Raw genomic sequence first — 71,083 nt, forward strand, 5'->3', positions numbered from 1 at the left:
CAAAAAGCAGAAGACAGTAATATGTACTATTGTACTGTATAGGGTGAGTCCCACAGGAAAACACAGTAATAATGTAATGATAATTTCAGTGTTACATTTATTTTCGACAAAGAGAAACAAAACAGTGTGTATTGGAGGCAAATTCTAGGGGAAACTAGTATCTTATTACCAACAATAATGAGAAAGTAAATATATATTATTACTATTACTGAGCAAAAGCTATATTATCAGTTTATAACTACTGAGTAGTTTACTCATTTGAATATCCCAGAGTTGTTTTTCGTAAAAATCTATTCTTGTTTTTTTACAAGTACCCTTCTAAACAAAAGTCCATGGCTTCTAGCTTGAATTACCCTTTGGAATTACGGTGGTTTTAAACTGGATGGATCCAGGCTTTATACATCTCATTGTTAAGTCTAGTTCCATAACGTGGATTTCTGCAGTTAAAGGCAGATAGATAGTTGTACTGGGGGCAGGGGGATGGGGATGGGGGATGACCAAAACAAAAACAACCCATGGTATTTAACCGTTAGTAAAAGTTACACACTTCATTTTAAGACACAATCATTTTTGCACCTACTCTATGACATAAACACTGTGGGAGCTTAGTATTACACTTTCGTGTCTCAACTATTGGAATTTTGTTCTCGTGCTTTGCAAAACATTAGCAAATCCATCAAATGCTCTTTTCTTCTTAACAAAAAACTGGCCCTGTCCTAAATTGGTCTGACGTTTTTGACTGAGTTTTTCATTTGAATTTTGGAGGTTGACAGCTGTTGCAGAATTGTTCTCCGGTCCTGTCAAAGCAGTGTCATCCTCCGTCTTGCTGGAATCGGTGCTTTCGGAGATTGTATTTCCTGTAGTCTTCTGTGGGAATGGACACGAACTGTATCTTGTGCTTTCATTGAAGAAGTATTGTGGGACTGAGAAGGAATATGCATCCTCGTCACTCTGATCCAGTTGGAAATGATCTTCTGTGTTGAAGACTGATTGTGTTTTCCCAGAAGAATGAAGATGCAGCAAATCTGCTGTAAGATTGCAAGACTGCGTTTCTTTGGGCAGACTACAGTTGCTGGTATCCTGTAATTCTGTGTATCCATCACAGTTTTTCTCATTAAAACCTCTTTGCATTTTATCTGCACAAGCCTTAGTTGTGTTCACCTGCTTCCCCTGTGGTAGCAAGTCTTCTTTCTCTGTAATAACTGTAAAATGTTTTTCAGCTGTGTGTTCAGGCAGAGATTGAAGAGATGATTCGTTGCTGGAATGCAGTAGTGATGTTTTTTTAACAATTTCATTCAAACCAATATCAATGGGAGGAGCAAAAATAAAATCATTGTCTTCAGATGTACTCGTGTTTCTTCTTAATGTAATGTCCCCTTCACTGTGATTCTTTTCAGAGGATTTCCTATCTCTGTGCTTGTCTGTACTTCCCTCTGGTGCATCTTCTTTTTGTTCAGTGGGACTGAAGCTGAGGGAATGCTGTGGTTCAATGGGAAGCTGATACAGCTGCAGTTCAGCCTCTTCAGGAGTGTCCTCTGTATCTGTGTCATACGTGGGAGAATGTTTTAATGGAAGTGACGTATTACTAAAATCTCTACTTTGATTGTGGAGAGAATCAGAAATAGGATTTTGTACTGTCGACTCTGCATTAGTAAAAGCATCAAACGTATCAGGAACTTCTTGACTTGAAGAACTAATTGTGTCTGAATCTGACATGCTTACGTGGTCACTACATTTATCAGCGTAAGGTGATGCTGTTTCAGGTGTGGTGGTATCTGATCCATAATTAATAGTGGTTTCAAAATACACATTGTTCTTGTCTTCATTTTTCGTAATATGCTGAAGTTCAGCAGCGATGTTTGGAGACTCTGGCAGTGTTGGGAACTTCTCAGTTCCCCTGTTCGTATTGGCTTCCTCTAGTGACGACTGACAGACTGGCAGGTTGTCACTAACACCAGGTTGTTCCAGTTCAAAGTGTGCTAAAGAACTACAGTCGCTCATTGTGAATGGAGTCCCTTCATCTGAAGAACTATCGCCAAATATATCTGCTGAAGAATCTTTTTCATTTGTACGTTCCATTTTACAGTCGTACTCTGTAAGAGGAGAGTTTTCTATTGTTTGATAGACACTTAAATTCTCAATATTTGTATCTTTCTTGCAGCTGCTGGGTAAAATAAAATCTTGCACATCCCTGGTTATATTTGTGTTGCTGCTTAGACCAAGTTGTTCATCACAGCTTTGCCTTCCAGGCATGAATTTTGTAGTGCTTATGGGTTCATTCTGGGAAACTATGCCTTTTCTTCCCGGAGAATGGGGTGTAGCCTTTGTGATTTCAGACTGCAGCAGACCAGAGTTGTTGCTCACCTTGCTGTTCCTAGAATCTTGTGCAACTGTATGTGTTTGTATTGTGGAAAATGGAAAGCCAGTTTCACCCATGAAGGATAAATCTGAATCTGAAGAGTCGGTGTGATTTGAGTAAGAGTCAGCATTCAGTCTCCTGGGTGCGGGAGGGAACCTGCTCTTCTCTGAGTCTTTATTATTTCCATATTTTGAATCTTTCCATAATGAAATGTCATTACTCATTAATTTTCTTGGTGTTACGTCATTGCTGTTCTTGTAATCTGTCCTTACAGAAGATAGTCCATTATCATCAACTTCTATATTTTCATCATTGCTGATACTAGTTTTGATGTCTGAAAACACTGTTTCTTTCTTCACACTGATCTCATTATTGCTTTGTTTCTGGTACTCTTCAGTATTTGGTGCATGTACACTGCTACCAATGATATTTTCATGCAAAGTAGAAGTTTCTGTAGGAAAAATGCATGTGTTTCTTGAAGAATTCTCATCATAAATGAACAAATTATGCTGTGTATTTGTTGATTTGCTTGCAGAGCGCTCTCTGCTCAAGGTTTCATCTGAAAAAGCTTGATTACAATACGTATGTTCTGAACCTGAATTTTTGTTCCCACGCATGAGTCTCCACAGGCTCAGAAGGTAGGGTCTAGCAAAAGCACCCAGACAAAAAGCACAAATAAACGTAATGAGCACCGAGAGGCAGACAGCCAATGCAAGGTCTTGCTCTGTTCTTCCCTGTCTAAAAACAGTGTTAGTGTCCCGGGCTTTTCTAACCAAAAATGTTGGAACCCTTTCTTTCACCTGTATACTGTAGATGAGATGCTTCTTGTTTGTTGCATTAAAAATACACAAATATAACCCTTCAGCAGTTTTCTCAGCATTATATATCACTAAATTATTCATTTTATCCAGTGTCATATGAGGAAGACTATTATCTTTTGAAATTCTGCCTTTAGGTGTCCACCAAGAGACTCCATTACCTGAAATAAAAGAAAATACAAACTAAATCTTTCTTAACAGTATAAGATACTTGGTTTGCAGGGTCAAGTTATTTCTATAAGAAGATACTCTGATCTAGCTTTGATAATTTTGACTATTTATTATAAAATCCATTTTCTCTTTATCTATTCATAGTCATTTTACATGGTACCAAATAGCTGTTAAACCATCATATATTTCCCTCCCACGTTTGCAACACAGTATGTATGGGGTCTTAATAGCAGACTTTACAAGAAAAATGGCATGGGTGAGGGATGAGGTCACTGAAATTACCTAAGTATGTTCTGGGTCATACTAAAAGCACCCGCTGATCTCCCTCATGGAAGATCCATACTCATAGCCAGCCCTTCTCCAGCATGGCCACGGTCACTGCGTGCAGCTGTGGGATAAAAACTTCAGTAGTTCACTGTCAATGTTTCAACGACTGTGATTTTCCTGTAGTTACTGCTTTGACTGCAGCAAAAAGATTTGAAAACCAAGGGTATTTGTATTTACTGAGCAATTGTTCCAAACTTCAGCTCATGTAGGCCATGGCTGGTTGTTGGCTTCTGGAATATGTTTTGAGGTTTTATGTACACCTTTGCCTTTGGATCTGCTTGCGTTCCCTGTTGAGTTTTGGTGCAATCCAGTGTATTGATTTTAATCCCATGATCAGAGTTTCTGTGACTTTCCTTGTTAATAGACAAAGCAGGTGGCATTTCTGATAGACCCTACATATTTTGATTTGGGGATAAAGTGTTGCAAGGAGAAAGCCTTACCACCTCAAAGTGATATTAGTCCATTAGAGTGAAACCATTTTGCCTAATGGCACGTGACAAATACACCTTCTGCTCTTAAGTTTGGTCTTAGTTTTCCTTCTGCATGGGAAGTCTTAGCTCTGTAGATTTTGTCACTTTTACCTCAAGTGCTCTGTATTAACTGTAAATGCTGAATTCATTTCCTAAGTGAACCGTGTGCTACAGTAGCTGTACTTCTTTGGAAGAAATACAAATCCTTTCCCTTGCAAATAAACTTTCATTTAATTTTGCTATAATTGAATACTAGAAAAACTTTGTATCCTTCTCCATTTTCTGTGTGCCCCAGATGTGCCACCCCACTATTCGGTCCTTTGTTTGCATTCCAAAATTAACTGGCAAATTTGCAACGTACTACTTACTGAAATTTATTTGTGTATAATTTGGCATCGCTTACTAGTTTAATGTAAGGAAGGAGATAAAGACTTTTTTGGGGAAATGTGACTTTTAAAATATTCTAACCAGTATACTTTCTAATGAAATAATTTGCATGGTAAATTGTTGTTCAGTTATTTTTAAAAAGCATCTTTAGAAATCCACTTTTAAAACCAGATTTCTGTGATCATTCTGCATGCATTTGGATTTTAGCGGCATATGGATGGAGTCCCTGTTTTACATACCCCTTGTGTTGTCCAAGTTGCAGTTTAGCACCAATGTCTTCCCTGTTGGGATTACGGCCCTCTTGAGCAAAACACGGTCGCTGCAGTTTAAATGGAAACTTGAAAGATGGAGCAGAGGTTTCTCTGAGTTGTTGGCAGGTTTATTGTATGAAATACTCAATCTTTTCCTCGTGGAGTCAAAAAGAAAATGAAATAAATGTTTGAAAGCATTTAGTCTGCAGTTAAATATCCAGGCATTATTTGACAAATCCACTTCAAGTTGAAAGAAGTTCAGACTGAGTAATATCTGTGGTAGAGGGGTTGTCAGAGCATTTTCACGGAGATCCACAACCTATTTGGAAAGAATTCAGGATTAATTTGATAAGCCTTACAACGGAATCTTAATTGCAATATCAACAATAACATTTATTTTAGTATACAAGCACTTTTGCAGTTATAGGAACAATACATCTGGTTAGGATTTCAAGAATATTGTTCTAAACCTTTTAATTTAAATGAAAGTTTAAATTGTGGTATATTTAGAATTCTCCTGTTGTAGACTACCTCTGTGTGAATGGGAAGCCGCAGGGTTCTCACCATGGAAGGGATGGGGGTAGAAAAGGATGTGTGCGTGTATAAGCCAGTTATGGATTGGTTTCTGGCATAGATAAGTGGTGAATTTATGGTTATATTTTGTATATTTACAAGTGTGTGTGTTTTCCTATATATGAAAAGCAAATACATATTTTATAAAAATAATGATTATTTTCAGCACTTGCTTTAGTTTTTATAACTGTATACTAATATAAAAAAGACCAATATAATAATGCTGAATAGTTGATAATTAATATCTTTAATGGTGATTAACACAAAACATTGAAACAGTTGTAATATTGCTTTACAACCTGTAATTTGTTGAGATCCCTGAAGGCGTCTGGGTGAATTTTAGTTATCTTGTTGTTTTGCAAGTCAATGTCCTTCAGCTGTGAACAGTTTTGAAAATCATTCAGATCAATCTGTTGTATGCCATTGGATGACATATGGACAGTTTGTAAAGACTGCAGCAGGCCTAGTCCTAGGAAGAACAAAACTATTTTACATTTCATGTTCTTGTTTTCCCAATTGCATCAAGTGGCTTTTTAAAATTCTTTGCAACAAAATTCCTTCCATTCCCATCTATTGCAACGAGTAGCTGCAGGCTTTGAGTTACTATGCCTTTCCTATTCAGTGGTTGTCCCATTCTAAAAGTTGAGTAGCATCAACAGCAGGCACGCTAATACATTCATAATCAATGCATGTTTTAAAAATTCACATCTCCATAAAAGCAGTAACATTCCTTCGTGCTATCAAATTTATTCCGACTGTGATTTCTGTACTTTGAGCACGCTTCTCTGGAGAACTGGAGGTAGGAAAGGAGGAATGTGGAAAGGGTGGAATATACTCAGTTTGTAAAATCCAAATATGTTAATTGTAAATAAAAGATGGAGATGCAAAAGGTGATACAGTATCTCCTATTCATTGCCATCTGCAAGTTCACGGGAGTTTTTCATATGTGGAATTATTTGAACTATATTCATAGGATGTAAACCTGACTGAAAACAAAAACATGTTGTTGCTAATGCTTGTCTGCCTGTGAATTATCAAGCGTGACAGTGTATTTTTCAGGATATCCTAGTCACGACAGCATCTGCCTTGCATAAGTAGCCCTTCTGAATGCTGGAGATACCTCATTTTTCTTAGGGGCTGTGCAGGCAGCCCCCAAAGCTCCAGCCTGCAAGTTGCAGGGGGAAGGCAGGCGCTTGAACACTCAGCATCACCACAGTTTGTAACAGCTCAATCTAACTCTAAAGTGATTTTTGATCATGCAGCATTATTGAGAAGCTACTCGTTCTCCTTGAAAATTTTCCCCTTGGTGTCATCTGGTTTACCGGAAATCTCTTATTCCAGTTTGCTGTTCTGTTTGCTGAGTAATTGATCTTTGGGTTTATTGTGAAAAGCAGAGGGAATGATTCATCCCTGCTGTAAAACTAGAGGTAGCTGACAGGAAAGGCATTCAGAAGTTCCAGCGGTTCGGAAATTCTTCCTTGCACCTGCATGAAGAATTGTAGTTTGGATGCTTCCCTGAAGCTAAATTTGTGCCAAAAATACACACTGGTATGGCAGCAGTGGGGAGCGGCCTGACACCTGGGGTGGCGGTTGTGAGAAGGGCTTCTCTGTGGCTGAACCCCTCCGCTTTAGAAATTCAGTTTGTGTTTTCTTACCAGAGCTTAATAACTAGAATATTAGTGAAGTATTTTGGAGGAGGAAAATAAAGTTCTGAACATGTATTTAAATGAACATAGGATTTAAGTATAGCTTGAAGCATGGTGGTACGATGCATAGCAGTTTGACTTTTAACTGTTAAAAATTGAGTCTCTGATAGGAAAGGGTTGATCTGTCTGACCCACTGAGGCATCCTATAATGTGTAGTTGTATTTATCTATCAAAACAAATCAAATCTGCATCAGTGTGTGTGTGCGTGTATATATATATATATACACACACACTCTCTACATGGGAACCTTACAGATCCTACAAAATAATTAAGCGAAATGGTTTCCTGCATGCCAGAGAATTATTAGTATCAAAAAATGAGAAAAATAAAACTTCAAAGAACCTGTGTAGATGCAAAATTATTCCCTTTGTCTGACTTTGTAAGGTAAGTGAGGTTTTGGTTTGCCCCCCCGCCCCTTTTTCAAAATCTAGACCTGATGAATCTGATTATGTTATCAGAGATTAATTCAATTCAGCAAACAATATATGGGATAGTGTTGCTAATACTGCAGCTTCTGCTTCATTTAAACAGTTTGGACAATGTGAATCATCTGTTTATGATGACAGAGGCCGTCATAAAAGGCTACGATGCCTAGCATAGTTCAGTGACTAGCGAACACTTTCTAAAAGTCTATCGAAACCTTACAGCCCTCTCTTCTTACTGGAAGGTGTCACTTTGGTTGGCTCTCGGCTGGCATAGAGCAAAATTGTTTTGACTGAACAAAATATATTTTCCTGTCTTTGTGAAATACTGAAATTGGAGCAAGTTTTATTTAAAAGAGTATTGACTTTCTTCTGAAGAGTAGTATGAAATTTATTATCTGTAATTTTCTTGATGTTAAGGTTAATGACTGGGTTGTGGAGGCTGGTGTTTTTCCAAAGATCCTTACTTCCCTTCCTATACAAGGAAAAATGCTGCTTGGGCTCTCAAAGGATAAATTTGGTTATATTTGACTGACATTAAGGCATTACAATTGCAAAGACTGTATAAAAAAACCCAACCTAATCCGAAACAACCCGTTTGCTTCAGGCTCTGTATTTGCACACAGGTGGAACTTTCCCTCACCTTAAGTATAACTAAATGAGATAGTCGCATTCTGAATTCAGTAAGATGTACCAAATCATACCCAAAACCAACTTACCCCTTGGGAGCGAGGTCCTTAAAGATTTTGAAAGCTTACCTCTTGGAACTGTATCAAGATTATTTCTTTCAACTGACAATACTTTCAAAGCAGGCAGAAGGCGATCGACTTTTCCGTACTTTTTAGACCCATGTGCAGGCGTAGGTATGTCCAGTGTGAGGGTGTGGATGGCATTACCATTGAGGTTTAGAGTTTCTAATACCAGTAAATTTCTACAAGTAGTTAAGGAGAGTTCAGAAATCAGGTTGTTACTAAGATTCAGGTGTTTTAGCATCCATTTTTCATTTCTTCCATCAGTGCACAGAAGAGTTTTAATATTATTATAACTAAAATCAGCCGTTATTGCTGTTTGTGATATATCTTCTGGAATAGTAGATATTCCGGTAAAAGAACAATTCAGTAAGAACTCCCCATCCCACTGGCAGTCTGAATGGTGATGTGTATGAAGAAGAACGTGCTGTGACTTGGCTTCCACTGATCCAGGAAGATTAAAGAAAAGGACCACAGCTATGACACTCAAATGAAGGTTATCCATAGTATCTATATGTAAAATGTAAACTTACGGTAAGTTCAGTATAACAAGAGTTACACAGAAAGCGGAAATACTTTGACATTAAAAAAAAGATCAACACTAAACAAATACCCAAAGCATTACCAATGTTCTGCCTTAAACATTCAGTTTTGGAGTCTTAGGTATTTTTCAAAAAGAACATTCATAAACTGTTAACCTTCGCCCTCCCTCCACCTCTCCCAAAAAACACTCCAAACCTTTTCTTTCTTTTCCAGCCCTTCGGTCAAGAAATACAGCTTCTCAGGAACTTGTGAACTAACAACAGTGGAGACTTTTGAACTCTGCTTCAGGTATCATACGCAATTACCACTGAGCAAAGTCCACCAGATACAATCCATGACGAACAGATGTGGAATGATTTTCATATTTACAGTTAATAGAATACTAGTTTCCCTGTCAATAACACAACAATATGTTTTTAATGAAAAACTATGTTCTTACAAATAACACTTCTGAACCACAGCTGCATCTCAGAATTTATTGTTTCATTTCAAAACAAAGATTAGAAATTCAATTGTCTTTCACCTATTGAAACAACCACCACCTTTACATACACTGAGAACTCCTCACATGTAAGTTGTTTCAAAGTACCCAGTATGGTATTTTACACAGAGGCATGTAGAATGTACCTTAAACACACAGAACCTTAAATGCATCTGTGTGATTGAAATAAATAATGTGCCACACAATGTTTTAAATACGCATAGAAAAACGTACCTTAGGCAGTTAGAAGATAAACAGAAAAATGCACAACACAGGGCATGTGTGGTGCCAACATTTCTCAAACTGTGTAGTGAAGGCAACAAAATATATTAACAATACATAAATAGTGGCTAACAAATTGATCATTTATTTCATTTGGTATTTGTATGATCGGTTTTGCTATGTTTTGACAAAAAATCGAGACTTCAAAACCAATTCTCCAGACCATGATTTAAGAGTACCTTTGTGACAAATCTTTCAGCTATGTTGCATACAGTATTTTAAAAAGAATTCTTGATAATTACAAGAATCCAATACTAACATATAGGCATGTCAGTATTAACCAGAGAAGAGCTTTAACATGCTCTTTGTGTGTAATCTACTTGACCGACGCAGTATCTATCATTTTCAAGATCTATTTCAGCTTTGAAGACACTGCTGCTTATACGTTTATACATGCATATATATATATTTATATATATAAAAATAAAGTGACAAACTTCCATTAGCATGAGAGTGAAAATTCTAAAAATGTTATAGTTTATTTCCTCCTCTTAACGGTAAGAGATACTAATTGAAGCAGTACTTAGCAGCAAAGATGTGTGCACATTTTCAGCAAAATGTGTGTTGAAGTGGTTAATAAATATTAACTCTAGTAAACCTATGAAGTTCATGAAGGCAGTATGCAAAATTTTAAGTACTTTCCCATAATCTTTAATGTGAGCAATTCAATGGCCTTTGCTATGTTTTATTCTGTTTATTCTGTTGTTGTTAGAACAGCTCTGCTGCTGTCCGCCCCCCAAAACCCCAACAACTACTGAGCATCAAAATGTGGCTTTGCCTTTGAGCAATGATGGAAACGTGACCCCTCTGACCTCCTGCGTGGTGTAATGCCTGACCTAAGCATCCTCCTCTAGAAATCACTTCCACCCATACACATCCTGCATGAGGACTTACTGACTTCTAGTAAATACAGGAATTGGGACCTTGGACACAAAGTTCTTGTTGCAGCAGGTGCTGATTTGTATTTTGTGGAATTCTATGTACTTTGAGAGCTATAAAAACAAGGGTAGATAGTTTATCTTCCCATCACAAATGACCAATTCTGAAGTTCATGTGTAACATTTGCATAACATTTAGAAAGAGAAGTGTGTGCCTATCTAGAAAAACTTGTCAAAAAGCTACTTGCAAAGTCACCTTCGTGGCCTCCATTATTAAGGTTACTTGATGCTACTGCAAAACAAAACTATTTTAAACTGAAGAAATACATGGGGTGGGGAAAGGAGGAATCTTATAATGAGCTGGTCTATTTTTAGTACAGAACACCTTACCTCTGCAAAAGCAGTTACAAGGCTAGAATAGTTTCTATAAGGCCCCAGTTCACCATAGACACAGTTTCACTGTTTTCAAATTTAGATATTCACATGTATTTACTCTTCTGTCATAGGATCCAATACCATCACATTTAGAATTATAGACCTGCAGTTTAACTTCAGGATTTAATTCTGAGGTTCAGTGCATCAGTACTGATATTTAAGGGGAAAAAGAGATCTGATCTCAGATGCTGCTGCAAGTCATGCTTTAGATTATTACCTGTTGAATAATGGATTCATACACTGTTCACATTAAAGCACCCAGAAAAACATTTTTTTTGGGTAGTGAGCAAGTTTTAAGTACATCTTTAAAAATGTACTTCTAATATAAACACGTTTTATAAATACTTCACATAAATTAAACAACTGTAGAATGCCTAAACTGCACAGATAGAATGGGACCTCAAGCAACACTTCAATAATCGCAAGACTATTTAAAAATTGAAGTTACATTTCCACACTTGATATTACTTTGCAAATATTATTTATGCTAGCATCATTTTTTTTTTAACTACATGAGAATGTATGGCAGAAATAATGCAATATTTTAAAGTGAATATGCGAATACCCCTCTCGTAGTACACATATGGTAAACCACATAATTTTGGGGGAAATCATTATATCAATCTTTGGCAAGAAATGAAGAGAAGACAAAAATATGCCACTTCAGCCATCCTAGGCAAATCCACTTCCAAGAACAAATCGACATTCCTGTTGGAAGTACTTCAGATGACAGTTGTGTTCTCAGCCACCCTCATGGTGTTGGGATGTAGGACAAAAACCTCCTCTAAAAGCAACTGAAGGCAGTCAAGATTGTTGCTAAGATCACGTTCTTTAAATATATTCTACTGATCCCAATTCAGGAACGTACTTCAGTATGCATGTAGACTGAAAGTTTACTAAATCAGTGCCACTATTACAGCTAACAGGATGATGACATAATACTGCTGAACCTAACAGCCTTCACTTAAAAATATTATATAATAAATGTTAGTATAAACTGCTGTAAAAACAGAAATCCTTGAAGGCATGCAATTACTTCATACAAATATATGTAAACACAAAAGAGAACTCTCCTGCTAGTGGTTTGTGTTTTAGTGCGTGGCTCCACATGGATTGACAGAAGTCTGACAACCCATGTTATAACCTGTCACCTGAACCTTGAACAGTGTCCCATCCGCACACATACAGAGCTTGAAGCGCAGCCAGTTGCCGTTATTGAACTGCTCCCCATAAGAAGAACTTGGCAGTCGCGATGGGCTGACCATCACAGTTCCATTCAGGATAATGCTGTTTTCCTATTAAGAGGGAGAAAAAAAAGTACAACTTCTGATTTAAACAAGGCAGGTTGTTTTTGAAAAGGACAAGCTGGTTTAACGAATAAATGACATCTTTAGGATAGCTGTAGAAATCAACAGAATAAAAAAAAGTACATATAACAAGGTTTCATTTTTTAATTAAATTTGTGAATAATGCCCATGACTTTCTCAATTATAGTCAGCAACATACTTTGCTGTTCCAGTGGTAGATCGATATTGAGAGAGACAGCAGTAGTGTGGCTTTTCACTTTACAGGCCTATTAGCAAATGCACTAAATCTAAAAATATGGACATGAAATGGGAACCAGTGTTCGAATTCATACATGACATTCATTCACACATGAAATAAAAGTGCATGTATTTTTTTTTTTTTTTATGCTCCTTTAACCTTTTCCATCATTCCATATGCCCCGCAATCCTAAAAATCTCTAAAAATCTTAAATGAATGCTGGCGAGTCTTACTGTGGCAACGCAGAAGGTAGCACTCCTAACTGTATGCTCTGTTCCTTTGTCAAAGGTTGCTGACCCCAGTAAAGCCTCCAGAAGAGAAGATGAATTCTCTTTGGTATTTGTTTCAGTGCAGAGGCCAATAGCTTAGCTTTAATTGCATCGTGGGTTTTTAGCATCTAAAAAGTAGTAAATTGTTGTTACCTAAAAACTACTGAGCCACTAATTAACAGCAAAGTAATATGCCACCTTTTACAATCCTACTAAATACACTGACTGCAACTAAACTGTTATGCATGGCTACTTTATATAAAATTTGAAACCATATAAAGCTACATCAATTTATTATCAGCCTGAATTTGAAACTAAGCTGTCCAAAAAATGCTGATTTGAAATACTTACTGCTTTAAGTTCCATGTTACCCCCCATTCGAAACTCAATGGTCTTGCCTGTGATGAAAACACCTTCGTTTCCACGGACAATAGCACGGCCATCGACCTTTATGTTTAGATCACTGGTTGCATTGCTGGTAATCTAAGAACATAAACAAAAAGAGTGCATTACAGATCAATGAAGATGTGTCACTTGGGTTTGTCTGAGTAACTTTAATTACCTTAAAAATATTGCTACACAAGTTAGTAAAAAACTTCAATGTACTTTTTGCCCTTCTGCCATTATGCCTATGAAGCTTCTGCCCATTTGTTATTTTCCACATTCACATTTAAAAACAAGGATTACTTAATTTTGGAAGGTATATAAAATAGCTTATTTTTGCAATAAAAATAACAATTCATATAACAATTTTATGGGATACACAGTGAACGCTCATAGCAAATATAGGCTTCCTGTTAGGACTGCTTATGTAAACTTACTCCTCTGTTTTCATTTAATCTGTTCCTCCTATATATTTATAGGTTTGGATTTTTTTTTTCCTGGAACATACTATTTAATTGATAGCCTTGCAGAGGAAGCATGAAGAAGAGCAAAACAAATTCTCTTTGTCCTTTACAGGATTGATCAATGCTTCCTAAGGCACACTCAACCCTCTATAATATAAACTACTGATACTACTCTACTAATGTTATACAAAAGAACTATGCACTGTACTCTACCTGTAAAGCTTTTGTTATGAGAGATGATATCCAAGAAAGAAAGTTTAGTCTGACATTAAGATCAACATTTTAAATGTACACACACCAACATTTAGGTTTTTTAGTTTTCTGATAAATAAAGCATATTTAATGTAGAAACCAAACTAAGAACTTGTTTAACCTAGAAGCCGTGAACTGACACAACTCTTACAGTGTTGTGATTGTTCTCTACACTTTTACTCAGACTTCTGAAATTCTGACTGTATTAACATTTATCTCCAATAGAGGCAAAATGATACATGAAGTTCTGGTAATTATTTTTTTAAGATCTTACTAGAAACAGAGAAGCTTTTCATGGAAATTTTATTTCTGAAACAGCTATCCCTGCACAAATGGATAAATGCTTAGCTGTCATGGTTTAACCCCAGCCAGCAACTAAGCACCACGCAGCCGCTCACTCACTCCCCCCCCACCCAGTGGGATGGGGGAGAAAATTGGGAAAAGAAGTAAAACTCGTGGGTTGAGATAAGAACAGTTTAACAGAACAGAAAAGAAGAAACTAATAATGATAATGATAACAATAATAAAATGACAGCAATAATAATAAAAGGATTGAAATATACAAATGATGCACAGTGCAATTGCTCACCACCCGCTGACCGATGCCCAGTTAGTCCCTGAGCGGTGATGCCCCCCGCCCCCACTCCCCCCAGTTCCTATACTAGATGTGGCGTCACACGGTATGGAATACCCTGTTGGCCAGTTTGGGTCAGGTGCCCTGGCTGTGTCCTGTGCCAACTTCTTGTGCCCCTCCAGCTTTCTCGCTGGCTGGGCATGAGAAGCTGAAGAATCCTTGACTTTAAACATTACTTAGCAACAACTGAAAACATCAGTGTTATCAACATTCTTCTCATACCTAACTCAAAAACATAGAACTGTATCAGCTACTAGGAAGGCAATTAACTCTATCCTAGCTGAAACCAGGACATTAGTAAAAAGACACACAGGCCTAATTGGCATGGTATTCCAGATATTACACTCATTTAATGATGTCAGTTTTCATTTCTGTTCCAATTTTTAGGATGATTTACATTTTCAGAGCTGCATTTTTAGCTACATGTAGTCAAATTTCTAAATATGCTTGAAAGATCAGATTAGTAAACTTTTTTTCTTATTCTACAACTAAGGCAGTTCTGTAATAAGCTTTTAAAAAAGTAAGTGGTAGTTAAAAGAGACATACCCTCTCTGTAGAGGCCTTTTGTACATTCAAGATTTTAACTCCATTTGGCAGATGAAACTCATGAGTTTCATAGTCTGTGCTGAACAAGGTATTTTGTGTCCGTGGGTCAACAAATTCCATGCCAATATCGCTGGTAATAGAAGTTTTGTCTTTTTCCACACTAAGCTTGGTTGTTCCTTGCTGAAACACAATCTTCAGAAACAAAGTCATGAAATTAATGATGTTTCAAATATAATGTTTATTAATACTGTGAATGTAATTCCATAGTGTTGCTCACAAACTTTCAATTCATGATATAACTTACAGGCTGATTATTTCCAGTGATCACCAAATCTTCATTACGTCTGCCTCCTACAGTGCTTTTATATAATGGATGTATCACGCCCATGTCAGAAACTTGCTTAAACCGCAACAAGCCACTCTCATGGAACTCCATACTGTCACAACCATTGGGACCAATTCGAATCACTGCCCAGATAACTAGCGTAATCTGAAAGAGAAACACACATTTTCAAAGATTACTTTGATCGTTTGGATCTTCTCACAACAAGTATTGCATTAACTAGATGTTTTGAAAGAATTATTAATGCTAGTGTTCAAGTGAGCTTTAGGTGTGCATTTACTTTAGTCTGTTTAATTCCTACTGGAAACATCAGAACACATTTAATTATGAAAAGCATTTTGCATGATTTTTAGACTCATCTGAAATGTTAACTGAAATAATTAGTATATACATAAAAATATATATACATTTGAAATTAAATGACATCCATAATTTAATCTTTTTCCTGTTTAAGGGTAACCATGGTATCATTAGCTAAACAAACTTCCTGAACAAAGTAGCTCAGCTCAGGATATACTTACCCTTGAACTACAAGAAAGCACCTTCACAGGTGGATGTCCAATTATGAAAAACAATTCACTACTTCTCATTGATCAAGCAATAAAAAGGTGGTAGTTACAACAATGAAGGTTTAAAGTGCAGTGGCTGATTAATTCTGAATGCTCACGTGCAGCTCTGTTATTACATGTAAAATGTTTCTGGCATAACAGTTTATCCCAGATGTATTTGTACTGTGCTAATAACACTTTGCACATTTGCTGTTACTGGGTTTTGGGAACGGAGAGACACTTTCAAGGTTCCTAATTCTGTGTTGCATAAATGGTAGGTTCCTTGCTGGAACCATGATAACCGAAATAATCATGACTGAATTTACAAGATTATTCCATCTAATCTTGCTCAGACTACAAAAGAACAAAAAAGAAAGGAGAAAAAATGAGAAATCTCCTTCAGTACATTTTAAGTCCTTCTCAGCCATACTGGAATAAGTTTTATTTCTCCAATAAACCATCAAAATGAAATATGTCCTAATGTTGCTTACAGCCTAAGTATTATACTCACAATCAGATTGATGACAGCCAAAATAAAAAGAAGAACAATCACACAAATGGCCAAGTTGCCTTTCCTGCCACGTAACCCTGTCTTATGGAGACGGTCTTCATCGATTGGAATGTATCCCGCTTTGAAGTTACTGTTGTGCTCCTTATTAACGTTCCTGCGTTCCACAGCCTTCTCTCGCATAGACTTCTTCACCGGGCCATTAGAACTTTGCTATAATACAAAGCATGGATTACCTGTTAAAAGGCATGTAAATCCCCTGAAATGACACACATATAAGTGTGCAAAAAATAGAAATCTGAACAACTAGTGAAATATATTAGATATTATGCTCAATATTATATTTTGGTTTGCCACTCTGTACTTAGAATACACATTTACAACCACTGCAATCTCTGCTAATGCAATGACTAAAATTAAAATCCAGATATTTTCAGACAATATGCTTTTATATCAAGTTTTTACCTCTTGGGGACAATACAGGACATAATCCTGCAGGTCATTTACCAGTACACAGGATTTTAGTTCCCTCCATGCTAATGGGGGCTAGACTCTCAATGAGTCTATCCAAAAGGAGCATGGTGGATATGGCTTTTAAGTTAGTTTGATAGCACAGGGTTTGCATTCAACTTCTATTGCTTGCATGCAGCATTAAGAAAAATACTGTAAGGCTTTAAACTTGGCATGGGGAACTTGGCCAGCCTAGCTTTATTTAATCATTTGAAGTTACTAGATTGCAAGGGATATCCGGTGAATGTAACAAATTAACATGTAGAGGAAACTCTTGTGGATATTCATAGGGAAAATAAACCTTTGATGTATTTTTGTAACTTTGTCCAAAATTTTGTTCCACCTCCCTGGAATGGAACAGGTTGCTATTTAAGTGTTCAATTCTTGAAAGACAGGGCTTGATCTTTTTGATGGGAGTATTTGTTTGTCTGAAATGAATCCCGCGAAGCTGCACCTTAAGCTTACTGCACTTGCATGTGTCTACACTGATGCAGTGGGTAAAACTGTCTTGTTTTCTTCTGTTGCCGAAGAACAAGGAAATGGTGTTGAGAAAGGTGCTTGACCTGAACAGGTTTATGGAGGGCTTCCTCGATGATGTTCTGAAAGCCACTGTAACCCTGCACAAACTCAGAACTGGCCAGGAAGGGAAACCGAGGGATGAGGTCTGTGCTCTGGAGAAAACACAAATCTTGTACAGCAGGACACTAAGTTTCTTGTCCTGACGATAGCGTGTTCTTGAAAGGATGTGACGGTGAGATAAAACTCCAAGGTAGTTTTTTCACCTGGTAAGGCAGCACAACAGAAGACAGCGCCAGGACTGGGAGAACATGGCTAAAACGGTGACTGCTGGAACAAACGCTGGAGCATCCACGCAGAACTAGACAGTGCTTCCTATGGCACCCGAGATAAGGCTGGTACAGCACCCCGCAGGCATCTGGGGCTTCCTACCCACTGCTGCCGCCGGCGCAGACGCACATACACAGGCTCACGCTGATTAAAAGGCCCGTGGAGGTGCAGGAGCTCCTGAAAGACGAGCCCTTCCTCCAACAGCTCGGTTCTTCTTCCTCCGGCTTGCGCGGCGCTGACAGAGTCCCCGTCCCACCCCTCCGACGGGGTGACAGTGACACCCCTTTCGACAAATTTAGCTTTTGTTCCCGCGTGAGACCTCGGATGCTGAGCCCGGATCCGAGCTTCAGCTTTATTTATACACTGCCGCTGGGTTACCATACTCGTGCCAGCACGACGGGACGACTGACGGCGCAGTCCCATAAATACCGACCGCACCGACCAGCTGCCTTCCGCGTCACCAACTAGCGGCAACGGCCTGTTTACGCAAGACAGTTACATTCCTGTGCAGAAATGCCAGAACACTTTATTTCGAAAGCACAAAGCGTTCTTCTTTGTCAGGGGTTCTGCGTCTGCGGGCTGGACGGCGCATCGCCGGGCTTTAGTAACGCGTCCCGCCCCGACAGCGGGCTCGGGCTGCCTCTCCCCCGCAAGGCAAAGGCCGTCCTTCCCGGACAGCGCCGGGCGCGGCTCGGAAACGCCGTCCAAGCGCCGTCTCTGCCCTCCCCGGTTGGTGCAGGCGGTGGGGAGCCAGGGCGACGGGGGCGGCCCGCCGCCACCCCGCACTCCCGCCGCGCCGCGCCGCAGGGCTCCGGCAGCAAACCAGCCTCGGCAACCGACGCGAAAATGGCGCCCCCGCCCGAGCGCCCCCTCCACGAGCAGCGCCCCTCGACCGGAGCAGCTGCTCGGGCGGCTGGCCGCGGCCCCGCGGGCGGCGGGACGGGCATCGCTCCACCCTCGCCCCGGCGGGGACGGCCCCGCCGCCTCCCCGTGCCTGCATCTCGGTGAGGACAGACCTGCTCGGAGGCGGCCGCCGCCATCTTCCTCCGCCGCCGCTGCCGCCGCCGCTGCCGCCGCCGCCGCCGCCGCGGAGGCGCCGGCGGGCGCCCCCTTGCGGCGCGGGGAGGGAGGCGGCCGTGGGCGAGCTCGGTGCCGCTCCGCTCCGCCAGGCGGGTCCGTACCGCCGGTCGGGAAACGCGTTACCTGGCGGCGCCACCTGGCGGCCGAGGGGGTGTCCCGTGTCCCCCGTCCCGTCCCGGCCCCGCCCCGCTCCCCGCCGGGCCGGGCCGGGCCGTGGGGCGGCGGGCAGCCCCGGAGGCGGCCGCCGCGTTACCACAACCGAGGCGCGCCCTGCCTGCGTCGCCAAGGCACCCGCCGCCGCGCCGGGCCCGGCCCACGTTAACAATCGCGATTATAAAAGCGGCGCGAACGTGGGGCCGCCCAGAGCAGCGGGCCCGGGCCGGCGGTACCAGCTTTCGCCCCCCGCCCGCGGAGGGCTCCCGGAGAGGACGGGACGGGGGAACCATCCCAGCCCATCCCAACCCAACTCCACCCCGGGAGCGAGCTGACAGCCGGCCATGGCCGACGGCTTGAGAAGGCTGGTCGGCGCGGAGAGCGGCCGGGTGCTGCAGGAGAAGCTGGAGAGCTGGTACCGGGACTACGAGGTGGGCCGCGGCCGCCCGCGGGGGTGGGGTGGGGTGTGGGGGGGGATCCGCGTCTGCTGGGGGCCTGTACGGAGGGCGGCCCGCCTCACCCCGCGGGCCCCGAGGGGGCGGGAGGCCGCCGGCAGCGGCGCCGTTGCCGCGGTGCCCGGGCCCTGCGGCGGTTTCCGCGGCGACGGCGGGACGCGGCGCGGCGGCGGCCCCCGCCCGGGAGGGAGCGCGGGTGCCCTTAGCTCGGTGCAACCGAAACGGGCAGCCGGCCGTGGGGAGCAGGTAGCGGCCGCCGCTTGGGGTTCGGTTTGGGACGTTGGCCCGCACAGGCGCCCGGTTATCACAATTTTAACACCCGGCGCCTGTAGCACTCGCAGCTCCGGCCGGTTTCTTTTCTGCCTGTGACAGGGTTTGCTGAAAGCGAGGACTGGAGGTTAAACTTGGTTATTTGAGCTGTAAGGACTGAGTCTGGATCAGAAAAGAGTTTTGTGGTAAAAGACGGGCAGATGGAAGGACCACGGGCGAGGGTGTGCTCAGAAGGAATCGGCTGTGGCCTGGGAAAGGTCAGGAAAACCGAGGAAAAAGGACGCTGGAACTGAGAACGGAGTTATCCAGCTTCCCAGCTCTTCTGGGTGGGAAACCTGTTAGAGCTGAGAGGCTGCTGCAAGACAGCACAGCTGCAGAAGGGCTTTGGAAGGGGGGAAGCAGGTGTGAGGAAGGAGTTTCGGGTATGGGTGAGGAGAAGGCTGCAGATGGATGTAATGGGATGCATGGAGGAGTAAGAGGTAACAGGAGGCTGAGGAGGCAAAACACTGGAAGAAGTAGAGAAGGCGTAAAATTAGGGACAGGTGAGATGAAGGGACTTGAGATTTGACAATTACGAATTTCCTCAGCGGAAAATCTTGACAGAGTTCTCACTCCTGTGTCCCCAGGTTTCATTAGCTTCAGGACACTGGTAGTTGATGTGGTCATGAGCCTATAACCATCTACCATGTGCTATGGTTGGTGAGAAGAGGTGCTGAGCAGAGATGCAGCCTTTTCAAGGGAAGTCAGTTCTTTTTTTACTTCGTGGTATGTAGGAGTTACAGCATATTAATAGCCAGTGTAACTTTCGGCAGGATTCATGGCAAAGGACAGTTTTAAGGAGGAGTTTGAAGGTAGCTGGTAAAGCTACCACAGAGTGCAGGACACCAGAGGAGGAAGAACAGGGGCATGCATTTTAAAATCTTGCAGATGGATGGCGGAGGTAGACCTCAGGAGGGCTGAGCAATAGTGGGAGCTGAACTCCCCATAATAGTGAGGTGGGGGTAGTCTCTGAGGTCTTGGGAAGTGAAGAGGAGCAGTTTCAGGCTGCCATTGCAGAAAAGGAGGAGCTGGCAGATGGAAGCATCATGGGTGTCATGTCAGTGTAATGAGCTGGAAAAATGCACTTTGCAGTGGTATTCTGGTGGAGGTTAGAACGGTGAGACTGTGCTCCTTGAGGCCAGAGGAAAGCATGTTGCAGCAATCAAAGTGCAAGCTGACAGGGGCATGGGTTGGGAGTTTTAGCTGCTTTGGAAGCTTGTAAAAACCGTATGGAGCCATTAAAGCCTGAAGACCTAGAGGGTGATCTATGTTAAAGATGATACACAGGTTACAGATAAAGATTAAGGAAGCAGGTACAAAGTATGTGTTCTCCTGGCAGGTGCAGTAGGATCCTGGACAGATTAACCCCCATCAACTCCCTTTCAGAATTGCATTTGCTGAAAGTGGTGTAGGTTTGCTGTTCTGTTGTTTCCTAGGCATAATGCTAGATTTTGCCCATTCTTCAGTAATATTTGTTTCAGTTGGTAACTCTTAAAAATCAGATGAAATTGCATGGAGGACTCATGTGGCTGTTGACAAAGCAAGATAATAGCCTTATATGTATTATTTCATCTAATATGGAAAATCAGATCTTGGACTAATACGTTTTTTCATCCAACAATCTCTTATCTTATTATTTTAAAAACTCTGTGCTGAAAGATTTTAACAGAGATCCACAATTATTATGGTTCTTCTTTTGGAGATATTTGTGGATGCATCTCCTTTATAAATGGGGAAAGGAGTAAGTTTTCTCAAGTAGTGAATTAACTGGGTGATAGAAGTCCTGATGTCTTGTTTGTTTGCCTATTAATGTGAACCGTTAAAGATGAGTATTCTAGTGGATGCAGTAAGAAAAGGTTGTGAAGATGTAATTATGGGGGGGGGGAAACATCATGATCATAACAGGAATAATTTTAAGTAAGAAATCCCTGGCAGATGTATTAATACACAATAATTTACAGATTAATTCCTGTGATCAGAATCTGAACCGATGCTGTGAAATAATAGAATTGAACTCTGAGATTCAAGGGCAGCTCTTCACAATCCTCAATGAAACATCTCGAGAAGGTAAATCAGTGCCTTGCCTTATTACTAACACATTTCACATGTGTCATCTTTTCAAGCTCTGGCTCTTTCTGTAACTGTTCTCAATTTCTTAATGTATGTATTTTCTTAGGTGGGCATTATGCAGGTGTGGAAACAATAAAAACTCGTCTCCTGCCATGGCTAGGGACTTGTTTTTCGTGTGCTACTTCAGGAAGGCTCTTCGAAACCAACCTCTCTCTCACTCAGGTATGTAGGAAATTTATTTTAAGGGAATAAAATGGTGTGGATTTATAGCTGCAGGAGAGCTTTAATGACTTTCTGTTAATAATAGCTTCCCTCCGTGATTTTGGTTAATGAAATATGTCCATAGTTGCTCATGGAGACAACTATGCTATTTCTCTGTCTCATCTCGCATTTCCTTTGAAAGGGAAATGGAAGAGGTTGTTAAAGTTACTTTTGGCCTTCTAGGGCTTATGCTGTTTCACAACAATGAATGACAATATGGAGGAATTTGCTTTGTAAGAGAAGCTATGTTCTTGTACAGCTTTCCTTTTCTAGGTAAAGAATTACGCTGCATTTGCATTTGCAGAGACATCATAGAAGTATTTATGGCATATCTCTGTTAGTAAAACCTAACGCTATGTGAAAATACATATGTAAGCTGAAGGTGTGTATAAACTCCATGTGTTTGTCTGTGAGCTCCTTTTATTTTTTTGAAGAAAAAGATCTTTGTTTAGTATCTCAGCATTGTAATATCCCCAGAAGGGGGGGAAAAAAAGTGCTCATGTCCATCATGATACCACCACGCGCCTGACGTGATGTTTGGAGTTAGTATGTATTTGATATTTACTGAAGGGGTTGTAGTACTAACAGTTCGGCAGAAAAGACAGATCTGCTGTGGCTTTGTGTTTTGAAACAAAATAAGAGTGTTGGTTGATGCAAACTAGGGGAAAATATTGAAGATCTTGAGATTTGACAGTGATGGCTCCATGTTCTCTGACTTCTTATTTTTACACCTCTTCTGTCAAAATCTTTGACAATTAAAATAAGGACAAATGAAAAGTCATATCCCTTAAAAGTCAGATTCTAGTGTATTGCAGGAGTAGGGTTCTGCCAGAAAAACCCAAAATGTAAAATAATGATGTTATTAAATGACACTACACCCGGTGCACCAGTTATGGATTTGTCATTGCATGTGACATTCAAAATTTAATGTAACTGCTGCACAATTACTTATTTAATTCCGGTAGTATCAGGCAAATCTATAGGTTGTTAAAAACAGAGCTGCATGTGTAGTAGCGTGCTTTCTGGAATGACAATAGTTGCCTCCTCTGTTCTAATAACTTTTTCTGTTATTTTGTGTACGTGAATTCCCCAAAACTTCACTTGAGTTGGTGATATAGTCAGTCAGAAGATGACTGACTGGAAAAAAACCCATGCAACACATCTTCAAGAACACTTTGTTCAGATGTTGTGTATACAGGTAGTAAATCTGCATATGCAGACCTTCCATATTCTCTATCATGAGGTATAAATGAAGTGAGTATTTTTCTTAATAGAATTGAGTCTTTGTTTTGTGTGCCTGGAATGTATTCCTTATGTCTCTAGAAGGTATGCAATTGCTTTTGTTTTCTGTTACTTTAGAAATTAGCTTTACTGAAATGTTTAGAAATACATCTTCTAATAATGCTATACTACATTGCTGAAGGATTCTGTAAGGTAGAACATTCAAGCAGTGTGATTTTGTGTTTCACTATAGGATTCAATTGAGAAAGAGAGGCAGCTGAGAGAGCTGGCCAGCAATCAGACTTTTCAACTGCAAGAGCTGCAGGAAGAACTGACTTCAACTCGTCTACAGCTCAGCCATGTGCAACAAGAGTAGGGGAATTAACTGTGATTCTTTTTGTTTGTTTTTCGTTTTTCAACAAGCCATATTTTTCTCTCACCGTCTAAATACTGATGGAGATTTGTAAAATGTTTCATTTCTGGCTTAAAATCAGAGCTTCAAAATACATCTAGGCTCTGGATTGTCCATGTGTGTCCAAAGTGGGGTACAAATGATACAGTCATACCCACATTCATAAATTGTCTTGGTAGGTTTTGCTTCTGACAAAGGAGTTGGAAAACATGCCAGTATTCTAGATAAAAGGGGTTTGTATAATGCATGACCATCCCTGTGGAATTATAGTTAATGAACTGTTGCATGCTGAGCAAACCTTGATAAAAATCAATTGAGTAGCTATAGTGCAACACTTATTGAAGGACATACAACATGTCATAATTAGTTACGGTATGTAATTGGTATTTGAACATCTAAGAAGATCAAAACCCCCTGTGGTAAGATGGAGGAAGAAAGAGAGACAGATTTTCAAATAAGTGACTAGGACTGAACAATTTTTGTCCAGTTGCATAAAACATTTTGTGGAGCACTGTAGTCTCAAAATGATTTAATTGCTTCAGAAACAAATTTGTGCAGTTCGTGCCAGTTCCAGGGCCATTTCAGAGGTAGCTCCAAGTGACAGAGGCTTTCTCATTCATCCTATTAGCATGAGAACAATGAATGCTCACAGTCCTTTGGTCAGTACAAGAAGTGATATAATTTAATGCTCTTGCTAAGTGATTCCAAGAATATCAAGTTCTCAGAACTGCAAACTGTATTAGCTAGATTAGAGGAAAGAGGTTCAATAGAATATTTCATCCTGTATCCTAATTTTGCAGATATCTCCTGCTTTCATAGAATGGTAGAATCACAGAATGGTTTGGATTGGAAAGGATAGTCAAAGATCATCTAGCCCAACACTTCTGCTGTTGGAAGGGACATCTTCCACTAGATTAGGTTGCTCAAAAACCCATTCAACCTGACCTTGAACACTTCCAGGGATGGTGCACCCACAACTTCTCAGGGCAACCTGTTCCAGCATCCTGCCACCCTCATCATACATAATTTCTTCCTTATATCCAATCTAAATCCTCTCTCTCTTAGTTTAAAACCATTACCCCTTGTCCTGTCAGTAGGGGAAAAAAAAAATTAAAGTCTTTCCTGTTGTGGTTTAACCCCAGCTGGTAACTAAACACCATGCAGCTGCTCACTCACTCCCCCCCACCCAGTGCAATGGGGGAGAGAATTGGGGTGAAAAAAAAAAAAAAAGTAAAACTCGTGGGTTGAGGTAAGTTTAATAAAACAGAAAGGAAGAAACTAATAATGATAATAACAACAATAATAAAATGACAATAATAATAAAAGGACTGGAATATACAAAACAATGATGCACAATGCAATTGCTCACCACTTGCTGACCGATGCCCAGTTAGTTCCCAAGCAGTGATCCCCCCCCAGGCCAACTCCCCCCAGTTTATGTACTAGGCATGACGTTGCATGGTATGGAATATTCCTTTGGCCAGTTTGGCTCAGCTGTCCTGGCTGTGTCCTCTCCCATCTTCCTGTGCCTCTCCAGCCTTCTTGCTGGCTGGGCATCAGAAGCTGAAAAATCCTTGACTTAGTCTAAACACTACTTAGCAACAACTGAAAACATCAGTGTGTTATCAACATTCTTCTCATACTGAATCCAAAGCATAACACTGTACCAGCTACTAGAAAGAAAATTAACTCTATCCCAGCTGAAGCCAGGACATCTCCCCATCTTTATTATAAGCCCCCTTTAAGTATTGAAAGGCTGGAATAAGGTCTCCCTGAAGTCTCTTCTCCAAGCTAAACAATCCCAACTCTCTCAACCTTTCTTCATAGGAGAGGTGTTCCAACCCTCTGATCATTTTTGTGGCCCTCCTCTGGACCTGTTCTAACAGGTCCATGTCTTTCTTGTACTGGAGACCCCAGAGCTGGATGCAGTACTCCAGGTGGGGTCTCATGGAAGGGGAGTAGAGGGGGAGAATCACCTCCCTTGACCTGCTGGCCATGCTTCTTTTGATGTAGCCCAGGATATGGTTGGCTTTTTGGCCTGTAAATGCACATTGCCAGCTCATTTCTAGTTTTTCATCTACCACAATCTCCAAGTCCTTCTCCACAGGGCTGCTCTTAATCCATTTTTTCCCCCAGTCTGTACTGATGCTGGTGATTGCCCCAATCCAGGTGTATCACCTTGCACTCGGCCTTGTTCAACTTCAAGAGATTCACATGGGCCCACTCCTCAAGCCTGTCAAGGTCCCTCTGGATGGCATCTGTTCCCTCAAGAATATCAACTGAACCACTCAGCTTGGAGTCATCCACAAACTTGCCAAGGGTGCACTCAATCCCGCTGTCAATGTCGTTAATAAAGATATTGAACAGTACTAGCCGCAATACAGACCCCTGAGGGACACTGCTTGTCACTGATCTCCGTTTGGATGTTGAGCTGTTGACTGCAACCCTGGGCACAGCCATCCAGCCAATTCCTTATCCATCAAATCCACATCTCTCCAATTTAGAATCAAGGATGTTGTGTGGGACCGTGTCAAAGGCCTTACAGAAGGCAAGGGAAATGACATCGGTTGCTCTTCCCTTATTCACCAACGCATATTAGTATCTCTCATGTCTCATTTTGGATGAGTGCAAGCATTCTAATTGTTCATTATCAAAAAAGTCTCTCAGTCAACTCTGAGTGAGTTAAAGATCAGTGCATCCCCCTGAAAAGAAGATAAGAGGACAAAAAAATCTTGTGATCTCGCAGTATACATTAAATATCAAAAGTGACAAGGTGGGACAGAGAAGGACCCCACAAAGTTTGCAAGGAGAGGTTTTTTCTTCTTGGTATTTCAAATGGTTTGCCAGAATTAGGTAATCTTGCAAAATAATTCCAGCCTGAAAGGTTTAATAAGCAAAGAAGTTGTTCTCTGTTGTTATTTCTAACTATAGAGAAGGATTGTGGGAGATTGGTGGATCTTATTAACATATATAGCTGAAGGGAGGGTGTAAAGAAGACAGAGCCAGGATCTTTCCGGTGGTGCCCAATGACAGCACCAGAGTCAGTGGGCACAGACTGAAACACAGGAGATTCCTTCTGAACATCAGGAAACCCTTTTTTACTGTGAGGGTGACTGAGCAGTGGCACAGGTTGCCCAGGGAGGTTGTAAAGTTTCCATCCTTGGAAATATTAAAAAGCTGTTTGGGCACGGTCCTGGGCAAACGGCTCTAAATGGCTCTGCTTGAGCAGGGGGAGTTGGACCAGAAGACCTCCAGAGGTCTCTCCCAAACGCAACCATTCAGGTATATATAAAGATTGGTTTAGGGGTGAGGCATTTCATCCTATGCTCCTGTGTGGATAGAAAGAGATTATTTGATGAGCTGGAGAAAAGTGTTGGATGGTCAAGGTGAGGACAAGGAAAGTTATGCGCCGATACAGATTGGAGTGAGCGTGTGGCAGTTTGCAGTACAAGAAAAAGTCATTTCGGGCTAGCTCCTGTGAGAAGTGGAAAATCAGTGGTAAAGCTTTTGTACAGTTTTGCGAGTTGCATTTCTCTGTGCAGTCAGGTCAGAGAGGTGTTTGCTGTGGTTTGCAAAGGTAGAAGTCTGGAAGATGAAGGGTTGGGAGGAGGTAATTCAAGCAGTGATGAGGTCATGTGTGAAAGTTTCAGAACTGATCCTTTCAAGGTGGTGCAGTATGGAGTCATGATTGTGTAGTTATTGACAGATGGGACAGGTGCAGGAGAAAGAGAATTCATGTGCCAAGATAGCCCATCTATGGACAGTGAAGTCACTCTGAATGCTGTAAGTTGTTGAAATAGATGGAGAAACTGGAACTGAGTCTTAATGAAAAATAATGGATCATAGCAAAATAATTCTGTTATTGCATAGTCAGATATGACTTTTTATAAGCTATTTGTGTGCTGATAGTCTGCACAAAAGCCCACTGTGATTGTTTTCATATGTTAAATTGGTATGGACTTGGTCTGCTTAAACAGTCAGTTTGTCATATTAAATTATCTGGTAGAATCTCTGCCTTTACCATGAAGGTTATTTTATTAATTTTTCTTGCAGTCTGGCAAAAACCCAGTTGGCTCTTGAAGACACAAAGACCAAATCAGCCACTACTCTTTTGGCAGCAGAAGACGAAATTGTTCAGCTAAAAGCAGCGTAAGAAAAATTGAATCTTGGGGTATTTGTGGCAGAAGTCAGCATGCAGAGACACAGTCTGTCATTTACCTGAGTGGGTTCTGTTTATTCTGTACTGTCCCATGCTATAGGAAAAAATAGGTCTAGCTCCTTAACATCCCATAGCTTTGTTTCTTGGTGTTATATAGAGAGAATTAACATAAGTAGATCCATGTGAGAACTCTTATGGCTGAACTTCTATCCTTTTTTCTTTAGGCTAGAAGAAGGATTGCTTTGAAACTAGCAGCTTGATAGTATTTGAATCTTGTAGATGAAGTTAAATAGGAGAGAACCATATTCTGAATATAGCCGGAAACCATTGTTTGCAATTTGCTATGATGCTCTTGGAAGTAGCGTGTGTGTTAAATAAGAGATACTTCAGTCTCTCTATCTTAAGATAAAGTTCTTTATATGACTTTTTCTTTTAGACCATTTTTGCCAAATCCTTTTGCCTATCTGCACAGAAGTAATGGCTATTGGTAATGCTGACGTCTCTGGTTTAAAAATGGTTTTTGAGTTTCTAAGTGTGTTGGTCACATCTGGGAAGTTAATCTGGATCAGTAAGGGTGCAGCTGGGGGACCTACCCTTCCATTTCAATATAGGGGTCCTTAAAACTAATTTCCTTTTATGGCTTGACCTACAAGCAGTTCTAGAAGCAGTAATAATTCTTCACTCTTATGAAATGTAGCCCACGTCTTTTTTGGGTGGTGGGGTTTTGGTGGGTTTTTTGTTGTTGTTTTTGTTGAGTTTTGGGTTTTTTTTTTTGGTGTGTGTGTTATATTATTGGAGAAGAACACAAAGGTAGTTGAAATTAATTCCAACAGCGTGTGAATTCTTGTGATAACTGGCATTTCAACAACAGAAATGTAGTCATACTTGTTAAATAAATGCTTGCAGCCTTTCAGTTAAATAACGTTGCTGCTCTTTAAAATGGAGGAAACTTGACTTTGCTGCTTACACTGTAGGAAAGGATATAACTGTCAATGAGTTTCTTTCCTTTTAGGGCAACTGAGAGGATGAGCTACTCCTGATGAAGATAAGCAAACAAAAAAAACCTTAGGCCACTAGAGTTTCTACTTCCAATATCAAGTTGAATATTACTTGTTCATATCTGGATATTTATCATTGCATTTATCATTAATTGTCAGATTTTATCCATGGACTTTCCTAGCAAGTGTTGATCACTTTGGATTTTAATTTTTTGGACGGCTTCCTGGAGTATAAAATCATATTCCCATAAGATGGGCTCTTTTGATTTGTTGGGTGAAAAGTAGCTCATATAACTCCTTGATTCTTAGATATAACCTGACTGCTGTCTTCCTGATTAAAACTATTAGTAGGGAATAAAGGATCTCACAATTCCCATGTGTAGGTCTTAATGCAGACTGGACAGAAATTCATGTTGTATCAGTGTAAGCGATAACTGTGTAACAGTTACTTGGGAAGACACACACCATCACTCCAAATGTCCCCCCCTTCCTTCTTCTGACCCCAGCTTTATATGCTGAGCATGATGTCATATGGCCTGGGATATCCCTTTGGTCAGTTGGGGTCAGCTGTCCCGGCTGTGTCCCCTCCCGACTTCTTGTGCCCTCCCAGCCTGCTCACTGGTGGGGTGGGGTGAGAAGCAGATAAGGCCTTGGCTCTGTGTGAGCACTGCTCAGCAGTAACAAAAACATCTTGGCATTATCAACACTGTTTTCAGCACAAATCCAAAACATAGCTCCATACGAACTACTATGAAGAGAATTAACTCTATTCCAGCCAAAACCAGCACATTCTCCACCCTTTATTCCATACCATTTACATCATGCTCAGGTCCCACACTAGCCAATACAACCTCATTAACCACGCCCACCCCCACCCCCGCCCTTCCCATCCTTTGATATAATACACAGATATCATTCCCTTAATCTGTGGACCACCCCTATAAAATGTCTTCAAAATGTCCACAAACATCCACAAAATGTCCATTGAGTTCATTTAGTCCATGACTTTGGGCTCCATCTGTTATGGTGGTCACTCAGGACAGGAGAGGTGGTGTGTTGTGTGGAGTTACTGGGCACCAAAGCCAGCTCAAGTCAGGTCACTGCTGCACTTGCACTGCTTCTTGTAAGGCTTGTCCTCCATTGGTTCAGGTCGTTCCTGCTATAGTAATTCCTATAACATGCAACTCAAATCCCGGGTTACAATTCAAAGGTATTGCCATTACAGTCTCCACCCCGGTCCCTTTGGACCAGATCATAGGGTTTAACGTTGCAATGAACTCCTCTCATTGGCCCTGCTCTGGCTTGGACTTATCCACAGACTGCAGTCCCTTAGGAGTGTACATGCTCCAAGTGGAGCCTTCTCTATGAGCCACAGTCTCTTCAGGGGTATATCTGCTGCAGCATAGACTTATCCACAGCCTCAGTCACTTTGAGGTGCACCTGTTCCAGCCTTATCCATGGGCCACAATGCCTTCAGAGATAGACTTGCTCCAGCATGGCCTTACCCACAGCCACAGTCACTTCAGAAGTAAACCTGCTCCAGGATGGCCTTGCCCATGGCTGCAGGCCCTCCAGGGGTGTACCTCCTCTGTTGTGGGCTTATCCATGGCCATGCGCTTTCAGCTGCTCCAGCATGACCTCATGCACAGCCACCGGTGCTTCATGGTGTACCTGCTGCAGCATGGACTTATCCACAGCCACAGATGCTTCGAGGTGTACCTTCTCCGGAGTGGACTTATCCTTGGGCCACAGTCCCTTCAGAGGTATACCTGTGGTGGCACAGACATAACCACGGCCACAGACACTTCAAGAGGTACCTGCTCTGGCGTGGACTTATTCATGACCACAGATGCTTTGGAGTGTCTTGCTCCCACGTGGACTCATCCACAGGTCACAGTCCCTTTGACTAGAGTTCACACTGAAGTTCCAGCCTGTCCAGTACAGCAGCACAGAAACAGCAGCGATGCCCCGGCCATCTGCCAGCCCAGGTGCATTGCCATTGCTGTTATCAAAACGTTCCCAGGCAGAGCAGAGTAAGATGATCAGCAGTATGGCACTACAGCAAGCAGCAAGAGCAAAAAGCAGCCACTAATGAGCACTAGACTCTAATTTACAGTAAGGCAAGCATGCCCTGTGGCAAGCACAGGAGCCTGTCAATTAAAAGCCAAACAGCAATAACAGCTATAAATTCAATCTAGCACATTCCAATCAAATCTGTCATCATCCAGAACCGTTTGAGCCCCACGTTGGGCTCCAAAGAGGACTGTCACGGTTTAACCTCAGCTGGCAGCTAAGCACCACCCAGCCACTCGCTCACTCCTCCCCGCAGTGGGATGGGGGAGAGAATCGAAAGGGAAAAAGTGAGAATACTTGTGGGCTGAGATAAAGACAGTTTAATAGGTAAAGCAAAAGCCGCGCACACAAGCAAAGCAAAACAAGGAATTCATTCACCACTTCCCATCGGCAGGCAGGAGTTCAGCCATCTCCAGGAAATCAGGGCTCCATCACGTGTAACAGTTACTTGGGAAGACAAACACCATCACTCTGAATGTCCCCCCTTCCTTCTTCTTCTTCCAGCTTTACATGCTGGGCATGATGTCACATGGTCTGGAATATCCCTTTGGTCAGTTGGGGTCAACTGTCCCGGCTGTGTCCCCTCCCGACTTCTTGTGTCCCCCCAGCCTGCTCGCTGGTGGGGTGGGGTGAGAAGCAGAAAAGGCCTTGGGTCTGTGTGAGCACTGCTCAGCAGTAACGAAAACATCCCTGTGTTATCAACACTGTTTTCAGCACAAATCCAAAACATAGCTCCATATGAACTACTATGAAGAGAATTAACTCTATCCCAGCCGAAACCAGCACATGTTGCCATTTGTACTACTGACAGAAGAATAAACCATTCCTGTCTTCCTATGAATTCAAGAATTCCATAATCTCAACATACTTATGGTTCATGTTAGCTCTCAGTTTAGTTGGCACTCTACGTTTGCATCTTCTGCTTGGGTGTTCAATTTTTTATTGAAGCAAAGGTGATATTTTTCATGTTCTGTGAGTCATCTTTTCAAAATTTGAACCCTTTTAGTTGGGTGAAATCAGAATTGCCTAGTCTTCACCTGCCTGTCAAAACCAGAATCCTTCTAAAAGCAGAGAAAGTGAGGTCAGGACCAATCTGTGACACTTAGGGCAGGATTTTTTTTTACACAAGGAACAGTTAGTCAGGAGTGTTCTTTGCACCTTTGTCTGTAAACTTGTTTTTTTGAGACTTTTGGAACAGCTGATCTCCTTCCTTTTGTCTATAGTCTGTCTGTCTCACATACTTAAATCAAAGCATGTTTTGCAAGACATCTTGGTGTCCTGGGCTGTTAGAACAAATGTGGTCTAGACTCAATATAATTAAATTCTATAGCCAATATAAGCTTTTGTTATATCAAGATATTAATTATACCAGGATTTAGCTATTTGCTGCAGAATTCTGAAGGAAAATAAAAAATTTTTTAATTAATGACAATCAACATTTAAAAGCAATTGAAAGTTCTTCAGGGGAAGACAAAAAATAAAGTGTACTAAAACCTATTTTTATATACAGACTGAACAAAATCCTGTTAGTACTGTTATAAATGGAAGCTTACTACTAGCGTGCTTAGACTTGTGCCAAGGTCTAATCAAACTTAACATAGCCAGATGACTCACTTGGAAGTAAATGAGGTCAAGAGGACTTTTCTTTCTTGATCTGCTGTATGGAGGACCTGTTATATAGATTGGCAGGAAGAAATTTTGACAAACATGGTTGTAATTAATAACAGCCAATATGGTAGCTTGAATGAGTTACCTCAAGACCTTGTAGCGTCACTGTTGCAGAGGCCTCTTAAAAACAGGTTTAACAGCCATCTGGCCAAAAATTACATAGGTGCAGTTGTTCTTGCCTTGAATTTCAAGGCAATCTGACTGAATGAGTCGGGCTTAGCCCAAGGACTGGGGGAACTGTGAGGGAGTTTATCGTTAATGAATTCTTTGAAACTGGAGAGTAGCAGTGGGCTTATTTATCCAAACATCATTAAGTAGATACTTGACACAAATTCTCAAGGCTATTGTATTTTCTCCTGAGAAACTGGTTGAAGATGCCTATTTTATTTTTAAATGGTTAGATGGCGGAGTGTAAAACACTAGTTATAGCCTTAAAATAAAAATGGGTTATAAAAACTGTTCTGATTTTTCTAAGAACTATATTTTGCCTTGTTGGTTCCCATTATATTTTTTGCAGCATCTACATCTCTTTAACCTTAACAGAAAGGTGATAATACTCTTTTCATTTCAGATTAATATTTAGCAGTATGAGTGAATGAACTGCTAAATGAGTGAATTCACTCATTAGAGTGAATGAACAATACAACAGGGGAAACTGAATACTGCATAGATTTAATTAGCATGGAAAGGATTAGTGTTAAGGCTTACAAAAGTCAGCTTTGGTAATTCATAAATATGTCTGTCTTAAAGTTGTTTTTTTCCTTTTTTGTATTTAGTTTTTCTTACAAAGAAAGAAACATTCATTTTCAGTCGTGGCTTCTCTTATGTTTGTGACTTGCTATATGACTTGTGATGAACAGTGAAAGGTGCAGGTATTTCTGCTGGTTTCAGTCTGTCATGTGCTCTCCTGTTTTGGTTTTTGGGGTTTTTTTTTGTGTGTTTTTTTTTTTTTCCCCTCTCCTGATAAAGGCAGGCCTATAATTAAGCATCTGTTTGTATTTGTAATCATTATCTGCTGTCATGATGAAAAGATGGAAGCTTTGTGGATCTCACAACAGTGAGATAAAGACCATCAAAAATTGCTTTAAAACCTTCTGAAAAATGCCCATGTGAATAGGGGTAAATAACAAAAAGAAAATAATCAGAAGTGAAATGATTGATTTTTATTTATCCTTTCTGTTGGATAGTTATTAACACTGCATTGTCTGTCTGCATTGTCTATCGTGGCAATTTAAGGAAAGCCTGACTAGTGTCTTGTATATTATATAAGGGTTTTTTTCACCTTTTATTTTCTTGGTACGTAATGATTTTCCCCCATTTCTATCTCTAGAACTCGTCTTTCCAAATCTACTTTCCTTTCCCAGCTGTTCTTTATATTAGAATTCTTTAACCCTCTTTTACTGCTACTCTGCTAGAAGTCCTTGCTGGAGGAGCTGACTAAAGACTTCCACGGGATTGTAGTGGTATCTGCAGCTTTTCCTACCTAGGTTAGAAGGACAGGCTTTCCTCTTAGCAGGTGTGCTGCCTTATTACCCGTGGTCCTCTCAGTCAGCCTGCTCCTTAAAAAGTCAGAATGGGAAGCTTGTCAATTGATAGGTGTTACAGCTTTCATTGATTCAGATCCTCAAAAATCTCACCGGGGTCCTTCAATAAAGAAAAGGAAGAACAGACTGAATGCCTCCAAAATAAATAGAAAGCATCCTTTTTTTTTTCATTTTTTCTTTTTTTTTTTTTCTTTCGGAAAGAGGAATACAGTAATACCTGTGTTAGGTAGGAAAGCAGAGATGTTGGGATACTTGCTAACGTTAAGTAAGAGTAAAGGACAGAAGATAAACCTGCTTAACTGGTTGTCTGCCAATGTTTAAGAAACACTGCTTCTCTTGGGGAGAGCAGGAGAGGAATCATTAGCTTTTGATATGACTTGAATAACATAATTGGTGATATCCTTTGACTGACTAATATATTCCAGCAAAGAAGAAAACCCAAGGACCTGGTATAAGAAAATACCTAGAGTCTTGAACTGTAGTAAAGAAAACTGAGCTGGTTTAGCTAACATCTTAAATATGAGAAAGAAACCAGTTTCTTTCTTAGACCTTATCATCTGAGCTAATGCAAGGACACTAAATGTTAACCAGTGATCTCTCCTGTAACATAAAGTGTAGTGTATCCAGTCTCCTGCCACAGTACACTTTTACATTTTAAAGCGTAGTTAAGAGTATGCTTTGGAGTATGCTTTTTTTAAACTCTTTATTTCCCTGTATTTCAGCATAAGGAGCTTGCTCAATATTTATCTTCTTTTTCTGTTCTTTTTGTTTGATGATGAGGATTAATTGATAGATGGTTTGCATTGGTAGAAGGACATCTTGTGACTGACTTTATTCTGTGTGGTTAAGTCTGAAGACTTCCTGTGCCCAAGAGAAGGATGCCCTGAGGAAGTTAGATCGTCTGAATGACTATGAGCAGCAGATTCAAATACTGCGGGATGAGATTTCTATCCTGGATGCCCAGAAGTCTGTTCTCCAGAGCAGGTAGAGGCATTATTCAGAGAGGTCACTGAATCAGAGAAATTGTTCATGTTTGGTAGCATGAATTCCCTCCTCATTTGAAACTGAAGTATAAAGAAAAAATAAGTTTTTGTACTTTGTTATGAAGGAATATAAACTCTTTAACTGATTTCTCCTACTGCCCAAATGTTTTAATTTCAGGCAGCTGTGTTAAGTTTCTGGCAAAACAGCAAAGGCAGCAGCTTTACAAAATACACTGAGAGCAACTGTACAGGGTAAAAAGAGATGGTTAGGTTTTTTGTTTATAAGTCCTCTTTGAATACTGCATCATTACAGGGCAGAACTTGTTGTTATATTCTCACTTGTTTGACTTTACAACTCTTGAGCAGCACTGAAAGAGGAACAAATCTCCAAAGTATTACTAGTTAAAAGTGTGTTTCCCCAGAACAAAGTGCTTGGCTGTACACATTTTAGGAATTTAGTTTTGTTGTTGAGGCTCTAGCCCATAAAAGGTATTGACACAAATGCCTTCATATTAGACTAACCAGCTGCAGGTTTACTTCTTTAATTATGTTGGCTCAAAATCTCACCTTACCCTGGTAATAATTAAATTCACACAAAACTCTGTGCACTAGGCAAAAGCATCTGAGGATGGTGAAGCGACCTCATGCTTCTTCACATGTCTGTCATAGGTTTGTTCGGAGCCGCTCTCCTTCCCCAAGGCACAGTGAGAGCAAGTCACCTAGTCCACTTCCCCTGAGGAGCTGCTCACCTGGCCGAGCCAGGCGTACAAATGCTTCACGTCGTGCCTGCCTGGTAGCTCGCTTTGGTGACATTTATGCTCAAGAACGCTTGGATGCAGAGACCCTTTTGAGGACATACATCAGTGACATGGAGATGGTGCAGAGGATAATATACATTGCAGCTGTGGTAAGAAAAAAATGGTATTTCTTGTTTTACAGAAAGGCCAGAAGTGTTTTATAAAATATTATGGCTGGATTGGATTAAATTGTGTGTAAATCAGCATTTCTGTGAAGTATGGAGAAGAAAACTTCTCTACTTTTTTCCCTTTTGATTTTCCTTTCTTTCCTTCACATTTTTACATTGAACTCTCAGTTTAGTGTCCTTTTCTGACTGTCCTGTCCCAACATTAGAACAGTGTCAGTGATCTACAGTACAGATGCTAAAAGGGGTGCATAAGAAGACTGAATAGCTCTGAAAGGTAGATGATTCCTGCACTAAACAACACCGCCTCATTTAGATTAATTCTTTTGGGAATACTATATTTTAGAAAGCTAAAAATATCTCCAAATCATGCTTCCCTCTTGCCTGTAGCTATGTGCTTCTCTAGTTTTATTGGAAGGCTTAAAATTACCTAGATACCTCATATTTACTATAAGCTCAGTCAGAAGAAATTTTTTTTCGTTTTTCTGTCCTTAATCTTCTTTTCTAGAAAATTGATGTAGTACATACCTGCATCAGAGAGGCAGTGTGCCTCTTAATGTGTGTGATCCCAAGCACACTTAACTTACTGAAGTTTTTTTCCCACAACTGTCATTCAGTTCACACTCTCCAAGTCAACCTTTCTTCCCAACAGACAAGAGGTGTTCCTGTCTGACATGTTAGACTGTGGCATATAAAATCTATTATTGAATTCTGCTCTTGATATCTTTGAATGTGATTCCATTGATCGTGGGTGTGTGTGATAGAATCCTACATAAAAATAGAAAGTTAGGTGGGACGCTTTTCATTCCCATCTTCTGCAAATAAATCACACTTGATTTAATCAGAGAAGTCTTCCCAGTTGAGTACTATTTTTAACTTTCACTTTTACAGCAGTGTTTTATATTCCTCCTTACAATGATGATACTGGGTTAAGTTCATCCTCTTAGATAATTGATAAAAAATGAATCTCATTCTCCTGGATTTAACTAGATGTTCTTTGTGTTTGCAGGAGTCTTTTCATGCAGCAAAGACAGCCTACAGGCAGTTCAAAATACGTGTAAGAGACACTCTGTCTCTAGGTCACTCGGGGCCCGAGTCACTTGAAGACACTGTCCTGGATTATATAGTTCGCCATGAGGATCTGTATGACGTTCAAGCCAGTGTCAATGTAAGCCAAGGGCAGTGAGGAAGTGATGTGTTGATCTATTTCAGTAGCTAATAAATTCGGAATGTGTAAACTAGAAATGCACTGTTACCTGAAGAAGGAAAAAAGTTTATTGCATGGATGTTATGTCTTGCAGCAATTTATTTTCCAAAATAATATTTTGGTATGGCCCAGTAATCACTTGTTTTATTTGTCTGTGACTAGAATGTCTCTGTCTGCCTGAATAATATTTTTGGCAAGATACAGTGTAACTCTCTTAATCAAATAAATGTAAGCTAAATTTCATATTTTTGTTAAATTCTGTGCTCTACTGAAAAACTACACCTCCTTCCTAAGATTGATGTCAACGATGCAGGTCATACTTTATTTCTAAAATAACAGTGCATTCTTTCTGAAGTTAATATTTTCTGGAATAGCCTAAGACAATATTGCTGGGAGCTTCTTATAATGATTTTTAAATGTAGAAAGCTGAGAGGCATATTTAGGAGGGATTTCCATACTTGTCCCTAAATAAAAGTGTTAATGAGCTCAAATTACTCAATTGATTTTTTTTCAGGAAGTAATTCGCTCCATGAACATCAACCCAAAGATTTCATTTCCACCAGAAATTGATTTCATTGTGATCAGCACTTTGATTCGAGAGCTGTGCCGTGTGGCTTTTTCAATGCAGACACTCGTTCCTCCTCTTGATGTTGCCTTTGGTACTGATGGAGAACTTTTCAGTGAGACCAAGTAAGAACTCTTACAGATTCTTACCACTAAAAAAATCCATCAGGTTGTATAGTCTACTTCTTTCCTAATTAATATAAAGGCTTAAGATTGATGCTAAACATTAATATGGGGCAAATATTCCTGGTCTGTAGTGAATTGGGTATGTCTTTAAGGTTTATGATGGTGTATAAATGCCAGGCTGTAGACCAGTGTTAACAGCTTTTTTTAATGAACAGAACAATTTTCTGGATAAACCTCAGTCTCTAGAGCATATTTAATTTATCCATTAAGAGGAAAATTATCATCAACTTTCCTTTCCCTGTTTAGTCTCTGTCTGCCTCCAGTGTTTATAAAATGTGTGCACCTTTGTTCCTCCTTTCTGGCCCATTTTGTAAAAGTCATGTTTACTGAGATCTGGCAGTTGGTGTCTGATACCAGGATCATCAGTACGTGTGCTGTGACCTCCAGGCTGTGGCTGCTGTATGACTTATGGATCTTGATACACTCCCATCTTTTCTGGTTTAGAGCTGAGCAAAAAGAAAAATGCCTTTTAAAAATGGGAATTTTGTTTAAAAATGCACACCATAACATAGTTTTTCTTTTTTCCATAGGGTCAGGGCTGGCTGCTTTGTTAGCTGGCAGAGAACTGTAGGGTGCTTCCATGCCTTCAAGAAAACTAATGGGATTGATAGCTCCAAAAAAATTGCTCTCAAAAGCAAGAAAAGCCACACCAATAAGGAGGTTTCTAATCATAATTTAAAATAGAATGGAACCCAGATGGGGAAGAGCTTGAGAAGCCAAGGAGATAAATAGAGAAGATAAAAGTAGCTCTTCAACAGGAGAGTGCAAAGTCATACATGAGTACTTAATGATCCTGGCCAAATACTGGGCAGTTAGCTATTTGACACCCAAAGCTATTGGCTGTATTAAGAAGGCAGCAATGCTATGGTATAGTCTTGGACGCTTTCTCCACGTACTTCATGTGTGTGGCCTTCAAAAACCAGGTGTAATGTGTTTATACATGCTGCTGGAGAAGACATATATATACACATTTATCCATCTATCTAGATAAATATGTGGCATATATATGTTTACATGTATAGCATATGTATGTGGTACACAGAGATGGAGCAAAATTTGTAGAAAGGGCTGGCCAAACCTCATTGTACCCTATACCTTCCTCCATGCAGAGCTTCATGCCTCTGTTTACAGCATTGTTTTATATAAATTGCTATTGTATATACATTACTAATGTATAGATGAATTATTGTTTTTTATTTCAGTTATTTGGTATTTGTTTTGAGTTTGAATCCACAAAACCAGACATGTATTATTCAGCTAATATTGCAGACTTAGAGAAGCAATATGTATTTGGTATGTTAATACAGGCCTTCAAAATATGTTTTCTTAGCTAAAAAGTCACTGTTTCATTATCAGTATCTGAAGATCTTGCTAATAAAATTGCTTCTTATGTCTCATAAGGTACTAGGATGTAACTTTATAGTTGAGATAGAGTATTTCTGTAATATCCTTTACAGGGGTCTTGTTTTAGCAGGATATTTCAGGAAGACGGGATAGCTATGCCTGCCAAAATGCTGCTCAGGAGATTTAATCTGTCAGTGGACTCAAGGACCCTGGCTTGTGTGGGGCTTATGCAAGAATATGGTCTTAGCGGCCTTCTGACGTGTGAGATGGCTTTACTGGAGTGTCTCTCAGTATAAGTAGACAGTATATTCTGCTAAGTCTGTCTTATAGATGTATTTCTTTTACAGGTACACTTAAAGAATACTTACTTTTGTGATACAGAAATGTTGTCAAGAAAGATGTTTATGAGCTATAGCTAGTATTCTGCTTTTTATCAATATTGATGACTTGAAGGATCATATTTATCTTTTGGCACTTATAGGCAGACATTTCTTGTACTCTGTATTTCAACAGATACCATCGTAGTTTCGACTCTGATTTCACAGCTGCCTTGGTGGCCTATCATGTATGGCCTGCTCTGATGGAAAATGATGTTGTAATTGTGAAGGGAGAGGCAGTCACAAAAAGAGGAGCTCTGGTACGTACTTTTGTTAAGGAATATGTTAAGGGAAGTAATTAGATTTGAACACTGTTTTAAAATTTGAAAAAGATAAATTCTTGATTGTTCCCTATATGGCTGGAGTTGTGTATATCAAATATCAGTTAGGTTTTAGTGCCTCATCCTGTTTTTAGGATTAATAGTTCCATTTGCCTTAATGTATTCATTATGCAGATGTATGATTGTTGGCAGAGGCTGTTCTAAGGAGAAAGTTTACTGTGTTTACTCTCTGTCCTCAAGTCATGTCTCCAGCATGGCAAGTCTGCTTGCTGAGTCTGTCTTTATTAAATGCCCTCTTGCAAAAGAGGTTTGTCAAACTCTTCTCTTGTAGTGGTCTCGCAGAAGTAGAAGTAGAAGCAGAAGCCGCAGCCGTAGCACCAGTCCTCTTCTAGCTCATCATGTAAGCCCCAGCTGAATGCTTGTAGTATAAACAGCATCGAGTATTTTAAACTCAGAATGTAAGCAACCTTTTAAAATGCTGATGTGGGAATAAATGCCTTTGCTGGGTCCGGAATGAGGTGAAGCTGAACTGACAGATAGTTATTGCCTGGTATAATTATCAGTGGAGATACTGTATGAGAAGTGGATCATAGTTAAATTCTCCGAAGTGTCAACTGTGGATCTCAGAGTGCTTTCCCCCTACTCCCCCTTGCTTCAGTACCCTTCTGAATAACTAATTGCATCATCTGGAAGTGTTATAGTCATCTTGCAGTACATACACAGCACATGGTCCCTGCCTCCTGGATTTAGTAATCTAAATTTACCCTCCAATGCCTCAAAGGAGCAGAAAATCAGTGTAGGGTAGGCAGGAGGTGGTACTAATAAGATATGTGAAACCTTAGCAGAGTTCTGCATATGGTATAGTTACACATTTTAAATTATTTCTGTAAAATCATGTATATTTTTCTAATTGTTAGCCCATCTTATTAAATTGACATAGGTGCCCTCAACTTAAAATATGAATATTGAAAATGTGAGAGGCTTTGGGTAAGACTCACTTTTTTGTGTGTGTGCAGGGTGTGAAGGAAAAATTAGAAAGTTGTTGAATTTGACTTTGTAGCAGTGGAGCTGCACTGATAGACATGTGCAAATTTTCTGGATGTTGATAGGTCCCCAGGTGCCTTTCTTGGGTACAGTTCTTTAGCACACCTGAGTTTCCTTTTCTGTTTGTCTTGCAGTTGTCTCGAAGCCGCAGTCCTTCACCACTGAGGAGCGGAAGCCCAAGTAAGTGGGCATATTAGTTCATAATGTCTCATGGTTTTCATATTAAGCCCTTGAACAACTGAGCAAAGAGACAAAATAACATGCTGAAGGTCTTTGACTCTAAAATACTTGTCCAAGTCTTATTTTTAAAATGGGTAGCCCCTTTCTTTTCTGTGTGTGGAAAAAGGCTGAAATTTCTGACTTGGAGGAGAGCTTGTTTTTCACTCTACTCAGAACACTGTCATGAGTTCTGCCTGCTAGTTGCCTTTGTTGTGGCCAGTTCTATAGTAAGTAAAACTTCTTCTCTTCCCTATTCAAGAAACAGTTGGCTGCATGCCTGCTGGCTCCATGCCTTTCAAAATCCAAAGAGATAGCTAAGTGGAGATGGTGAAGTGAGGGATTTCAAACAGTATGAATGTGTGCCCATCTTAAAGACAAGCGAATTTAGAGGCTTAGAAGAAAATAGTTGTACTGAAATGTGTCTTTTTCTTCAACAGGGCGTTAACTGGACATGTTCCTGTGACTCAGTACATCCGGATCCAACAACTTCGCTGGTGCCTTTTCTCTTAAGAATACCTCAAATCTTGCAATAATGTGAATGGCAATTGTCACTCCAAATGGAGTTCGTGTTCAGTGGGGTTTTTAGAATTATAGAAGGCTAATTTATAATTTTAGAAACTACTTCAACCCTTCTGATTTAAAAAAAAAAAAAAAAGTGCATGCAATACAGAATCATACTCATTTGGCAAAATTTGCAGAGCACTGAGGAATCAATGCTGTAATCCTGCAGAGGGAGATAGAATTATTGCATCTAGAATGTTTTCGAGAGATACTAAATGATGCAGTTTATCTTGATAGGATATTTAATATAACCTAAATGGTGAAAGTTGCAGAATGTTGAGGTTAGCTGTTACTTGAAAACAATTTCATTAATTGGTGCTTATTTACAATTTTAGAAAATAACGATAATCTTAGGATGTGCCAGTCTCACACAGCATCCTTTTAAATACGTCCTTGCGGTAAACTGAATTTTCTAACTACAATGCAAAAGTTGCAAGATCATAAACTACTAGTACTCCAGCAATCCCCAGGACTTTATTGACAGCTACTTATGAAAGCATGGGTGTGTGCTTTAGCAAGGCAGTAATAGTCCTTGTTAAAGTCATTGTTACTTAGAAAATATCATAAAAAATTGTAGTTTGGAACTTAAGGTATTTTGAAAGTGTGCCACTGACTATTTGTAGGCTTGAAATATTTGCTTGAGGTGGCCTATGCGGTATCACTTTTAATGGGCTTTCATACCAGACTGATAGATTAGTAATTCTTGTGAACACTGTGAAAAAAACCTGTCCACCTGTCCAGTTATCTCTGACTGTGGGTGTTCATTACATTTTACTAGTGAAAATCAGAGACCTGAAGAGATTTTATTCTGGCACTTTAAACAGTTTGTTCCCCTTGTAAATGTTTATTTTAATATCAGCATTTTTGGTTTGGAAAGAACTGATACTGTCATTCTCTCAGAACCTCATCTGCAGGGCCAGCCTTGAATACAAGCCACACAAGTGACTGCTTGGGGCCTTGTGCTTTTACATAGAAACATAGGATTTGTCATAATGGAGCTGATGTGTAATTCACCATCTCCACTGTCTCATTCTGGTCAATACCTGATGCTTCAAAGGTATGTGGAGCTTTCCCCAAATTCATCTCCACAATTTTGGAATATAAACAATCAGGAGGAAAAATTCTTTTCTGCTTCCTCTTTTAATCAGCCTATGCCCTGGAACATGACATTTCATTAATACTACTCTAATAACATGAGCAAAAGTATTTTTATTAGTTCTGAAACTATTTAGTCCTTAAAATTAAGTTACAGGAGCAGATTTTGTGATCCCTTTCCAGGGATCTTATACAGATTTATACATCCATACTCTTTCTCTCTACTTCTTGTGTGGCTTAAGACTTTGGCACAAGGCTCTTTGGCACAGGATCATATTTCAGCAGACTTTAGTGCTGGTCCGCATGAGCCATGGATCAGCTGTGACTCTAGTTCTACAGATGTATTTTCATTGGAATTTGGCCAATTAGTAACCGATGAGAACAAAATGAAGTCCTGTACACAGAGAGACATTCACAGAGCCATTCTGAATGAACTGAGGGGACACAAAGGTGCATGCACGTATGTGGTGTACTTCCTTGTATCTAAGAAAGTCACAAGAGAAAATACAAAGCAATATATTTCCTCTTCTAAGAGCCTGATTGTTGGTCACAGCTATGGATCTGAGCTTAAAGTAAACCTGCATATTTCTGCACTGATCTCATGACTAAAACCACCCCAGTTCTGGAAGAACTGAGCACCTGCAACTTGTGTGGCAACAGAAGACAATTAGATATCCTGAGTATGGTTTTGAGCAGAAAAATGAAGGATTTCTCAAAATCTTGTAACTACCTAAGGGCTAAGGAGATGTAGGTTTTTTTAGAAACTAGGTGTTGCATTTTTGTCTTCTGCATGTAATTGCCAAGCCATGTCTGTGTTATGATTTTGAGTTGAAGTAAGTTTCCATACTGACTGTGAGAAAACTAAGACTACATCAAAGAAGTATGTTTTTCTTGACAAGCATCAGAGGCAGGGTAGTTCCAGACTTGCACACACCTGTGATGCCACTAGGAACTAGTATTCCCAAAGAGCTAAAATTGCCATAAAAGACAAATTCACAGTGGTTAGTGGACCATCTCATCTTCCTCCCCCAGCAGGTACCTAGAGAACTAGTTAGTCTCGAAGTGAAAGAGAAAACTAATGAAATGACAGCCAGTGACTTGTTTTGGTGGTGAGAAAGCAGCTCTAGGATATTTTTTTTTGCATAATGTTTCAGAGCAGAGCAAACCATTTTCGGCAAAATAGGAAGTCAGTCCACAGCATGGTAACACTTAATTAGTTAAACAAACCTTACTCTACTCAGTTGTACTCTGCAGCCCATAGTCTTTTTATAGGAATATACTGTTTTGTACTGGTTGCCTGTGCAGCTTATTTATAGCCAATTAAATCTATAGATCAGTTAGAAGATTGCTTTTGGTGTCAAGGTAGACACTAACAGCTCCTGTGCTTCTTTTGATCTACATGACAACAGTGCAGAGAATGCATACCAATAAAGATTATATGGAATTAACCAGCAAATGCAAAATAACTTATAAAAAGGGACTTCCGTAATTGCTTGTAAGACTCTATGAAAGAATGGATCATGAATGTGAAATTGATGATATTTTAATAAGAGTTTTTAAAATCTTAAGTAAGATTTTTTAAATTTTCTTTTTTTTTTTTTTTTTCCACTAAATCACAAGCCTGGATAATGCCACGCTTGTAAAACCACCAAAGTAGAAACAGTAAGGGTGAATTCTAATAGGTGACAAATAAAAAAAAGCCAGTAAGGCTTCTATTGCAAGGTAGTTTTAGAACAGTATGATCATGATCAAAGTGTTAATACCAGGAAAAGAAGGCTAGATTTTGAACTAATTTAAGCTCTTTGCAGATGGACTGATGGAAGTGAGGCTGCACAGAATGTAAAAAAGCACCACGTTTAGGCCAAGGTGTTCATGTAGAACAGCACACGTTTGTGAGGGATTTAGAGATTGCTGGAGAGTTTCTCCTGCATATCAGCTCTTTGAAAGCTGATTATGTCTGTCTCAATTCAAAGGCTGTCCCACAGTCAGTCTGAACGTGTGGATGTTTTATCATCTATTTCTGGGAAAATACAATATCATCAAAGTATCTTCAGTGTTCCTTCTTCAATGTTTGCAGCTCAATAACAGAGACACCCATGCAGAGCTAGCAGATACTAAGGGTAAATGGCTCAGCTAAATTTGCTACTGCACAATGAAGATTTAAATTCAGAACTTATCTTAGATAGATTCTCCAGCATCCTGATAGGAGAAAGAAAGTTGGTAGCAGGAGGTTGGTGGAGTCCTCCCATCTAATATCGCTGGCAGTGAGCAGTGGTGCTGATTCAGCCTTGTAGGAGGCTCAAGATGAGTGGTAAGTTAAAGCAAAAATACACTACAGCCTGAAGAAAGTAAATGTGAAGGCCAAAAATTATCAAAATTCTCCCTGGAAAACATACGGCTGTACATCCTCCAGGATTTGAGTCTTTTAACTTTACTTTTATATTGCATGTATGTACTGCAAAAGTTTGTCATCCTGTAAAAGTGCCATCAGAATTAAATACTGTCTTTCAGCTTTATGTAACCTTTGTCAGCCGTTTTTGATTGGTGTTAATTACACAGTGATTTTCTTACGGTAGCATTAAATAGTCTAGCTGTGTATTAAATAAATGAAAATCTGTTTGTTCATTATGGCTTGCAGCTACATTAGCATGTGTTCAGACTGAATGTTTTAAGTTTCAAGACTACTGTATTTCTTTTAGTCATGCAGCATACTAAGCAAGTATACTAAAGAAATGTACTTTCACTTTATGCCAGTTTTGGATAGTTTAAAACAACACATGTGAGCAAATCTGTCACAGGCTCTTGCTGATATACAGGTGTGTTGTTTATGTGGAAGCTGTACCTTTCACTCTGTAGGCAGAGCACAAACCGAGCACTTGGTGTCATTTTACTGTTAGCAGACAAAGGCATGAACACAAATGAAGTGGGTGGTGTATTTATACTTTCTTATGGCTTTGAGAAGGGAACACTTCTGCCTTGCAAAAACACAGTTCTCAAAGTAATGTTACCTGCTTGAAAATAAAATGTCAGCATGAAGATGCTGTCTGCAGCTGTTAGTAGTGCTTCCTGTGAAACTGTTTCTTCCTAAAGGGCTTTGGCCTGCAATCAAAGGTGTTTGTTTTAAAAGAAAAAAAATTATAAAGAGAGATCATTTTAGGCTAATTCATTCTCCTCACAGTAGCTGGCATTTAGCCTTTTACATTAGAAGAATATAATCTATCACAAGCAGATATGACACCTTTGTAAACTGCATTCAGGACCTTCAGTGAAAACCTGTCTCTGTGTTGATGATACATGTACCCTACCCCTAAAACAGCATGGACAAGACAAACATTAATTATTTGGAAGCATCATCCTCTATTCACAGAAACCATTTTGCCCTATGAACTTTATACAGTTTGCACTTTTTATGGCTCATTTTAGTTAATAAAATGTAGATTTTTTTAAAAGAAGTGACAAGTATTTTTCAAGTTTTGTCTATTTTCTGGTAAAGTGATTCTCAGGCACTTCATTAATGGAAAAAAATAAGGCAAAATGTTGCAGTTTAGAAAAATCACACAAAGTTTATTATATAAAATGACTACACTATTTTTTTTAAAATACTAGAATATGCAGTTATCATGTTAAATAGCTTACAACAAAGATTTATCAGAATCTCTTGTGACCCATGTAAAATTCAGAAAATCTGAAGGGCTATTTTATCAATTTTTTTCTCTGTTTCTTAGGGCTAAGCTTTATGACTGCTTTCAGGGTAACTTGTTCATATTGTAATACTGCATTTAGTGCATGTTGTATAGACAGACTTCCTTTTCCCAAACCTTTATGCATGCTTTATGGTTTTATGTGTCGATCAGAAATTCATTGTTTTATTCTTTAAAAGCACTTTACATGCTGCAAGTAAGTGAATGATTTCTATTCAGGCTGAGGTGAGTTGCTTACATGACGGCATGTGAAGTATTAGCTGGTTCAGTGCAAAGTCCTCCCCAAGGCACAGTGTTGCTGCCTTCAACCTTATTGTGAACATCACACCTTTGCTCAGAAAAGGAAACTCGATTATTTCTACATGCTTCTGTAATTTGGGCAGGAATCTACCCAAGTAAAACCAGACACAGGTAGAGCTGTGCCGGTCCTTTAATACAGAAATACAATTAGTATTTTCACTTCCAGTCAGTGTATGGTGTATTGCTCAACCTGAAGAGCTTGTGGTTTAACTGAAGCACTGTCTTCAAACTCTTCAGCTATTAAATCAATGAAATGCATATGAAATTTTGAATTTAACCATTTTCAGTTGATTAATACCTGTTAGTACCATATGTTTTTCTAACCCAGACTGGAATTTCAGGAATGACTAACTGCAATCTAAATAACATGTCCATTTCAATTAGTTTGAATAAACAACGTGTTTAAAACTAGTAACTCAAAACTGTATTGTAAATTGGTTATTTAGTTAGAGAATTAATAAAATACCAAGCCTAAGCTCTTTGTATCTTACACTAACAGTACCTGACTTGCTCTGAATTTAGCTTAAACCAAATTAAACCAGATCTCAATTGCTGCTATTGCAAATGGACATCGGATGCCAATTGTCAAGGTGACATCTGTTCTCTGTAAGCTTGTGGTCTTTTTTGTTGATACTGCTGTAACTATACTGGCATAATTTATCGAGAGGTGTGATAGATTGTCCATCACAGGAATTTTAAACTTGTGAGTGTGTGTTTGTTGTACACTACATGTGTAACAGTCCAGGGAAAGAGTCTAGAGCCTCATACAGGAAGACAAAATAGATAGGTGTGACAGTTTTTTCTCATTTTATAATACTGGTATTATAAAAATAAATAGTAATTTTATAATACTGGCAAGAGCATACATATGATAAATGAAGGTAATATTTTACAGTTTTTCCTGATGCTTGCCTTCATTGGTGATGCTGAACCAACAGCATCAGGGAAGATCAGCCTGAGATTCATTCTTGAGCATGTCTTGAACCACTGAGTGCAGGCTGCAGAAGGAAACTTGCTGTGAATACAGGATCCTATTTAATTCCTGTTTCTGGCAAATATCTATCTGATGGCTCCAGAACTCACCACCTTTATCAGGGATCTAGAAAAAAAAAAAACCTGTGCTGGGATTTACTTTCATTTGCTTACAGAAAAGTAGGTTGACCAGGGAGCCCGGATGGGTTTACAGCCTGCTGTAATTTTGGTGGGAGAGCCCTTAAAGCCTCTGAGGAGTCACAGCAGGCCAGCATGGCAGTAGGAGGAGAAGCCTTGCAGAAAAGGCTGGAGTCTGAAGCGAGTAGCCGGTTTCTGTTTAACACCTGCTTTGTGTAAAAGGAAGCGGATCTTCACCAAGGAGCCCTGCACATGGAGCTCACTGGAAGAAAGGGCCTTGCTCTCGCACACTTCTTCCACTGCTCGTGGAAGAAACAGATGAAACCTTGTTGGTTTTCCTCTGTAAGATGGATGCCATTTTAAGTGTAAAAAGGTTTCCAGTGCTCTCTGGTGTATGAAGTGCTGTTTGTGTTTTGGCTCTGCAGAGACTGAAGGAAAAAGCCATTGAAAAGGTAAAGAGGCACAAAATCAGATAAATGGACTGAAAACATCGACAGGAGAAGCAGGGTTGAGATGTGACTGACAACTGTGTGTGTGTAGCGCACGTGCAGCAGTCCCAAGGACTCATGGCATGTGCTTGCCCAGCCAGGCTGGTCTTGCTGGGTGAGGCAGAGTAGCACGGCTCTGCCTGCAGGCAGCCGGGGCTGGGCTGGCCCCTCTCCCTCCTGCCCACCGGACCCTCCCGGCAGGACGCAGGACAGGACCTGGGATCTCCTGGGCCAAACCCAAACAGGGCCCTGGAGCCATGGTTTGTAGGAAGAGCACCTTGGAGCAGGGCAAAAACCTTACCACAGCGCCCAGAAGAGACTAGTGGGCATTTTAGATGAAAGTTTGTGTGTTAACCCGAGGGAGCCAACTGAAAAAAAAGAAAAATCTACATCTATTTTTCTTGAGGAGATGTTTGTGTGAAGAAAGGCTCCAAGCTCCTTTGCCTGCCATAAGGCATGAAGCAGAGTATTTCCCACGAGATGGCACTATTGCCTTATGCACAGAAAAAAGCAGTTTTGGTGTTTTGTTTTTTTTTTTTTTTTTTTTTTAGCTTCAACTGCAGTTTTAAAAGCTGATTGCCAAAGTGAGGTTTGCAAATAAAAGTATAAATGTTACAGATCCAGCAGTATCGACAGCTGTCAATTGGAGAATTAGCTTGCTGATTGATCTGTTAAAGGTTGCTGCCTGATAAGGATGTGAAAAATCCTCACATACGGGTGATGAGATGGATCACTATCAATCCATTATTGGAGAAACTGGTTTGGATTTAGGTTTTTTTGGGGGTGAATTTTTCAAAATTAATGTGGCTCTCTAAAGCAAATGGTATTTACCTAGTCATATTCTGACTGATCTCCTCAAAGAACTTTTACTTTAAAAAAAAAACCAAACTGAAAATCACATTGAAAATTAACTACTTTTAACATTTGTCCATTTTTTATTATTTCTAGTTCTTATCTAGTTCAAGAAAATGTCAGCTTGCAAAATTGTTACACTTTGAGTGATTGTTCAGTTGTGAATGCTGGCCGGCAAGTTGCTCCACTATTCCCTTTGTCTATGACTGAAAGAGGTGTTTTCCTAATAAATTCTGCAAAGTCTCTGAATCAGAAACATACTCCCTGCCTTTAGCTGCACCTTCTGTTGATTTTCTAATCAAAGACAGTGTCAGTCGCATCTCCTGAACCATCAGGGTAGAGCTGGAAGGAGCCCTGCTGTCACAGCAACTGCTTTGGATAATCATGTTCTTAATCTTATCAATTGCTGTTTTAAAAACAAGTTTGTTTTGCACCATGCTCTATCTCTTATTATAAAGTTGCTCCAGATTTCACTTCTCCAATGCTCGGAAATTTTCTTCTGATTCCCAGCCCAAATTTATTCACTTCTAGGCGATATCTCTTTGTTCTTCTGCCAGTATCATTCATTATCTTCAGAAGTCCTTGTTCCCTCCTTTGGTATTTGCCCTGCTGATGAGAGCAATCATCTCTTTTCTTAGTTTTTGTTTCTCTAGGCTAAAAAAGCCAAATCTTTCCATCTCATCTGAAGAGAGAGGCTCTTAATTCCCTTGATTATCCTGTTTGGGTGGCCCTGGGTATATTTCTGTTTCAATCCATCTTTCTTGAGCACAGATGGCTAGAAATGATGTGCAGTGTTCAGGATAAGGCCTTACAAGAGCTTAGTATCATACATTTATCAATTTCATTGTACCATTGTAGCATCTCTGTGGGAAGTGGCTCAATATCTGTCATCAATTAATAAGCTTTATTATCCTCAGTTGTTTTAAACTGATGATTCTTTTTCCCCTAGAACATCAATTCATCCACACACTTTTTTATGGGCTCTTGATTTTTCATCTGTAAATGCCTTTCACATGGGTGGCACGGTTATTTTAGAAATTCTGAACTTTGGACATCCATTTGCACGCATACTGTGACAGCAGTGTCTGTGGATGCCGTAATGCATCACGGTGTGTTCCTATCTTACTAAAAACTACCGCAGGGTGATGCCTTGCGTTAAGGTGCCTGAGCAGAGTTTAACAACCAACCTTATGGAGTTTTAGTAGCAATAAAAGAAATTGCCTGGAGCTTGATGTTACAAAGGAAAATATCTTACTTAGCTCTATTTATACCCACTTTGCCAAGGGAAGGAATAAATGCTAAGAGTGTCACTATAAACTTGTTGAAATATAGGGTACAATTCAATGAACAGAAGTTCTCTGTCAGTATTAACAGAATGAAATACTAGGAATTCCTCATGAAGAGAATGTAATTTGTGTACCTGACGGTTTGCAGCAAGAGCTTAAAATAAAATTGAAATATTTTATAAGTAATCTAACTCCTTACCTTTTGATTGATCAATGACATGGCTCTTATTTCTTGAGAAATGCTTCTTTTTCTGTCATATTTGTCCATCTCTTAAATTTGCCGAGGGCCATCATAGCCATCTCCACAATCCGTGTATGTCACTTGTCACAGACAAAAGACCCCTGTGAATGTATTTTCTGTGATGCTTCTGGATTTGTGCTGTTTCTCTGTAAGTCCTGGGCCATCCAGAGCTTTGAAGTCTGTTCCCTTGGTTGGATGGGACTTTCCCCAGGCTAGGGATGATTTGGTGTCATCACTTCATGTCTGAACTATGCAACCAGTAATAGCCAAGCAGGCAACATGTATGGGGTTCTGTCACTGAAATATCCTGTTAATGTGTCTAAGTCTCTGTGCACCCACAGGATGTGATCATTGTCCCCATGGTTCTTCCTCCACATTTCATCTACCGTACAGCTCCTTGCCTCTTGTGGACTAAAATCTTTGGGGCAGGGACAGTTTTTTACCTCTGCTTGTGCAGCAGGGCCAGGTTTTGCAGGCGATGTGTCTGCACAGGAGATGCAGCCTTACCATTATCACTGCTCGATGCAATGTGCTCACCTGGTCCTGTGCAACAGCTGTGGACCCATCTACCTTCCTGATGCATGGCATCAATCGCTATCCGTGCCTGAGTATTGTGCAGTTCGAACAGCTCCGTCATCCAGTATAAATAAAAACAACCCAGGCAGCTGGATGAGTGCTTACATGCACAAATTCCTATGAGCAATAAAGGCAGGGAGGGAGGATTAGAGGCAATATGATCAAAAGGCAGATTGCCTCTACGAAGAGAGCCTCCCTAAGTCACCTCTGAAACTTAAGTGGGCCTTGAAGTGTTCCTGCAGGTAATCTTACACTTTTCTCCTATTTTTGAACAGGCTTAACGGTAGCCTTCGCATATCTCCCTGAAGCACGGAGTGCATGCAGGGAACAAAGCTGCTTGGGAGATTCAGCTGAGCCAAGGACAGGAGGTTTTTCACAAGGCAAGCTCTTCCCCCCAGCTGCTATCTAGGAGACTTCTCAGAACCTGAATAGATGGGGTGTTCTTATAATTATTTTTTCTTTTTGACCCGGCCTTGTAATAATATCAGATAAATGAAGACTTCAACGAATGGTGAAAGTTGCCTAAGAGAAATTGCTTTTGGCAACTGTTCCTTCTAATTAAAACGAAAGTCTGTAAAGCCTCAGTCTTTGGAAACAATTAATAAAATGCCAGCACTAGATAAGACACAGATAATTCTTTGTGCCTATTAACTGTTTCCTACAATTAGCACATGTGTGTTCAGCCAAATGCAGCCTGACCCTGGTGTGGTAGGAAGGAGAGGTTCTGATTAAAATGAGGGTATCACCTGTTGCTTGCCCTACTGAACAGGTCAGTGCTTTCCCACCTTCCTGCTAGCAATGATAAGAATAATTAATAGAAAGTTTCGATACTGAAAAACTCCCAAACTGTCCCCAGGACCCTGCAGTGGGCATCAAGGGACTTTGTTCTGGTTGCTTAGATGCAGCAGCTACAACATCTCTGTAAGCATTTGGGTGGATGGCCAGACAGAAATAAAGAGAAAGGAAAGAGAAATTCTCTCCCCCTGGGGTCCAAGGTACCAATTTCCCCACCGGGGGCTTAAATGCTGATCCGGAGTGGTCAAAGACACAGGTGTGCAGGGCCTCTAGATCTACTTACTTCTCAGCCTGTCAAATAATTAGCAATCATGATGCCAAAGTCCTGAGGAAGTCTGTCCTTTCTGTCCCCTGAAGCCGCAGGCTCAAGCCCAGGATGCTCCTGTGCCAGCAGTGTGGGGACGGGACACGCTTAACCCCCGGAGAGCTGGCAGCTGGCGGAGGTCCTGGGGGCGGCTGTGCACCCTGGGGTTTGGCCCAGGTGCCTCAGAGGCTGTGCCTGTCCTCTGTCCCAACTTGGGAGGCCAAAACCATGTTGAGAAAGCGCTGAGCAGGAGCAGCAGACAAGACCCATGTGTCCACAGGCATGCAGGCAGCAGGTGAAACCCCCAGGAAAAAACACGCAGCCAGAGGCTTCGGGAGGCACTGCTGGATTTACGGCAGCCCAGCAGTAGGGGATGTGCCCCCAAAACCTGAGAGGCACGGCTGCGGGGGGCAGGCGCGCAGGCAGGCGCCTCGAGGAAGGCTCTGGAGGACAGCCGTGGATCCGCACACGGGGAGGGGACACGCCGGAGCCTGCGGGACCCAGATGAGGCAGAGGCAGGCAAAGAAGGGAAGTTTTGACCCTATTATCTTCATATGGAGAATGCGTGAGCCAGGGGAGTGGGAGAGCTGAGGATGCACATGTGCATGCATGAAAGGGAGAGAGGCAGGGAGCAGCCAGCCTGCTCGTCTCAGAAAGAGCAGAGGCAGGGGGTTCAGGCAATGCCTTCTAAGTAAAACCAACTGTAAGTAACATTTCAGACAGCACGGAGTGAGAGTTGAAGATGACAGATCGATGTCATCATCCAGGCTGGGGGTGCAGACCTCACCCCCTACAGCTAAAGCATGGATATATAAGCCAGTGAGTACTTGAGAAAATAAAAGCACAGTACAAGCTAAAGGGGATGGTTGGCATATCCATTCCAAACGGGGCAAAACGCTACTGCACATAGGGGCATCTCTGTGTAGCCCAGGGACCACGCTCTGGGGATTGCAGCCCCATGAGAAGACCTGAGCTAGCCCTGAAGGAGCTCAGGTGCCATGAGACATCTTGCCTTGCCATCCGGGTTGCAGCCCAGGCAGATTTCCTCAACCGAGGCTCGGAGATACGTAGAAAAACTGCAATCAAGCAAGCCATGTATAGCAAAGTATTCCCAGAACTTGCTTTAGCCACTGCCACAACCTAATGGTTTCAGAAATGACTGCAGAGTAGCTATGCTGCTCATCCACTGCTGGGCTTTGGTTCAAGGGAGGGATTTATTCTGGCTGTACTATAGCTCAAGGTGCCTGCAGAAACCTGTTTTTCCTCTGCTTTTTGTGCAGGAATGAGGGTCTGGGCCCAAGGCTGCTCTCTGACTAGGCTCATTCCCAGAATAACTCCTCTCCCAGCCTCCTCTGCCCCCCAAGAAAAAAAATTCTTAATCAAATATATAAACACTGGCAGCTTTCAGGTTTGTGTTTCTTTCTAAGCCTAATTTAAATGAAGGGCAGACATTTTATGGGCTTTTCCAAGTGAACCTACAGGGGCTTATTTGCTTGAGTCTGACTTTCTGACAGCTTTCTACAAGCCTAATCAAAACCAGACTTACTCTCATACGCAGCAGAATAATATATATTCACGCAGCTACAAAGAACCAGGCTAAATGTAGTAAGTAATAAACCACTACTATGGCAGCAATCATTCAATCACGCGCATTTACCACACTTGGATTTTGGAACAAGGGATGCATTTGTTTTTTTCCCATTGTACGAGGAAAGTTATGGTGGTGAGGGGCCGAGTAAACATCTAGAAAATGCCCCACACGTGTGACTTGGAGTTTGTAGCTACAACACAGAGGATGCCTCTTTGCTCCTTTACCCACAGGTGGGAATGCTGAGTTGATGTCTCTTGAGGTGAGGTACACCCAGGTCCCTTAGGGGAAGCTGCCTGGGGGGAAGGCACTCCCTTTGAGCTGGACAGTACAAACTCTAGGACCAAGCTGGATTTAAGGGACATTTGTCTTTATCATCTTTGCAGTTTGCCATTCTTCAATACGTAGACCATATTTCTGAAATGTTCCCAAGACTTCCTTTATTTAGACAAATTCTGGATGGCATAGTAGGGTAGGGAATACTGCGGAGACATGAAATACTTAAAATGTCTTGACAGAGAGTTAAACACTGACCTCTAAAAGAAGACTTTTTTCTATTTCTAATTATCCCACAGTGTTCCCATCACATAAAATTACCTCTCTCTGTGCAAGGATGTGCTCATGTTCAGTTCCTGACATCTGGAAGAAATTTCTCCTTATCTGGCATGTGCATTTTCAAGTGAAATGTGAAAAGAGGTGCTGAACTGATAAAGCAGGGATGTACCTTTGGGCTGGACCAGGTGGTGAGGTGCTGTGAAGGAGAAGGCATTCTGCCCAAAACAAGGAGGAAGGGCAAGGAAATCTGTAGGACTGGGCCAGTCTGGAGGAATGGTAAAATCCTGTGCCCATCTGGGAGTCATCGGGCTGTTGAACCTTCCTTCGCCTTCTAACAAAGACGCTAAGTTTGTCTGAAGCTGGAGAGACTTCAAGCAGCTTTGAATTGTGAGTTCTGCTGCCTAATTGAGATTCCAGTGTTTCCAGTTTCTCTGTTAAACTGTTGTGTGGCTGAAAATCTTACCTGTTAGAAGACAGCCAGCACTGGCCACAGCATGTATAGTATGGTCCACCTGGTTTCCTTAAACCATTTGCCTTTCAATAAAGATCAGCTATGCCATGCTGAAGCCACAATTTAGCACTTGCTGTATTGCCTTAGTGATTTTAGGGTTGATGTTGATTGCTTTTGCCTAAACCCCCCACATTATTTGCAACTACTTGTTGCAATTTGTCTAGAGGAGAGATTTCAGCTCATGGGCAGGAATCTCAATTCCTTCAACCATTGTGCTTGTCTAAAGGGTCACTTTCAACACAGGGCTTTGAGATCCCCTCTCTGCTTTCTCCTAGTGATTTGGAAGGACGTGTCTGATCCTAGAGAAAAGTTGTCTTGTCTGATTCTTTCAAAACCAGCCTGGGCTCCAGCAGACCAATCTGTTCTTATTTCTTGTCCAATAAACATGTGCCTGTTCATTACTGTTGTGCAGAACACATCAAATTGGGCTGTTGGGATTTGGTGGTATTTGAGGTCCATCTGGCACAGGATGCAGCAGAACGTCTCCCATGGAGACCAGTAACAGACCAAGACAGACACCATCTACTACATGGTCATGTTTGATCACCATAGAGTGTTTTGGGTGGGTGTAAAACTGATAACAAATTCATTTTGGTTTGTTGGTTTTCTAGTGACTTGCACTGAGTGGAGGGTGAAGATGAACTTCATCTGTATAGATCAGACTGGGATTTTTTTTCCTGGACACTCTTTCAGACACTTTTTTCAGATCTGCAATTTTGATTAAGGGTCTGTTTAATTGAGATTTTTTTGGGGGGTGGGGGTGGTTTTATTTTTTTTTTTTGTGCTTTTTACTTTGTACAAAGCCAGCACACAGACAAAGGCCATTAACTGCATGGGCCAGATACTTTGTTTGAAGTCATTATTTTTCACTGCTCTCTGCAGAGCATTATCACTGAATTTTTTTTAATATGTTGTAGTGATTTGATATGTTTTCCAGGTTTGGTGTCTCTCAGCACAATGTATTATAGTATAACTTGCTTTTAGAAGGATGGAGGACTATAGATAAAACATTATCTTGCTTTAAAAGTATGGAAGTGTCTTTTATTTTTGTTTTTATGAGTGATATCCAGTTTTGGCATAAGAACACCCACACAGTATAAATCAAATTCTTTTAGATACTTAGACTTTTCATAATTTTTTAAAAATGTGGATGTGTTGACATTTTATGAAACCACCTTTAAAGTCTTTTTGGACGGACCACTTATACTGTATCTTTTTTTTACGTTTTCATTTTAATCTTTCAGCCTGTCCAGTTTTATAGGTGTCATGGTGACTCTCGGAAACAGGAATTTCTGTTTCTTTTTGTTGCTGTTATAAACAGACGAAGTGATAGTAGTAGCTGACTGAAAAACATCAGAACTTGGTAGGTTTGGGTTTTTTTTACCTCTCTGTGGAAGATGAAATAATTGGAACCCTCTGGATGGCTTTTTAGCAAGACTACTTTTCACTCTGGACAGTAAAAAAGACTCAGACAAAAGCAATAATATTACTCTGTTATTGCATAAACTTTTAGGGGGTTTAATGGCGGCTGTGGCACAGGATTGGAATAAAATGCAAACTCCTTTCTAAGAAATAATTATTAAAATTGTAGTGTTCAGTTATGCATGAATTCAATCAACATATGCATGAATTCAATCAACAGGGTCTGATTTGCAGACTGGCTTCTGGTGCCTTCCCATCCCTTGAGAGTCCGGGGCAGTACAGACAGCAGAAGACATTTTTACAGCTGTACACTGAATTTTGTATCATGCAGGTTCATGGAGTACAAAAAGCCTTGTTTAACAAAAGAAAAGCCATTTTCCAGGAATGTTGAAAGAGTAGCATTCAATATATCAAGGGTTTCAGTTGCAAAAAGTTAGCTGGGTAGGATATCCATAAAAATGGGTGCACAGGAGAATGTTCCGCTTGTATGTGCACCTGGCTACACAGAGGACCCCACTGACTCGTGCCCTTCCTTTCTATGAGAGGAAAGAAAAAGGTGCATAGTAGGTATTTTTGTACAGAAAATCAACAAGTCAATTTTTAAATAGCTGTTTTTCAATGAAAAACAAATAATTTTGTCTGTGCACTTGTATTAATGATGAGTATTCAGGCTCTATGTACACTTGAGGAATTGGCTTTTTTGGAAATCGAATGCCTTGTCTAATGGCAGCATAGCAGAACATACAGTGGTAAGATTAAATTAGATCACATTAAAAAAGCAGATCTGTGTCATTTGGAGAGAGCAGGTTCATTAGTGAAGGAGGGAGGCATAATAATTCACAAGATCAAGTTGATAAAACCAGCAACCTCCTGGACTGGATTTAGCCATTCCCTTATCCAGTTACTTCTCACGGGAAACCCTGATGCTGCAGAAGAGAGTGCAGCCACACGAATGAAGTGTGAGTGAGTTTGCCCCTTGCCAGCAATAGCAATCATTTCTTTGTCCCATTTGAAAGTGATTTTGAGATCCTGTCTGGGTAGTTTTTTCCTTCTTGTGTAAATAGTCTTCTCCTTTCCCATGGTACCAAACCTGAGTCAGAATATCAAAATCCAAGCTCAGTTTTCTTGCAGATGATGCTGGCAGCTTTTACCAGTGCCTCTGATTATTTGTGGTGAGGTAAATACTGCTTGGGTGCTATGCGTCACCCACAAATCACAGCCTGGTGGTGACCTAATAGGTGAACTGTCTAACTGTGCCTTTCATAAAGGGTTGGTTAGTGAACAGTAAGAGTAAGAAGGTTTTCTTCTGGACACAGAGCAGCAAGGTATGTGTTTTTTGGACTTTTTATTTAGACATACCCCAGACATGCTCCTTGCTGCTTGGCAGTCACTGCATTCCTCAGATAACTCTGTGATAATGATAATATTAGCAAAATTGTAGTTACTGGTGGGGCACAGCAGCTTCCAAGTATATGACAATTTCCTGCTTGAAAAGAAAGAGATTCAGGCTTGTTTTTTCTTTATTGTCTTACTAGGAGGATTGTCTTACATGTCTTTAAAAGAAGGAAAACAGAAGGTGATACACACACAGACTGTATTTTTGCTACCTCTCTCTGATTGCCAGCAGGTAACAGCAAGATGTAGGTTTCACTACTGCTATGCTATTTTTTTTAAAACCTGGATACTATGCCAAAGTTTTCTTTTTCTTTCTTTCTTTTTTGTAAAGTAAGGTATACGTAGGGGAAAACTGAAGTTTTCTGCTGAGTTATTTCTTGCCAAGCTTTTTCAGCTGCAGGATATAATGAAGGCCAAACTCCTTGGAACTTATTAGGACTGTCAGTATAATCAAGGGGAATTGCATGGTGATAAAGTTACAAATCTATGCCATAGCGCCCACATGTAATGGGTGCCTGTAGACATATATATGTTTATTATGCCAGGGCCCTATGGCATAGCTCCATATTTTTCTTCAAATGCAATTTTTCTTGATTGCCGTATACTTGTGTACATACATATACACACAGGAGAGAGAGGACAAGAAATATCTCCTTCCCTACGTTGCCTAATTCTTTGAAGACAGCATCTGCTCATAATGACATGGTCATTGACAAACAGATGTTCCAAAGCTGGGTTTAACTGTAGCATAAATCGAGATTTCAACAATTCCTTTATATTTTGATATGGCACTTTCAAAACACCATGTATTTTGAACTTAGGAAAGACAGAAATATAAATGCTTTCATTTTATCTCATACTTTAGCCCCAATAGTGTTTTTTTTTTAAATGAGCTCTCTCTGCCTTGGCTGGTATGTGCAATGCACCAGTGTCCTTACAGTAGTTCCCATCAGGATTTGTAAGGAGGTTTTTGTTTACCAGAAGTTCTTAGGAGGAAGACATGGCTTTCACTCAAATAAAAAATGTAACAACACTCACAGCCAAACCAGCTTTTATGAAAATAGTTTTAAAGGTCCTGCTTACAGCAAAACGTGTCAGGAAATGTGTTTGAGTCGGCAAGTCCAACCTATGTTGTTTTGTCTGACACCACGGGAGGGGAGAGAGGGGGACAAGGCTAAATGTGAAGGGGTTGCAGGAGGATGTTGCCTGCATTACGTCATCTTCCCTTTCCCACTGGGAATCTTTTTGTGGGGATGGTGCAAGCAGCAGGTTTCAGGCTGTGAAAGGGGACAGGCTCCTGACTGTGGCTTTTTGCCACCGAGCTGGGCTCTGAGCCTTGCCCGGCATCGGCCAGCTAAGTCCTGGCTCCCTGTCTTCCTTGGCTTGCCTGCTGTGTGCTTTGAGGGAAAACTCCTGCCCACCGCTCGCCTGGTGCTGGGGTGACACGCGGGACGGGCACGTGGACAGGCAGAGGACAGCTAAGGGACAAGCATGTCCAGTGCTCCCACGAACCTGTGTTTCAGCCCAGGAGCTCTCTGGGCTGCTCCACAGAGCTGAGATTAGCTCGGAAGTGCATTATCCTGCATAATTCCCAACGGGCTTCAACAGGATCCAGATGGGGAGCAGCTCCTACTGTGGCACCAGTCTGCCAGCCAAGGATCTGCTCCAGCCCAAGGAGACCATGCATTGTACGAGGTCTTGGACTCCACTGTAGAAACGAATTAGGGCCAAAAGACTCCCCTTTTTTTAACGTGAGGTGTGGAGTGCTCTTGGGTTTCGAGGTTTGACTCAGAAAGTAACCCCTGGCAAGACAGGAGGTTTAATTATAAAGTTGTTAGAGTTTTCCAGAGTTACAAAGCTATATAGGACACTGCAGTTCTGTACTGTTGTTTTGGGTTTGTGTGGCGGGGTTTCGGTAGCTGGGGAGGGGCCGCAGGGGTGGCTCCTGTGAGAAGCTGCTAGAAGCTTCCCCGGCTCCAAGCCGGACCCACCTCTGGCCAAGGCCGAGCCCGTCAGCGACGGTTGTGGCGCCTCTGGGAGAACAGATTTAAGAAGGGGAACCTGCAGTGGGGAGGAGATTGGAATGTGAGAGGAACCCCTCTGCAGACACCGAGGTCAGTGAGGAAGGAGGGGAGGAGGTGCACTGGAGGAGGGGATGCCCCTGCAGCCCGTGGTGAGACGGCAGGCTGTCCCCCCCCCAGCCCATGGAGGGGAGCGGGGGAGTGGAGGCCCCCCAAGATGGCCGTGACTCCCATGGGAAAGCCCACGCTGGAGCAGTCTGTGACTGAAGGACTGCAGCCCGTGGGAAGGACCCACACTGGAGCAGTTTGTGAAGGACTGTCTCCCATGGGAGGGACCCCACGGTGGAGCAGGGGAATAGTGAGGAGTCCTCCCCCTGAGGAGGAAGGAGCGGCAGAGACGAGGTGTGGGGAGCTGACCCCAACCCCCACCCCCTGTTCCCCTGCGCCGCCGGGGGGAGGAGGGAGAGAGAACCGGAAGTGGAGTTGAGCTGGGAAGAAGGGAGGGGTGGGGGGAAGGTGTTCTAAGGTTTGGTTTTACTTCTCATTATCCTTGTTTTAATTTGATTTGTAGTAAATTGAATTGATTTTGTTTTTTCCCCAAGCTGAGCCCGTCTTTTGCCCGTGACCATAACTAGTGAGTGATCCCTTCCAGTCCTTGTCTCGACCCACGAACTTTTCTTTATATTTTCTCCTCCTCATCCCACCGGGGCCAGCAGGGGAGGAGTGAGTGAGCGGCTGCATGGTGCTTTGTTACCGGCTGGGCTTAAACCAGGACAACTGTATAGCTACACAGTACACATGGTAGGATTCAGCTGGGTGAGCTCCAAAACAACATTTTGTCTCTTATTGATAATTATTTGTCATAGACAGATGAAGGACACCCCCCCCCCCCCCCCACCCCCAACAAACCCTGGGATTTAAGCTGGGATATAATTTGTCCATAGTTAAACAGAAGATATTTATAGAGGCATTAGCTGGTTGTACAAAATACTTCAGAAGTTTGTTTAGAAGTGATTGAAATCAGCTGTTACTGAACTGAAAAACCAGTCACACAAGCTAATTCTACAACCCTTGGTCTGTCTGTTGTCTGTTAATGTAGCGCTTTCTTCTTCCAACAGCATTACCAATTCAGGGCAGTAACATCAATCTCCTGCCTTTCATTGGTGGGTATTAATAATTCAAGGATTAAAGTAATCATTGAAGAGGGGCAATTTCAGTGGGTTTTAATGAGAAACTGCTCCAGCTCTTATATTAAAATATATTTAAAATATTGCCGTGTTTGAGAAGCCAAGCACGCAACCATCAGGAAAACCAGTGTAGCCCCCAGCCAAAGCCCCCTTTTCCAGCAGTTGTAAACCTAGCCAAAAGTGAGTGATACGGGAGTTAACGGAGGGCCCTTCCCTGGCAGAGTCCCGCAGGTCAAAATCTGCTACTGCAGTAAGCTGCAATTAAGAAAATGATTGGGTCAGATTGAACCAGGCTGTTCTGCCCCCATCCAGCCCTGCTGGCTGCTCTGATTGCTTTTGTTCTGACAGCCCTTCTTCTACCCCTTAGCAAGTTGTGGGTCCAAGTACAATGGAGTGTTTTGTACAAGCTGAATGAGTAGAGCAAAAAAATGTCATTAGGGTAATGAACTGAACCTGTCTCATGTGAAAAGGAGCTTTTCAGATGATGCACTTCCCACCGAAGGCAGCTATGCTCCACTGGTGCCCTTCCTCTAGGCCATTTCTGGAGTATATTGCTAAACAGAAGTATTGCTTTGACTCCTATAAAATACAAAAACAGATCACTGATTTCAGGGAGCTAATCACTAGGTTGATAAGCATCAACTTGGTGATATTTTGGGGTTTTTTGTTTGTTTATTTTTCTTCTTACATATAAGTAATTACCATTAGTTAAATAGCATGCTTAACTTGCCAATATTTAAATACCCTAGGATAACCCCTCTTACAACATCCTCATTTATACAATACCAGTGACACCTCCACAGCTCAATCAGGCCTCTGCAACCCTGTTTAATACCTGAGCAGCTCAGAGCTGTGCTCTTCTTTGGCATATTCCCTGGTGGGAACATCACAGCCTTGACCTCTAATGGGGGTGTCCTATGCTTTGATGTCTCCCGGTGGTGGCTGGACTCCTGGGCACTTACTTCCTTGATGAATAGTGTGCAAAATGCTTTCATATCAAAAAATGCCAAAGATGCCTTTAAAATATTTTGATGCAAGGCGCCTGAACACGGGGTAAAAGGAAAACCTCTCCATATTTAATCTCAAAGTCAGAAGTTTATTGCTGATGTTTACACAGATGCCATAGAGCTGGAGCCACTGCACATCTGGGGAGTAGGCGGCTAAATCTCCCTTTCAGTTTTTTACTGGAAACACAGTCAGAGGAGGTTGCCTGACAGCATGAATAAATCAACATGTTGTCCACAGGAAACAAGGAGATAGCTGGAATGAAGCATAAATAATGTAATACTAACATGGAGAGATTATTTCATACCTTTTTTCAGAGGACTGTAGTGAGTGGTTTGCTGGAGAATTTCTTAGAGAGCTGCTCTAAGTGCACAGTTATGAATGATCTTTTCACCTCTATGCACAAGGGTGGATTACCAGGATTCCACATGGCCGCAGACAGAGAGGCAGGGGAAGATGCGGGAGACAGAAGACAACATGGAAAGATCTTTTGACAAGTTTTGTCCTATCTTTGGTTAGGGGAGTGAAGGAACAAAGACTTTTTGGTTTCAGCAACATGAAAAAAATTATTTTGTCTTTTCCATGAAACTTTCCAGATTATAAGAATGAAGAGGTATGCCATTTTTCAGTCATCTGCTTTTCCCCATAAAAAAAGTTCCCATGTTTTATCTTTGACAAGACCAGAGTTGCTAAAACTTGCTTAGTCAGAACACTTAAAAACCTATTCCTTCTCAGTATTTTTCTTCTCTGAGCAAACGCTCTCTCTCCCCTCTACTTGCTTGCACTTGGACATTGAAGGAGAGGTACCAGCCCAAGGGCAGTGTTATCAGGAAGGCTGTGCTGACAATGGAAAACTCAGCTATTGTTAACAGAACAGGCTGTCTGATGTAGCCAGAAGTGCTACTGAGGGGGTGTCTCAGCAGTCACAGTCATGGCTGGGTGCAGTTTTGCCTTGTGCTCACCCTGGTACCTACTTCATGGTGGAGTTACACTGCTCACGACCTTGAAGTCTGCAGAACATCTTCTGGAAGCACTGACTTGCCAGGTACATCAGGAAGACTCATAGAAGCCCAGGAAGATGGCGACTGGAGAGCACAAGCTCCTGTTGTTTCCTAAGAAGCTCCATCAGGTCCTGGGAAATCAAACCATTCAAGTGATCAGATCTTGGTCCTTGCTGAGCCAGAAGAGCTCCTAGTGTTACCACTTCGCAAATCCATTGCAAGCCAGCTACACAGAGATGCTAGTCGGAGAGTTAAATCACTGAGAAATGCTATTGCAGGAAGTTACAACTCAGATTTGGATTCCAATGACTTCCCTTTGGATTATGGGCATACTGTTAGGCTTCTGAGGGAAAATAATTAGGGCAAAAAGAAATTGTGAATTTTATGAATCACTAAGTTGTAGAAGCCTATTAAAATGCAAAACATAAGCACAGACCAAGAGAGAATGCATGAAAGACCCTGGGACAGGTACAGCATCAATTCCTGAGAACTTCATCAGCTGTCGGAGTCTTTATTTCCCAATTTCCCAAGCAATTTCTGTGTTTCAGGCTTTTTTTCTGAAGTAACCCATGCTTGCAAGAAAACACCCGAGAAGCAATTGCCAGGAGCAATTTCTAGTTCTACAAATAGTGTCAAGGGAGGGAGGCACCATTTCTTCTCAAGCCCACCTACTCCTTTGAGAAACCTATTGGTTCCTTTCCTCCTACAAAAGCACCTTCAGCTCTTACCCATGCTGTCTGGCTGCTTCTGCTCATGCCAAAGCCTTTATGTGACTCTAAAATCAGAGTGCTCCAGCTTTTCCAAACAGGTTGCAATTTGTCCCTTAGTACTCCTGAAGACAAAGAACCCTAGCAGGGGAAGAGACTGCACTGAATGTAAGACTGCCCCAGAAAAGTTGTGCCAAGGGTAATTTATGCTCAGATGCTTCTCATGGGTGGCACAATTATTTATCTGCAGGGTCTTAGGTTTTATTGTACCAGTCCACCATTCCTTCATGGGTTTTTTTTGTGTTCTTGTGTCATAATACTGCCCCCAAACCATATGCAGTAGCATCTGTGTCCAATATTAGAAGTTTTGAGATACAAGAAAACCAAGACAGGAGGGGTCATGAGGGATTTTTAAAATTCCAGAAAAGTTTCATTGCATTCAGGTTACCAGAGAAATGGTCTCCCATTTTCACTAAGTGCATGCAGTTTTTCCAGGATCCTGTAAAAGCCCCAAATGAACTTTTTGTCATGGCAGAGCAATACAAAGCTCTGCACATCTGTAAAGCTGGAAATTTGGCCGGTTCTGCACAGTCTTATTTTGCTTTTGTTGGTAGAAATACCCTCCTTGGTGATTATGCTTCTCTGAATGGTTTTTTTTTCAGGCAAGCAAGAAGTTAGAATTTAGATGCAACAAAGATGGTTAGAGAGGTCTGTCAGCTATTCCAAAGTGATCTCTGTGTCCTACAAGCTGTTGCAACCACAGCCTTTTCTATTGACTCAGACCCTGTGCTATACGCTTTCCCCTATATTCTGGGTCTATTTGTCATTACTTGCTTTTAAAATCCAGCATGGAAAGACAAGTGGGTCCACTACAGCACCTAGGGTAGCATCTGTATGTGGTACATGACACAATTCCTTCACAGTGATTTTGCTTACTTCTCTGTGGCGAGCCCTAGATGATCTCTGACGTCTTTGCTCTTTGCCAACTGATGGCCAAAGGCTCTTGGAACAATTTTTAATGGCTTGTAAGATGACTTCGTCCTTTGCAATTACCAATGATGAGGCGGTTGTTTACTGATCCTCTACCCTCTGCATCAGTCTTTGCTGGACTGGTGCTCTATGGTTGATAATATCTGAGATAAGGACAATTCCTAAACAAAAATTATCTTCAAGTTATGTTGAAGGCATTCATTTAAGATCCACCCCATGCTATACTGAGCCAAACTGAATCTAAACTCAGGGATCTTCTACCCTGGAATATTCTTTCTTCTTTTTTCTTTAGTGTTTTTTTAGAGTTGACATCTTCAAGATGGAAACGTCTTTCTGTTCATCTTCCCAGCAATTTATGTGGGCTGGATAATAAACGGAGAGAAATAAGCCTCTTAGCAAACGGTCTCCTTAAACTAGCAGATGTTTTCCTTATTTGAGCTGACAAAATCTGATCTCTACTTCCTGGATCTCTGTAGGTTACAAAAAGGTTGTGAAATTCCTGCCATAGCAAAGTTCTCTGGTGGATCCATTTCATTACCAAAGTGGTGACTTTTGACAGGGGTCATTAACTTTATTTTTTTAGTGGATCTAATGCCTCTTAGCTCCATAATCTCATCAGCAGCTCACCTCTGACATATGTGCAGAGAAGCCCAGCAGAGAGGCAGGCTGGGGTAGAATTTGTAATGAAGACAGAAGCAGGGAGGCCAGGAGAAAGACATGAGCTCAGGGGTAGAGCAAGGAGGTGGTGAGCATTGAGCCTGAAGGCCAGGGTGTTAGACTAAGGCTAAACAAAGCCTCAGTCAGTGGGGTCAGGAAAGTCTGATGCACAAAGGCATTTGTGCTGAAGCAAAAAGAGGGAATATCAGAGCAAAGAGACAGGGTCTGGGCAGACAGAAAGCTCTCAGGAAGGTTCATTTGGACATTGCTGACTGTGAGATGTTGTTTTGCAGAGGATTTCTCCTTGTATTGAAGGTAGAGGAATGGCTGCTTGAGGAATCAGTCACTCCAGCAAGACTTATGTTAGCAACTTCCATATTGACATAAAAGCTCCTGGCCTCTTCTGTTTCTTGGAAGGTCTGTTCCTCAATAGTTAGGTTTTTGGTCATGCCAGTGATTTGCCTTGCTCCTTGAGTATGGAAAGCTACAATGCCTACCTGCCTTATTGCTTTCTCTGGTGAAATCCCCTTATTTTTAAAGAGCTTACAAAGCTCATTGGCTTGAACACGAGAGCATTCCAACAACAGATGACTATTTCTTTTCTTACAGTCCCAGTCATGTTTTCTAGCACCTATCCCAGAAAACTCTCTGGTGGCTTTACCCCAGGGTCACACATCAGTGACCCTGTGACTGTGCCTGCATTATGGCTGCTCCCTTTCTCTGTCTTTGTGCTTCTTTTGCTGATGTGACATCCCAGTAATGCCAAGCCCCTACATCCACGTTTCAGATTTTGGAGTAGCCTCTCCTGTGTCCTTACATGGGGAGAAAGACACTTGCTGAGGCTTCAGGTGACCTCTATTAACTACTTGGTTCCAGAAAATGAAACAGTGCTTTCTGTCTTAATGACAAGAGGCTATAACTGCCTTCAACTTCATGATAAGACGCTGTCATGATATGAAGATACATGAACATGGAGCTGCTCAGCAGCATCTATCCATTTGCATCATTGAGGTTTTTTATGATTATGTGAGCACCCTCAGTTATGTTTTTGGGGAAGAGCTGAAGAACACAACAGCCACACCTGATGAAACCAAGGCCAGTCTGGTCTCCCTCTGTAACCGTGCTCCAAGCAGTTGCCTAAGGAAAGAGAGCGTGGAACAGGAATGAATCTTCTGTACACTCTCACAGCTTCTGGGATCTGCTTTCCCAGGTGAGACAAGGCTTTGGGTAATCAGACCCTTCAGGCCCAAGAAAGGCAAAATTCAGGGAATCTCCTGCCAGTCCTGGTATTTCGATGTTACTGATTTCTCAACCATGGTATAAGCTGGCATGCTACAGGCTGTTCAGTGACCCTGAATTCATGTCATTACTGAGTTAAAGTCAGACTTTGAATTGTGTTCTGGGTTAACAACAGTATTTGTGGTTTGGTATTGTTTATATGAGTTAGTGACCATAATCCTGATGATGAATTGTTTTTTTGGTGGTTTCTACGCTTGTGTTGACAGTACCGCTCTTTCCCAAGAAATGAACAATAACTATACTTTATATTAATTTGCTTTGAGGTATTAGGCCACAGCTAATAATTCTGCCCTCCCTAGGCTTTTGTTTTCTTTAGAAAACAGTTTAAAGATTTCTTGGTACTCTTGTTCTGGTTTTGGCCAGACTCCAGCAAAACAAAGTCTAGAAGTCACACTCTAATTAAAACAGTCCTTACTGAGAGCTATCAAGCTATGAAGCATATCTGTGTTTTCAACTCTGAACTTCCTTCCTGAGGACATTATATGTTTTAATGAAAAAGAACATGATTTCTTCAGCAGTTTTTTTTCTCTTCATGAACCACAAAGATAAGGTCTGTCACATATGTTGTGTATCAGAGAAGCACTCAAACGGTTAAAAGAAAACCAGAACATTTCAGTCAGCCTGCTTCATTTTGACGATTTCTTTATTTCTTTAGCAAAGGGGGGAAAATAACTAACATTAGCTGCAGGCCCTGCCAAAACAGACATTTGTTTTCCATTAGCTGCACATATCCCTTCTTAAGGGCTTACTACGAATTGAGGCACAGCTCTGGGCATAGATCTGGTTTATGTAAGGCATTTTTGACAAGGATAAGTAAACTTCACACTCAGAAGTTTACTGTCTCTTCCTCTAATTCTATATGGATTATCCCTCTGCTTAACACCCAAGGGCTCTGAGTCTGTCCCACCTGGGAAGAGGTGTCCCAGAATAGGAGGGAGTGATGGAGTTAGGTGGGAGTGGGTCTTCAGAGGTCCTACAACAATCAAATTTAAGAATAATATGCTATTTTAAAATTTGGTGTCATTCTCTAGGCTTAAAAGATGTTCTGTCTGGGCTCAGGTGGGTGCTGTAGAGAAAGGCATAATTCCTCAGCTGATCTGCTTAGCAACCTACAGCAAGTAGAATTAAAAAAATGTTCCAGACGTTTTTTATTTTTAGCTGAAGTGTGAACTGGAAGCAATCCTTTGGTCAGTCTCTTACTAGCAACCTAATGCGTGCATAAGTAGTAACTTCTTTTGAAATCAGGTTTTCACATGTTCCAGGTGCAAGAAGCTGCTCATGGCCACAGGGATGCCAGAGGGCTTCAGAAGTAGTTATTATTTATACTTTTAGACTGAAAAAACCTTTGTAAGTAAAACTCACCACAGACTTTGGTGGCTACATTTTCTATGGTACTGAGCAACACAAGTGCCGTGAGAGGTCACTGCCTCTGAAAAATCAGGTCATTGATTCTTTGGATAGCACAAAACCCAATATAGACAGCAAGAAGAGAAAGTGAAATGCAGTGTTCATCACTACCACAACACCTGAATGAAAGTGAATTGCTGGAAAGCTGAAGCTCAGAAATACCTCATCAGCTCCCAGGCTGTATCCTGTTCCCCATCATGAAGAGCTGGAGGAAACAGATAGGGTTTCTAGCCTCTTCTGAGGTCAGTGGGCTTGGATGCCCTTCGACCAAAGAAGGAGGGAGACTTGCATAGCTGAGAAATCCATGCAAGCTGTGCCCTGCCAGCAGATGCCTCCTGAGAAAGCCCATGGGAGGCTCCTGCTGCTGGCTGGAAGGAGGGCAGAGGAAAGCGGACAGGCAGCGAGGTAGAGCAGTGCGAGGTAGAGCAGTGCGAGGTAGAGCAGTTCAAGGTAGACAACGTGCTTGGCAGGGCATCTGGCTTTAATCACATCCCCCAGCTGGTGGTTAGTAGCTGAGGTCGGCTCTACCAGCCATGCCTGGCAGGGTGAGTGGAGGAACATGTACTGTTTCTGTCTGTGGGGTCTCTACAGAGGTTTTGGTCTTGGGTTGGAAGGGTGAACATCTGAAAATAAGGCGTGAGACTGTGGCTGAAGGGAGACAGGGCATCGTTACAGAAGTATACTATGCAGAAAAAGTTGGAGGAGATGAGCATAGCCAGAAATGCCCTGCTCACTTCAGGAGAGGCTCCACTGTGAGAAGACACATTGGCTTGTGGGCAGCCCTCGAGAATCCCTATTCACAGAGTATGAAGAAAATGCATTGATTGAAACAGGTGTTAATTATTTTCCAGTCTTGCAGAAGAGACGCCAGGAAGACATAAATGACCTCTGTGATGAAACAAGAGATGAAATGGGAAAATCTTTACCCAGAAAAGATAAAACTTCAGCAAGCTGTAGCTCAGGTTTCATTTTGGCTGGTATAGTATGATATGGGCAATGCTGCCCAGATGGGGTTCTTTGCTGTTTAAAATTTTGATGAGGCTGATATTTGACATGCTCATGCTGCATGTGGTATAGAGAATGGGGTAAGGTAATGAAATCACTGGGACATAACAGTGGCTCCCAAAGCAAGGGAGATTCCACCTCAGATGGTATTTTGATGACTCCTCATTGTTTGTTGGACTGTTTTTAATTGATTATTTTAAATGATCATCACTGTGCAAACAAATAAGAAAATCCTTCCCTCACCAATCTTAGAACCTGGAATTAAAAGGGACTATAGTATTTTCCTAACTGGAATTCTATCCTTTTTTTTTTTTCTTTCTCTATCATAATGTCCATTATACTCATCAGAAAAGATTCAGGCTGTGAGATCAGTCATGAGTCATATCTGAAGCATGTAACTAAAATATAACAACTAAATATGACAATCGTTTTTCTTCTGTAGGATGGGTGAGATTGAGAGGAGGAGATACTCCTGTTTATATTTGGTTTTGGTTAAATGACTGGAAAAAAATAGGATATTGATCCCATCTCATGAGTGGCCTTAACCATCTACACAGGCCCCACTTACTCTGACACGCATCAAGGGCCTGTCTGCTGTGACCTGTGCTGTTTCTCTGATTTGGCTGCTCTGGCAAGGGACTTCTCAATCTCCTGTTCCCAGAACTAGAGTTCACAACTAGAGTTGCCTGGATGTGCTGGAGTGATCTCTAGTGTCTCAGTACAGGGAATAGATTCTGGAAGCACGTAACCAAACTAACCTTTGCAGGGAATCTAGTCCCATGAAAAATTGTGGAGGACATGTAAGCAAATTGCAGTTTTCATGACTATGGAGAAGGAAGATATTTCAGACGTAAACTTGGACAAGTATAATTTGACATAAATGCCTTGGATATGCCTAGCTGTTCAAAGGCAGTTGAAAAGATGTTTGCTAAACAATGGCAAATGCTTCTTTGGGGATCCAAATAGGAACAAATCCCCTTTCTTTTAAGGAAAGGGAGTATTTAAAGGGATATTCTGTTTTCTGTAGTGTTTGGTTAAGATGTAGTTAGCTATATAATTACTGCCAAAATAGGCAATAGATACAAATTCTCTAGCATCTGAGTACTTTTAGCTTAAGGAATTTTATTTCATCTTTCAATGGGATTTTTTGGCAAATTACATTTTCTTCCTATATTCAGTAGCAAAGACTTTCTGCTCTCCAGGGCAGTAACTCACATAAGATGGTCCAAATGAGATCATGAAGTTTTTAATCTGTGCCTTTTATTTTTTATTTTTCTAGGCACATATGTTCCCTTTCCTAAAACATGTTCCTTCTGAATAACTTATGCCAGCTCATCTTCTGGCCAAAATGAAGGGAGCGAAGCTTATTTCAAGACTTTCACTGGGGTTTTTTTAAGCTTAAACCTTACATTGAGGCTGCAGAAAAATGTGTATTGTATCATTTGAATGTATGTGGAGACTTCATTTGTACAAATTTGGGCTTAAATCAAGTGTTATTTTAACTCAGCTGGTGCTCAGTTGCATCTGTTTGCTCATGAGATGCAGTTTCACCAGTGCCCTAGCACTTCATCCTGAGAGCACCAGAGCAGGTATCTTAGAGGCCACGTCTGGTGTTTGCTCTTTAAGCCACCTTCATGGGCATGTCCCAGGCTGTCACTGCTGTGTGTGTGGGGATGGTGCCATGGCCAGCTCATCAGCACTGTCCTGTCCCCCTGCCACCATGGCTGGCATGACACACGGCAAGGATTTTGTGGGTGATGTGCTCCTAGAGACTGATGCTGCCAGAGGGAG

The 71,083-nt window shown here is 41.2% G+C and overlaps 3 protein-coding genes across 5 annotated transcripts; 1 reads left to right on the forward strand and 2 right to left on the reverse strand.

Annotated features, from left to right (window-relative positions):
* Window positions 1-328: 328 nt before the first annotated feature.
* On the reverse strand, window positions 329-9,024 carry LRRC66 (leucine rich repeat containing 66). Its single transcript, XM_030022063.1, has 4 exons — window positions 8,245-9,024; window positions 5,656-5,825; window positions 4,772-5,102; window positions 329-3,338 (listed from the first exon to the last, which is right to left on the reverse strand). Exons 1-4 carry the CDS (start codon window positions 8,738-8,740, stop codon window positions 631-633), a joined length of 3,705 nt encoding a protein of 1,234 aa, XP_029877923.1. The 5' UTR covers window positions 8,741-9,024; the 3' UTR covers window positions 329-630.
* Window positions 9,025-9,240: 216 nt separating this feature from the next.
* On the reverse strand, window positions 9,241-18,840 carry SGCB (sarcoglycan beta). The gene is made up of 6 exons (XM_030022108.2): window positions 18,720-18,840; window positions 16,351-16,560; window positions 15,253-15,438; window positions 14,949-15,140; window positions 13,020-13,151; window positions 9,241-12,149 (listed from the first exon to the last, which is right to left on the reverse strand). Exons 1-6 carry the CDS (start codon window positions 18,741-18,743, stop codon window positions 11,946-11,948), a joined length of 948 nt encoding a protein of 315 aa, XP_029877968.1. The 5' UTR covers window positions 18,744-18,840; the 3' UTR covers window positions 9,241-11,945.
* Window positions 18,841-18,927: 87 nt separating this feature from the next.
* Window positions 18,928-45,945, forward strand: SPATA18 (spermatogenesis associated 18). 3 transcript variants are annotated; one of them, XM_030022078.1, is made up of 13 exons: window positions 18,929-19,367; window positions 21,662-21,767; window positions 21,877-21,992; window positions 23,506-23,624; window positions 27,718-27,813; window positions 34,956-35,090; window positions 35,759-35,996; window positions 37,021-37,179; window positions 37,733-37,908; window positions 39,826-39,949; window positions 40,302-40,370; window positions 41,149-41,194; window positions 41,671-45,945. In XM_030022078.1, exons 1-13 carry the CDS (start codon window positions 19,281-19,283, stop codon window positions 41,676-41,678), a joined length of 1,479 nt encoding a protein of 492 aa, XP_029877938.1. In that variant the 5' UTR covers window positions 18,929-19,280; the 3' UTR covers window positions 41,679-45,945. The 3 variants fall into 3 exon arrangements, with proteins under 3 accessions (XP_029877948.1, XP_029877938.1, XP_029877957.1); XM_030022088.2 differs by lacking the exon at window positions 40,302-40,370 and having other exon boundaries at window positions 18,928-19,367; XM_030022097.2 differs by lacking the exons at window positions 27,718-27,813; window positions 41,671-45,945 and having other exon boundaries at window positions 41,149-41,211.
* The last annotated feature ends 25,138 nt before the right edge of the window (window positions 45,946-71,083 follow it).

This window comes from Aquila chrysaetos, chromosome 1, assembly GCF_900496995.4.
Source record: "Aquila chrysaetos chrysaetos chromosome 1, bAquChr1.4, whole genome shotgun sequence".
In the NCBI taxonomy this organism is placed as follows: Eukaryota; Metazoa; Chordata; class Aves; order Accipitriformes; family Accipitridae; genus Aquila; species Aquila chrysaetos.

Bases quoted from the DNA above. Each gene is read 5' to 3' on its own strand.
- LRRC66 (XM_030022063.1), bottom strand. From the start codon at position 8,740: ATGGATAACCTTCATTTGAGTGTCATAGCTGTGGTCCTTTTCTTTAAT. The intron at 5,826-8,244 runs GTAAGCTTTCAA...TGTTCTTCCTAG, and splicing joins TCTTGATACAGTTCCAAGAG to GACTAGGCCTGCTGCAGTCT. The intron at 3,339-4,771 runs GTATGTAAAACA...CTTTTATTTCAG, and splicing joins CAACTTGGACAACACAAGGG to GTAATGGAGTCTCTTGGTGG.
- SPATA18 (XM_030022078.1), top strand. From the start codon at position 19,281: ATGGCCGACGGCTTGAGAAGGCTGGTCGGCGCGGAGAGCGGCCGGGTG. The intron at 21,768-21,876 runs GTAAATCAGTGC...GTATTTTCTTAG, and splicing joins CAATGAAACATCTCGAGAAG to GTGGGCATTATGCAGGTGTG. The intron at 37,180-37,732 runs GTAAGCCAAGGG...ATTTTTTTTCAG, and splicing joins ACGTTCAAGCCAGTGTCAAT to GAAGTAATTCGCTCCATGAA.
- SGCB (XM_030022108.2), bottom strand. From the start codon at position 18,743: ATGGCGGCGGCCGCCTCCGAGCAG. The intron at 15,439-16,350 runs GTGAGTATAATA...TTTCTCTTTCAG, and splicing joins TGGCTGTCATCAATCTGATT to ATTACGCTAGTTATCTGGGC. The intron at 15,141-15,252 runs GTAAGTTATATC...TTGTTTCTGAAG, and splicing joins TCACTGGAAATAATCAGCCT to ATTGTGTTTCAGCAAGGAAC.